At 32.4% G+C, this 69,283-nt stretch overlaps 5 protein-coding genes across 8 annotated transcripts; 4 read left to right on the top strand and 1 right to left on the bottom strand.

Moving 5' to 3' along the window:
• Positions 1–4,770: 4,770 nt before the first annotated feature.
• LOC7491870 (alpha,alpha-trehalose-phosphate synthase [UDP-forming] 5) lies at positions 4,771–10,731 on the top strand. 3 transcript variants are annotated; one of them, XM_024597067.2, is made up of 5 exons: positions 4,780–4,993; positions 5,522–5,646; positions 5,754–7,792; positions 8,785–9,058; positions 10,072–10,731. In XM_024597067.2, exons 3-5 carry the CDS (start codon positions 5,808–5,810, stop codon positions 10,396–10,398), a joined length of 2,586 nt encoding a protein of 861 aa, XP_024452835.1. In that variant the 5' UTR covers positions 4,780–4,993; positions 5,522–5,646; positions 5,754–5,807; the 3' UTR covers positions 10,399–10,731. The 3 variants fall into 3 exon arrangements, with proteins under 3 accessions (XP_024452836.1, XP_024452835.1, XP_024452834.1); XM_024597066.2 differs by lacking the exon at positions 5,522–5,646; XM_024597068.2 differs by lacking the exons at positions 5,522–5,646; positions 8,785–9,058; positions 10,072–10,731 and adding an exon at positions 7,895–8,197 and having other exon boundaries at positions 4,771–4,993.
• Positions 10,732–23,157: 12,426 nt separating this feature from the next.
• Positions 23,158–31,985, top strand: LOC7491869 (ABC transporter B family member 2). The gene is made up of 12 exons (XM_002304310.3): positions 23,158–23,608; positions 23,911–23,965; positions 24,174–24,349; positions 25,923–26,123; positions 26,248–26,507; positions 26,843–27,383; positions 27,571–27,950; positions 28,516–28,931; positions 29,309–29,550; positions 29,634–29,881; positions 30,494–30,906; positions 31,196–31,985. The coding sequence occupies exons 1-12, from the start codon at positions 23,345–23,347 to the stop codon at positions 31,750–31,752; spliced, it is 3,753 nt and encodes a 1,250-aa protein (XP_002304346.1). The 5' UTR covers positions 23,158–23,344; the 3' UTR covers positions 31,753–31,985.
• Positions 31,986–33,301: 1,316 nt separating this feature from the next.
• LOC7491868 (protein FATTY ACID EXPORT 1, chloroplastic) lies at positions 33,302–35,475 on the top strand. Its single transcript, XM_002304309.4, has 6 exons — positions 33,302–33,549; positions 33,619–33,802; positions 33,918–34,085; positions 34,817–34,863; positions 34,960–35,000; positions 35,101–35,475. Exons 1-6 carry the CDS (start codon positions 33,430–33,432, stop codon positions 35,192–35,194), a joined length of 654 nt encoding a protein of 217 aa, XP_002304345.1. The 5' UTR covers positions 33,302–33,429; the 3' UTR covers positions 35,195–35,475.
• Positions 35,476–44,746: 9,271 nt separating this feature from the next.
• LOC7456085 (transcription factor MYB39) lies at positions 44,747–46,498 on the top strand. 2 transcript variants are annotated; one of them, XM_024596567.2, is made up of 3 exons: positions 44,747–45,116; positions 45,205–45,942; positions 46,102–46,498. In XM_024596567.2, the coding sequence occupies exons 1-3, from the start codon at positions 44,851–44,853 to the stop codon at positions 46,115–46,117; spliced, it is 1,020 nt and encodes a 339-aa protein (XP_024452335.1). In that variant the 5' UTR covers positions 44,747–44,850; the 3' UTR covers positions 46,118–46,498. The 2 variants fall into 2 exon arrangements, with proteins under 2 accessions (XP_024452335.1, XP_002304344.1); XM_002304308.3 differs by having other exon boundaries at positions 45,205–45,946.
• Positions 46,499–56,498: 10,000 nt separating this feature from the next.
• LOC7491867 (inositol-tetrakisphosphate 1-kinase 1) lies at positions 56,499–58,128 on the bottom strand. Its single transcript, XM_002303392.4, has one exon. It carries the CDS (start codon positions 57,964–57,966, stop codon positions 56,911–56,913), a length of 1,056 nt encoding a protein of 351 aa, XP_002303428.2. The 5' UTR covers positions 57,967–58,128; the 3' UTR covers positions 56,499–56,910.
• Between the last annotated feature and the right edge of the window lie 11,155 nt (positions 58,129–69,283).

Genomic DNA, 69,283 nt, shown 5'->3' with positions numbered 1-69,283 from the left:
AACGACCATGTAAATATTTAATAATCTTGATATTTATGAAACTCGAACTGATAATCTCTATGGAGCAAACTAACCCACAATCATGATTAGTTATTAGGGAAAGTAGAACAGAAGGCAAGGACTCTTGTCATTATTATTCAAAATTAAAATTAATTATGATGAGATTATGAACTAGAACTGTTTTCTGATAACGTGGAAAATTTATTTAAATAAAATTAATAATTTTTTTTATTTGAAAAATCCTTGTAAAAAATAAAAAAGAATTTAATCAAGTTTAAGAATGCATTTATAAGAGGGTTAATTCCAAGTTGAGTTATTTATAAAATACATTTTACAACAATAGCTAGTATGAGACGTGTGTGTTTGGGAGTGCGGTTGCGGTTGTGGTTACTTTTCAAAATGCTTTTTGTGCTGAAATGTATCAAAATGATATTTTTTTATTTTTTAAAAATTATTTTTGAGATCAGCACATCAAAACGATCCAAAACATACAAAAAAAAATTAAATTTTAACAAAAAATATTTTTGAATTTTTTGAAAATACAGTTTCTGTTGGCCACTCCTGTATATTTTTCTCATTATCTTTTATTCTTGATATAGATATTTTGGCGGAGGCAGTAATGTATCTCTCTAGTCTACGAAAATTATTTTCCTTTTATTTTCATGAAAAAACGGAACATCTAATGTCATTAATTCTTAAATAAGTAATGCGTCAACCCAGTTATATTCTTATTTTATCAAGGGCGTCGATCTTGTTTAATTTTTTTTATTTTTGAAAATTATTTTAATATGCTAGTATAAAAATAAATTTTAAAAATAAAAAAATATTTTTAAAAATAACAGGGAATTCCCTCGTAAAAACACCCCGGTTGCCACTTCTTTCTGTTAGAAACTTGGGCACAACTTTCCAGCGATGATCGTTCTTTTCTTTTAGGCAGTGACGTCACGTCAAGTCATGATTTGATTAAAAGTCCACTAATATTGTGCATCCAGGCATTTTCCCTCCCACAAAGAACGGCAACGGTGAGTCAATGAGAGAAACGTTGCCGCAAAGACAACAGAAATGAATGTACGGTGGACTACGAACGAAGTGGCCCGCCTATTGATTTGACAGTATCAGTCCATTTCGTGACGTGGGTTTGGAGTTGAATGGTGTATAATTTATAATGTTTTTTTATTTAGAAATATATTAAAATAATATTTTTTATTTTTAAAAATTATTTTTAATATCAATACATTAAAATAATTTAAAAAAATAAAAAAAATTAAAATATATATTATTGGTTCCATCGAGATAGATGATCAAGCAATGGGTCCAGCACTTCTACGATGCTAGCGGAGCCAAGTAGAGAGAAGAACAGCGATGGAACTTCATTTTCCAATTTGTAGACGGTGCGCACTAATCTCTCAGTGTGAATATTAGCCACCTAAATATGATTGTAATTAATAAAATATCCCCAATCAATTAACCTTTTTATATTTAAAGACGTCTCCACATGGATCTTATATTCCACAATTAATATTAATTACATATCTAAAATTAATTTAATGTTTTTTGTTCTTTTTGTAAAAGATTGGTTGACAGCAGTTGTCGATTAATTGGTATAATCAACCAGAAACTCCCCCCGGACTAATTTCATTTTCTTTTTAATTTCGATAGAATAGTATTACGACCGGTGGTTCTGGAAGAAGGCGACCGAGCACGGAGAATCAGGAATGACAATTAAATAAAGTTCACGGTCTATATTAAACAGGATTAATCTATATAATATTTTTTTTTAAAAAAAACACAAGTTCTAGATGCGCACCAACAGCATGATTATAGCTACTACAATGGACTATATAAAACAATATTTTACTTTAGTAAAAAACAAAATGGTCCAGACATCTTATAAGCTATAGCTTCTATTTCTCTTTTTTTTTTTTGAAGTCGCTTTTTTCCAGGCAAAATTCACTATAAGTCCGAGCAGGAAACAATATTTTTTAAAGGGTCAACTGTGAAGTGGATTTGGATCAACATAAATTGTTTATAGAAACTTGAGCTATGAGCTCTCGCTCTCGACCAGGAGGCTATGATAATACCAATATTATAGGTACGATAGTTTGAGGGCCTGTGAGCTATATAAACTGAAAGTACCACCTATCTTCTCAAGATGACAAAACACACCACGAGGCACGAGTCATTAGCCTTAAATATGAAACAGTGTCTCTTGAGAAGCTAACCACGTAGTGGATTTGGACCAACATATCAGTGGTGCTATATGTAATATTTAATAACGTGTGCTATATGTGATAATGCGTGCTATGTGCTCCTGGCTTCATCATACTGTTCCCCCCCTACCAGCCTGGAGCTAGGGGGGGGGGGGGTGGTTCTAGGTAGCTTATAAGGTACAAGTATCTCATCTCTCTTAAGGGGGGGAAAAAAAAAAACCCCACCATGAAGCTATATGCTCGAACCAATAGATAGCTGGTTCAACCAAGCAGGTTCCCCCGAGACCTCAGCTACTCGGGGTTTTGGGTGGGTTTTTATTAGTCAAAACCCAAGTTTTTTATTAGCCCAACGTAATTTGAATGACATCTGATCTTTTTTTTTTAATAGACTTAAAAAACATAAAATTAATTTATAAATACTTCACATTCCCTATAAAATATTTCTTAATTTTTTCATGTGAAATAAGTATATTTATATATTATATTCACATGTAATATTTTTTATTTTTTTTCACCAACTTTTTTCACATGGAATTAATGTGAATGGAGATATATATCACATTAATTAATTTTTTTTGAAAGATAATATACACACACATACACTTACACATGAAATATTTATTGATTTTTCTACATGGAATAGTTATATATAATCTATATTTATATAAAATATTTCTTAATTTTTTTTATAAGATATATTATAACTTTTTTATATATATATATAGTTTTCTCGGATTGACCTGCGCAACCAGTTTAATTCAAGACCGGCTTTCTTGACTTAAATTAACTTTCAAGCTGGGTATGAGTCATTCAATGAATTTGAGCCAATATCATAAACAAAATAAAAATCATGCCATGCTCGCTAATTAAACACATTATAAAAGAAGGAGACAACAATGTGATTCTAGAGACAGCAGGGGTTCTGGATGTCATCATTACAAACACCCCATTTTCGCGCTGCTTTCTTCAGCTAGCTATCAGCCATGCGAACCAAGTAGCTTTACTTCTTAAATGAACGATGTAGTTTCCACAGATGAGAAGAATTTGTATAATCTTGGTGATTGCTAATCATCATTTGGCGTGGGTGGGGTATTATGTTAGACACAATTATTATTATTATTATTGTTCTTATTTATTTTATTATTATTAGTTGCCAACTTGCCATTGCTTCGAAACCAGTTGATGAGGTGGTTCACAAGGCACAAGTAGTAAATGTAATTATTCATGTTAGCTGAAAGGGATCAAGGTTAATTTCATGACAATGATAGTCGAACTGGTCTTCGCATGGTGGAACTCCATGCACTTAATTACATTAATTGACAAAACAATTAAATTAATTAATTAATTTAATTGCTGTTTTCTTTGTTTTTCTTCTTGGTTGGTAGGTTTTTTAGGCCTCTCTGGTGGACTGGCTTCTTAAACAGGGAAAGCTTGAAAATCAAAGCTTACAACTTATTGCCTCAAGTATAGCTAGGATACCGATTAAAAAAAAAAAAAATCTAACAAATTCACCGGTAGCGTATGGATTGACAAGAACTAATAAATTGTAATTTACTTGGTTTATTTTTTTTATTAAATTATAAAAAAGATTAGTATTGTGATGGTGGTTATTTTTCAAAGTAATTTTTGTTTAGAAATATATTAAAATAATATATATTTTTTAATTTTTCACATCAATATATTAAAACAATCTAAAAATATAAAAAATAATTTTAAATTAAAAAAATCAAATTTTTATAAAACACGTTTAAGCCTCCGCGTTACTAATAGGAGCATCAATAATTCCAAACGGAAGGGACCGGCCATTCATTCATTGCGCGGGGCCAAGGCAATGAGCAGCCATTAGAGGCCGTTCTCTCCATCTCCAATGAGGTCTTCGAACTGAAAAAACAAAAAAAAGATATTTAGTTGGTTCAATTCAATAATTGAGGGGTCCAAGCAAAGAGGTGGTCGAGGGTCCATACACGGAACCCATGATGGTGTCCAAACATGCACAAAGTAGGTCTAATAATGCAATGCCTAATGCCTACTTCCTATGGTAAAATTTAATAAATTCTCTGGAACAGACCAAGATGTGGTTCTATGCAGCCAAGATCCACTCCCCTCTCCTTTCCCTGTCACAGCAACAACGTGCAGATATGTCGATTGACCTTATTACTATGAACGGAAAAATTATGCTAGTTTATATGGGAATTTGTTAAATAATAAAAATAAAGTTCAGAATATAATTACAGAGTTGAATTAGCGCACTGCCTACTTTCATTACGTACTGCGTTTTTAGCACTCTTCATGAATATGTTCCCAAATGGCGCACATGCACTTGCTATTTATTCCCTGTAATATCATTATTTGTTTGAAAGGTGTTCCTTTTTTTTCCCACACCAGTGCTACCCTCAAGTTAATAATTTTTATATATTAATTAACTAAAAACTAATTAATTAACTAAAAACTAACCATGGTAAAAATAAAATAAAAATAATAATCAAGGAGGTGGAGTCCACTGTTCTCTGGTCCTCACGTGATCACTCTTCTCTACTATGTCTCTCACACAGAGGAAGTCGGTTCGAGAGAATCAAATGCTTTTTATAAAGACATCCCATTTGTTGTCTCCTACCTGAAAAGAGGAAAACCAAAAATATCAAAACAAAATCTTTATGTTCAAACTGCAAAAGCAAAGCCAAAAAGGGTGTGTTAATGCCGCACTTTCTCTCTCAATATAGTGGGGGGGAGGGACAATAGAAGAAGAATCTCTTTGGTTGCCTATGTTTATCTGAGCTTGAAAGGTAAGTTCTTTTTATCTTCTTCTTCTTCCCTGTCACTAGAGTTACTGTCTTTTCTAGTGTCTTTTTGCTTTTACATGTTGTATGCCAGCTACTTCTTTATGGGCTCAAGGAGGTTTTCTCCATCTCCCTTAGAAGTTGTGTTCTTCAATTGATGAAGTGGTTTATGCATTTGGAGTGTTCAGTTACTTTGATCAGTCTTGTTGTCTTGATTTTGTTGTGTTTTTTTTTTTTTTGGAGATAAGAGGTAATCGTGTCAATATTGGGTGTTAATTTTATCAGATTTTAGCATCCGGGTACTTAAATTTATAGTGAAATTATTTTTCTTTTATATATTTTCTGAGTTGGCTCAATCAGTGTTGAGTTTTTCTTTTTCTCTTCTTAAATTTGATATATTTATCTGTGCATATCAGTATGTCTGTCTTCATTTTGTTGGAATTGTTTTAAGTTTTTGCAAGGCATGGAATCTGTCTTTAAGAGGACAACGAAAACAATGCTAAGTGTGATTCTTAATTTCTTATTCTGGTGGAGAATATTTGGGATTGTAATGGGTGTATGATCGCTTAATCTATTAAATTCCTGAACTTTATGTGGAAGAACATGCTTCAGTAAGAAGTTGTAAAGAAGGCAAAAAATTGCATTTTCTGAAATAACTGGTAATTGCAAAAAGTAGAAAATTTCCTAGCATTACATTTCAAAGATTTTTTTTCCCGTGCATTTTTAGTGCTGATTCTATTTGTTAATAGAGGTTTCTTTTTTGTAGAGTTTGATTCTGCATAACTTTGAGTAGAACAATACTTCTTTATCTGTCCTCGCTATGGTTTCAAGATCATATTCCAACCTCTTAGATCTTGCTTCTGGTGATGCTCCAAATTTTGGTCGTGAGAGGAAGAGGCTTCCTCGAGTGGCAACTGTTGCTGGGATACTGACTGATCTAGATGATGAAAACAGTGTTAGCTCTGATGCCCCCTCTTCTGTCTCTCAAGAACGGATGATTATTGTGGGAAACCAGCTTCCCCTTCGGGCACATCGAAGTCCAGATGGCAGTGGAGGGTGGTGCTTTAGCTGGGATGAGGACTCACTTCTCTTACAACTCAAAGATGGCCTTGGAGAAGATGTTGAAGTTATCTATGTTGGTTCTCTTAAAGAAGAGATTGCACCTAGTGAGCAAGATGATGTAGCCCAAACATTGCTCGAAACTTTTAAATGTGTCCCGGCATTTATCCCTCCTGACCTTTTTTCTAAATTCTATCATGGATTCTGTAAACAACATCTGTGGCCTTTATTTCACTACATGCTCCCTTTATCACCAGATCTTGGTGGCCGGTTTGACAGGTCCCTTTGGCAAGCCTATGTTTCTGTTAACAAAATATTTGCAGACAAAGTTATGGAAGTGATTAGTCCTGACGATGATTATGTGTGGGTTCATGACTACCATTTGATGGTTTTGCCAACATTTTTGAGGAAGAGATTTAATAGGGTGAAGCTTGGTTTCTTCCTCCACAGTCCATTCCCATCTTCTGAAATATATAGGACACTTCCTGTAAGGGATGAACTTTTGAGAGCACTTCTCAACTCTGACCTCATTGGTTTTCATACCTTTGATTATGCAAGGCACTTCCTCTCTTGTTGCAGTAGAATGCTCGGTCTTTCTTATCAATCTAAGCGAGGTTACATAGGGCTTGAGTATTATGGTCGGACAGTCAGCATCAAGATTCTCCCTGTTGGGATTCACATTGGTCAGCTTCAATCTGTGCTTAATCTTCCCGAGACAGAATCTAAGGTTACAGAGCTACATGATCGGTTTAGGGGTCAAACTGTTATGCTAGGGGTTGATGACATGGACATCTTCAAAGGAATCAGCCTGAAACTTTTGGCCATGGAACAGTTGCTCACCCAACATCCTAATAAGAGGGGTGAAGTTGTTTTGGTTCAAATTGCAAACCCAGCAAGGGGCCGAGGAAGGGATGTACAGGAGGTCCAATCTGAAACCAAGGCTGCAGTGAGGAGGATTAATGAGACATTTGGAAGTCCAGGATACACTCCAGTGGTTTTGATTGACAGCCCGCTACAGTTTTATGAGCGCATTGCTTATTACACAATTGCAGAGTGTTGTCTTGTTACAGCGGTGAGGGATGGGATGAATCTGATACCCTATGAATATATTATATGTCGACAAGGAAATGAGAAGCTGGATGAGACATTAGGATTAAACCCATCAGCCCCAAGAAAGAGCATGCTGGTTGTTTCAGAGTTTATTGGATGCTCCCCATCACTAAGTGGGGCAATTCGAGTAAATCCATGGAATATTGATGCTGTAACTGAAGCCATGAATTCTGCCCTGATAGTCCCGGAGCCTGAAAAACAGATGCGACACGAGAAGCACCATAGGTATGTGAGTACGCATGATGTTGCATATTGGGCTCATAGTTTTTTGCAGGATCTTGAAAGGGCATGTAGGGATCATGTGAGGAGGAGGTGCTGGGGAATTGGTTTTGGTTTAGGTTTTCGAGTCATTGCCTTGGATCCAAATTTCAGAAAACTTTCAGTTGAACATATTGTTTCTGCCTATAAGAGGACCAAAAACCGGGCTATTCTATTGGATTACGATGGTACTATGATACTGCCAAGTTCAATTAGTAGGACTCCAAACATGGAGGCTGTTGGAGTCTTGAACAGCTTGTGTACAGACCCCAAGAATGTTGTTTTCCTTGTTAGTGGGAAAGACAGGGAAACTCTTACTGAATGGTTTTCTTCTTGTGAAAAGCTTGGAATTGCTGCAGAGCATGGTTATTTTATGAGGTACGAATTGCCTTTGCTAACTTCATTTCAATTTGATCTTGATCTTCCCACTTAAAAATATGATATTTGACTTAGACCCTTGTTTTTCTTATTGATGTTTAGTTATGTAGAGAAGAAAATAATGGATAATGTGGCTTAGATTTTCCACATGTTCAACCAGTGCTGGTCCTTGTTTTGGTGAAAAGGGTGACATCTCAATATTGTGCTGTTAATGTTTGGATTCAAATAATACATCTGGCATTACAGGACATCTTGATGGTTCCTTTGACATTACTGAATGTCACTTTAGAGTTGTTGTGCTGTGACTTTCAGCATGGCATAAATGCAATGCATATTTGTAACTTATCTAACTTCTAGAAACCCTCATATAGGAGGTTTCGATCCAAGGGTAATGAATGAGATATAGATGATGGAATGCGTGATATTTATTTGGCTTAGGCATCCAAACCACTCTGGCTGTCCTTGCCATCATAAGTGAGCTTCCATTAGCAACCACCATTCTGGGATTGTGATAGACTCATGGTATGGTGTTAGAAACATCTAAGGGACGGGTATATAGTGTTTCCCTCAGCCTAAGAATTAGGTATCTCTGACCGCATGAGAGGAAGACAAAGTATATTACCCAAAGTATTCAAATGGCAGGAGATGATGCGTACGCGTAATTTTTTTGAGGGGTGACTAGGACACATTCCCTTTGTTACAGACTGAATTTATTATGAACCTAAAAGAAAACTAATTTTATTTATGTAGGAATTTAGACATGGACTGGTTATCTGAATTGGGTAACATACAAAGCAAGGGCAACTAATGTTAGCATATAAAAAAATCTTGCCACAATTTGAAAGCACCCTCCTCTGTTTGATTATTTCCCCTTGAGGTCAACAATGTAATTTTGAGGTATCTACTATGATTATTCTAATTTAGACCAATCCATAAAAAACAAGCCTAGTTCATTCTGCACCTTTCAATTTGAGTTCAGTGTTTGTTTACAGGACCAATCATGATGTGGAATGGGAAACATGTGTGTCTGTACCAGATTTTGATTGGAAATGTATCGCTGATCCAGTAATGAAACTATACACTGAAACAACTGATGGTTCTTCCATTGAAACAAAAGAGAGTGCACTTGTTTGGAATTACCAGTATGCAGATCCAGATTTTGGTTCGTGCCAGGCTAAGGAGCTTCTAGATCATCTGGAAAGTGTTCTTGCCAATGAACCAGTTACTGTCAAGAGCGGTCAACACATTGTAGAGGTTAAACCTCAGGTTGGTGCCATTTCATTCCTGTATCTATCCTTATGATGGTTAGATTCTGTTAGTATTCGGTTTTTAATGAGAAGTTGTGTTCCTTTGTGCCTGGAAAACCTACTGCAGATTTAGGTGCTTTGCCCTCGTTACTCATAAATATACCATGTTAAGGTATTACATACACAAGTGGGTTAATGAGGCACATCTTCTTTTGCGCATGCTTACAAGTACTGTTATCTGTTACAACATCATCTGACAAATGGGGTGAAATCACATGCATTTTGATGAAAGCCAAAAGCAAGTCTTAACCACTTGTGCTAAACTGAAAAGATGACTTGCCCTCAAACCATTCTTGCCTAATTACAAGAAATCCAAAGTTTTTTCACATTTCTATTCTTTCCCTTCATGCAGACAGTTGATCTATTGAACTCATTAGCAAGTTTATGCTAAATGATAAGATTTTGACTGTAAAACATATCTTACCTTATTACAACAATCACTTGAGCTTTGAATGATGATTTTCTAAATGCACTGGAGAAAGAATAATATGTTGATGAGAGTCATCCATTTCAGTCTGTCAAATGACCATATTAATGTTTTGTTTCTTTTTTCTTTTCTTTGTTCCAGATTGTTAGACCTTTGAATAAAAGAGTTTCTAGCATTTAGGCAACCTGTTCAACCATGCCTCCATAAAACCGCATGCTCATATCCTGAGAATGGTTACCTCTTGTAATGGAAAGACTGTATTGTCTCCATTTCTTTTGGATCATGGACAATTAATTGACTCAAATAGGCTTGTTATGAAAACTAGTGCTGCAAAATAGTGTCATCCGCAGTTCCTCAATTAATTTTCTTTATTGGATCTTGAAATATTTTTACCAGTTATTCTTTTTGAATGCTTATTAGCTATGGAGATTTTGTATATTCATTCTTCTATTTTCTTTTCGAGGAAGAATCTTCTAAAATGCTGTGCCAATATATATATGTTTCAGCTTTGCACTTGTATCTCATGTTTGTTATCCACTTGGCAGGGGGTCAACAAAGGTCTGGTGGCCGAACGCCTCCTAGAAATAATGAAACAGAAGGGAATGCTTCCCGATTTTGTTCTCTGCATTGGGGATGACCGGTCTGATGAGGACATGTTTGAGGTGATAATGAGTGCAAGATCTGGCCCCTCTCTTTCCCCAGTTGCTGAAGTGTTTGCATGCACTGTTGGCCGAAAACCCAGCAAGGCCAAGTACTATTTGGAAGACACATCCGAGATTTTGAGAATGCTGCAAGGTCTTGCCAGTGCTTCGGAGCAGGTTGCTAGAAGTGCCCCCCAATCCTCTCAGCAAGTGATTATTGACAGAGAGTAATCACCCCTTTATCTCTTTGTATTGGGTCGTGTCCAAGTGTATATTGAAAATGTTCCATGCTTCACGATTTCCTCAATCCCTTCAGAGAGCTTTTATGTGGTGTTCAGAATGGAGTTTTAGGTCAGAATGGAGTTTTAGGTCTTGCGTGCCTGTCCATTACATGGATAGCTTCAACTGTTGCTGCACAGTGATTGTAGTTTCTATGGTGAGCGGATAGATTATGCTATATGTTAAGCTCTTTTCTTATACTTTCTTAGTCTTAGATGTTGGGTTATGTAATCGTCTCATCTGATGGTTGATTATCAATCCTAGACCATCATTGGTCATGCATAAGCTAGTGCCGGTCGCAATTGCAGCAAAGCTCTTCCTACGACTATAAAATTGACCAGTCCTGTAAGGTGGATAGTTTGCGGTTGAACTCCTGGCAAAATTCAGTCTCCATTAATGGGAATATTCCCTTCTTTGGGATGAAGATGAACTGAGAAAAAATTCTGTAGGTTAATGTGTTGTTGCACTTGAAATCTTTATTGCATTTCAATTTGGGTTTGCATCCAATCCTATGGCAGTTCGGTCATTCATGTCATATCACGTGACAGCTAGGTTGGCTGCCATATCCATCCAGTCCTCATGTATGTATGTATGTATGCCTTCAAAACTTAGAAGATTTCACTTTAAAAAAAAAAACTTGAAAAACCTCAAAAGCTGTTCTCACCTTATTTTCTTTCTTGTTTTTCAAAATAGATTTAATCTCTATTATTTTGATTATTATTTATTTTATTTAAAATAATTTATAAAATTATATTTTTTTTCAATTTCACTCTCATTCAACTTTTTAATTTATAAAATTTATTTTTCATTATTTTAATAAACTTGTGAAAAATAAAACATTAATAAGTTATTTTCTAACTCATTTTCATGACATAACCAAACACTGGAAAGTGTTTTCTAATTTATTTTTCATTACACTATCAAACATCAGAAAATAATTTATTTTTCTGGAATTTATTTTTTTTAAAAAAATTACTTTGCGACAAATAAATAGGACTAAGAAAATTCAACTTTCGGAGTGAGCCCTATTAAACTTTCCTTCCCCGGCTGGGCCAGCAGTATGACTATGTGGTGGGGACGATGACTCCTGTCGATTGAGAGTCCTGAAATTGCTCTCAATGGGAAAAAAGGCCCGCGATGATCCATGTGGGTAGCAAGGTCTACGAGCTGAAACTTCCAAGCCCATAGGCTCTAGAACATTCTCGTCCCGACTGTTCACATGCTTGGTAGGGCCCGGCACACGTGGTTTTCCCAACTCCCTCTGTTCTGTTAATAGTATCTTGATTGGAATATATAGCAGTATCATTTGCATGTGTTTTGTTCTGTAGTATCGTTGGCATGCTAGTGATAAAAGTTTTGGATCAATCCAGGAGAACCTTGGTCGAAATCTGCAGAGAGTTTTGGAAGATCATGGATCATGTTTCCCAAGGTTGTCTGGTTGGCAAATATATAAATACGTACTGTCAGCTATCTTATGGTCTGGTTTATATATATTTTGAGAACTGGTTGATGTTCTTAGACTAACATTAGAAATCTTCGATGAACTTCTCCGAAGGGATTGACAGATCCCAAATCCCAAACACGAAAAACAAAATGTACAGCACTAATTAATTGCATGCATGTTCTTTCCGAACCGAAAGATATCTGGGAAGATCCTATCTATCCACTGGAGCTACCATTCGTTTAATCCTATATATATAAGCATTCGAGATACATCAACTTTCTAATTATACAGTTTATGTCATTACCATTATATGCAAGGGGGAAAAGACCTAGAGCTACTAGCTAAGAGCTACCCTCCTCAGCAATTAATATTATCATCGTACGTTGTCCACCATCCCATGAAGTAACTGATACCAAACATTTTAATTGATTGGAAGGAATCTTGTGTTCAAAATGGATTGGAAAGTGAATGATCTTTCTTTACAGTGACTTCAATTAACAGCATACTTCGCTGAAAAATCCTAAGAGAAGTCCTTGCATCATACAGATTGATCAATTTAATTTCCATCCATGGAGATTGGCTTGCCAATTTTCCATATTATGTACCCTTCTTTTCTTTTTTTCCTACCCAAGAAAAAGCTGCATGCATTGCGTTTCTTAGCTAGCAAGATAGGTTTACTTATAAGCCGCTAACTTTCCATCCTCTCAACCACTGGGGAACTTTCTTGCCTGTGCACTCATCGACGAGTTTTTCATGGAAAAACCTTTATGTGAAAATCTTCATGTGGAATTCTTCCTTGCCTGGCTAGCTTAATAAGCTGTCTCCGATATTCCTTGAATATATATAGTGAATTTTTTTATAATTTAATAATTGTGTTAAGAACATAACCCTCACATCACTAAATTAAAGAGTAAATTATATAAAATAGTCCTTATACTAACAAAAACTAATTAGTTAGTATCCATAGCTATAGAAAATAATAGTCAATCCTTATTTTTGTTTTACAAAATTTTGAGAGTAATTTTAGTCGTTTATTGAATTTCATGTTCCTTTTCAATTTACTTCGCTTTTTTTTTTTCTTTCCTCAAAGGTAGAATGAGAAAGAAATAGGTAAAATGTGAGAGTTTGAGTATGAGGGTAGGTATTTTAAAATAAACTTATTAAATTGAGGATAGTCAACATCTGTTAGGATACTATTTAATTATTTATAGTAATAAAAAACTAACTAACTAGTGTTGATAAACTATAAGGATTAAATTATAATTAACTTCTAAATTAAATAGATGTTTGGAAACCTTGATCATTTATACTTGTTAAATAATTAAAATTTACTAAACTAATATTTTAAAACTATACAGTGCATCCTACTCAGAGAATATAATAATAATAATAATAAGATATTAATAAGATACCAATTCACAAGCAATTATATTAATCAAGTCGAATATAATATGTTAAAAACATGATCATAATATTGGGATTCTCGAGATTTGGTGTGTGCTTGGTGTTATGGTATATAGTGATTTTTAAAAATATTTTTCAATTAAAAATATATCAGAATGATATTTTTTATTTTTAATATCAACATATTAAAATCATAAAAAAATATCTAAATTAATAATTTGATTTTTTTAAGTAAGAAAAAAATTTTAAAAATAAAAACTACTACAATACCAAACAAACACCTAATTTGAATGTAAATTCTACATATAGTCCATTGAATCCAAATTTCACCTGCATATATTTATCTTTTAACCTTAATTTGCAATATGTTATCTTTTTCTTCTTAATTTAAGGAGATTTGCATATCAATTTTTCTTCTTTTACAAGGGTTATCCAGTTTTATTCGATATGAAAAGGATGAGATTTCATTCGAAGACCTTACTCTTTTTATTCATACAAAAATATAAATTTATTGATCATTCGGGCGGTCGTTTAAATTTATCAGAACCCAACTCGCAAAGTAGAACCATCATATATATGATATTAGTTACAATTTTTCAACTTATCACCTTATAGAGAAGGTGCGCCTATTTATCAATAATTTTTATTTATTTTAATGACATGGATGCACACGTGTAGATATCATTTAATTACTAATCTGGAATAAATTATTGGATATATATCAAATTTGAAATAATTATTGACTGAATCATCCACTTATAAATTAAATCCGACGTATTAACGTTTTATTCGATATGGAACAAATGCTTTCGAATAAAAGCAGATGAAGAAAATACACACGTGTGGGGTAATATCTCGGTTGTTACTGTAATAATAGTTTTTTATTTAAATTATTTTTTATTTAAAAATATATTGAAATAATATTTTTTATTTTAAAAAAATTATTTTATTATTAATATATTAAAACAATATGAAAATATTTAAAAAAATTAATTTAGAACAAAAAAAATAAAAAAAAATCTCAATTTTTTCAAAAACTTTTTTTTTTTAAAAAAAAACAAACCGTCTCTAAATTTAACGATACATATTCAACAATGATTTGGAGTGCAGAACTTTTTCAAAAAAAATTCTGAAGTCTTGTGAAGCGTACTAAATCTAATCTGACAACTTGGTTTAATGAACATCATGATGAATTTATTATTGCTAATTTTTTTTAATCGTTCTGACTTTGAAGCCCTCTTTTCCCATTTCTAGGTGAGTGAGAGGGATGGTTTTGGTTGATACCCATGTACAGCTTAGCTTAGCCCTATAGGCACCAATCTTAACCTCTAAGCAAGGCTAGTTATGTTTGAAATTAGCACCACCTCCCCTGAAAAGTGTGAATTCTCTTAATTAATTGCTTGGAATGGCGTCAAGTAGGAGTGTTACAGTGATATCACTCAGATCGTTTGCTTGTCCATTTGTGTGAATGCGACATCATTGAAGCAGTTGACATCATGCCCATCAGCAGGCCTTTTAAGTTTTTTCACAGACTGGATCTCAAGTTCAGTATTGTGATTACTAGTATAATCATCAAATATTTATATGATTGTTAATTTTAAAATTTATAAGATTAATCAAGGTGTGTGTAAATTAACCTAGATATGTATGTTAATAATTTTTTTTTATTGACCATCAAAACTCTCTTTGCCATGTCGTGTAAGAAATTATTTTTATGATGAAGAAGTTTATTTTCCTTTTGTTTCAGACTCCTCGAACGCTTAGATTTTTGAATCCTTTCAAATATCTTACCTTAAACAATGTACCTAGAATTGATATTTATATGGTACGAGTTTGATTTATTTATAGATCTAACACTTTAGGTCCAACTATATATTGAATCCAAGTACATGTGAATCCAATAAAATGCTAGACTCAACACTTTTAAATTCAGTTATGTATTGAGTCCAATTACATATAAAATAAACATTTTTATTTTTAAAATTTAAAGCTCATTCTCTTATTTATTATAATTTTTTATTAAAAATCACTAACTTTATCATTGGAGGATATCTAAATCCCATTAAAATATATTGTGTTGCAGGTGTCAGGTCTTCTGTCACCAATTACCAACCTTGTGAATTTTGAAGAAGAGAATATTGACATGAACATGTGATTATTTTTTATCCAAACATTTAAAAAATCTTTTTTTTTCTGAGCATATTGGATTTTAGAACATCATTAATTGACAAGGTCTGTGGGATACTAATAAAAAAATCATCAATTGTTTTTTCCTGAATTGATTTTTGACATCCTTGATCGCTATTAATAATAGAAAATCAAGATACTTCTAGGATGAGACCTGTCACGGATCTCCATATGGTTGCTGGTATAATGTCTTAATTGTTCAATAATATTGATTTTATGTTTTTTATACTAATATTGATTTTATGTTTTTTTTTTACTATTATTTTCACTGTTTTTTTTAATTTAAATATAAATGCAAAATAGTTTAACGATAACAAGGAAGTGATTAAGATTCTAAATGAGTTTTTGGAAAAGTTTGGATTTTATTTCATGAATTGGATTAATTAAATTTTGTATGAGTTTTACACAACTATAGACAAAGCAATGATTTTAATAAAGAAGAACCGTATATTTATATAACCTGATTTTTTAAAAAAGTTTTAAAGTTAAAAATATAGTTTTTAATGAAAATATTTAAAAACTTATAGTCCAAACTGTAACTAGTTATTGCACTCTACAAGCACTCTACATTATCATCTCAAGTGGAAACATAGAAGAGGATTTGAGAAAAAGATTATCATGATTAGAGAAGGATTTAACTTGGATGCATGATAAACGGCTTAAAGATACTTTTATTGTTAAAAGAAGAATATTTTAAAATTAAATTGAATTATTGGAGTGGAAAAATAAATAAAAACTCTCACTTATTTATGAAAAAACCACATTAACAACATAGATAATTAAGATTCCGAATGGGTTTTGAAATGTGATTTCTTTTTATTTATTTATTTAACATAAAAGTAAATAAAAGTGATTTCAATGACAACCTAGATTAAATTTAACTTGAGGTTAAAAAAAAATCCTGAGAAATTTTATGGTGTTAAGAAAGTAATTAGTAATATTCTATTAGTTATTTTTCGGATCTATTTTTTTTAAAAAATATGTTCAAGTATGAAAGATAAATCCTAGATTAAAATATTTTTATCATTTTCGGTGAATCATGAATTTTAATTTTTTATCTTCTTTGTATTTGGTTTTTTCTTCGTAATAGGTTAAAGAACTAACTAATAAGATACTGTTAATTACTCCAAGCACAATAAAAATCCCCTACATGACTAAATGGTTTATTATTATTATTATTATTATTTATTTATTTGATCAAGTAGATTTAGGATTTAAACACAATTTCTTTTCTTATTAATTAGGTCCTGTAAATATAGGGTTGAAGATTATATCTTATTGTTCAGAAAAGATTTACATCTATGGTTTAGATCTTCAATCAATGAGACATGATAGAGCGACCAGATCTCCAATTGATATATGATAGCAGGAGATTTGTTTCCATGCTTGATTTCAAAAATTATGGTTCACCCATGCTGTAAAGCATTTTGTCATATTAATTTTTTTTGTCTCAACTTTTATTTTTCATGTTTTTTTATTTTATTTAAATGATGTAAACATATATAGTTAGTACCTTGATAGGGAGGAGCACGTGGCTGGTATAATGATCAAATCAATTAGCAACTCAAGTGCGCCGTCCGCCAAAAATATTAGCTGTTCAAATAATTGTTTTGCCTCCCGGCGGTGGTTGAACTTTGCTGGTCCCCGTTTCTGTGTAGAACCAATCACCGACCGTTTTTAGTTCGGTCCTGGATGAACCCTAACCCTAAAAAAAAAAGTAAAAAGAAAAGAGAGACAAGTCAGCCCGAGGGCCGAGCAATTAATGACATGAGCCTGTCATCCTTGAAGCCAAGCCATGCCAGCTACCCATGGCCAACTCTCCACCTCTCAACTGCTTTGCACCCGAATTCATTAGCATTCATGCCTTCGAGGTAGTTTCCACTTTCCATATCCCCTCCTTTTAATTGCAATGTCATTAATCTTACTAACCTGAAGCTCTGAGTTTCCTTATTCGCGCAAACATGATACTTAATTCATAATTCTACATGATTTTTCCTGCAAAATTCCTTGATGAATTGCCACAATAATTCATAATTCTACTGTAGACTACTCTCACTCCTCTCCCTTTCATTTTTGGGTTTAAGTTCACCACTTAATTCGTCATAGCTCGAATCTAACAAGGAAATCATTAACTTATGTAGCATTTTTAGTGACTCTCTTCTACTCGTATTAATCTATTACATGTTTTATGTATTATAATAACTGAACTTGTTCTGTACTGTTAAGAAGACACAAAATATAAAAAAAAAAGTTAAACAAGATATTTTTAGCACAATCTCAAGCCAAGGAAAAGAAAAAATGCATTTGGAAGAGTTATTGAAGTTGAAAAGTGCAAATTAATTCTAATTGCATTAGAAATCCAGCTTGAAAAATAAAATATCCTAGTAGGATTAGAATTGGATCAAAGTAAATTTATTAAACTAGACCCTGTATACTCTTTAGACCATAACTAGAATTATAGATGAATTTTTTTTACTATTCAAGTAGCTAAAAACTAAACATTTCAAGTTTTTTTTATCGATATATGGTAGGCCCAATAAATTTTCCAGATGAAAGAGAACAACATGTTTAATGTTAGGTCTAAAATCTACCAGCAGACTAGCTCGTCCTACCCAATATTTCCATGTTGGGATGATGATTTAACAACTTATTAATGATGTGGATAGGGCCCCCACATGATCATAAAATCTTTCTAGAAGGTCAAAGTGAATACACGAGTTATTAGAATCAAATTACTATAAAGAAACCTCAAAATAATCAGATTAAGAATTAGTTATTAACTAGAAAACTTCTCCACTTCCTCAACTCCATATATAACCAATCTTAATCTTTGAAAAAAGAGGGGATCATGTTTAGAACATAGAAGAATAAAAGGAGGGGTTTTATTATTTTTTCACTATTTTTTTTAATCTTAATCCCTTTTCTAAATTTGTGACAAGATCAGTTATCAATTTTAAGAGATTAATACTCTTTGATTTTAAATTATCATGAGGATTTGTGCTTAAAATTATTCTATATTTGATTGTAATACATGAATATCTTATGTTTTTTTATGATTAAATTTGATGATTGATGACTGAAATTCTATATGACGTGCAACATATATTTTTTATTTTAAATCCATTACTAGTTGCTAGTTTACGATGGACTCATAAATAATTAACTTGAGTAGCAGGAGTATCTAATTTTTAAATCCATGTTTGATTATTTGATACCTGAAAAACAAAAACCTTAATTAAATTAAGTCTTCATGCATGTTTAATTATCATGAATCAATCACACTCATCTTGATCTCAATGTTGTCACATAATTAAATCTTGCATGCTTAATGAAGGTTGCTATGCAATTAAAGTTAAGTAATGCACAAATTCTAAATTAACTAGAAAACAAGGATATGTAGAAAAATTTGTTGTTTTTCATGGTTGATTTTTTTATTATCTTAAACCATATTAGAAAACATATTTAGTAAAATGATTTATATTTAATTATCATTGATGAACACTTTTTTAGAATTGATGCTAAAACTTTCTTTTTTTTCTCTACATTTTATATTATGTTAATTTGCCTCTTATTTGTCATAATTTGTTTTTTTTTCTTAACTTTCAAAGTTGTTTTAGTTAATTTAGATCATAAACAAAACCTTAATTTTAGTTACTTTCAAAATTGATTTGTTTTTTTATTTAAACTTACATCTTTACTTGGTTTGCTTTAATTTAAACTTAAATAACATGTTTTAATTAAGTAATTAAATTATAATACTTGTATTTTGTATTTTTATGGAACGATAACTTTATTTTCTATGCTGCAAATAATTAATTTTAAAAATTTAAATTGGCTTTGAGGATTGATAGACTCCATGAAAGAATTCACTTGTGCTTAGTCATCAATTAATTTTAAAGCCACACCTACCAATTTATGGTGAGAAAATGGTATGCATAAAATAATTACTTCCATAAATAATTTCATTTTCTTTTTGTCTATAATATAGCTTGACAGCACATTGAAAGTTATAACTTGTTTATATGCGATGGAGTGTTCAATCTGCATCTGTTCTATAATACCAAAAAAGAAGAAGAAGCGTTATATTAGGATATAGTCTTTGAAATCTAGAGCTTGATCCATGAAATCTTATTATTTGAAAGTGATGCCTCACCGGTGGATCATCTAGGTTAGATTCTGAATGCAGTAAAATTATGAATGATGCAGTGACTTGAAACGTTCCTGGGATTTGTTCGATATCTCAAACCTTTTCACTGAGAAGAAGAACTTTCGATTTCAACGATTGTATATTGTGCTAGATGAAGGAATTCCCAGCTAGCCTATTAGTGATTATTTATTTATTTGCACTTGTTTGCTAGAAAGAGAGAATTAGGTTAAGTCTAAATCATAATTAAGTCCCTAACCCTAAAATTGCCCATGCGGACTAAATATTTTCTAGTCATAACTCCTAACATAGAAATTACTTCAAGTATAATTTAGACTTATTTGTTAGAGAACACGTGTGTGTATAATTAAAATTATCTTATGGGACATGATCAGCTGTCTCAACATTATCTTGAATATATATGTATATATATATATATAAAAGGTTTGATTGGTTATTAGATAATCCATTCGGAGTAAAAATAGAATGCTTAGCTGTAGAGTGGGCCCAAAATAAAAATGCCTCAGATTTGATGAAAACCTATTACTTTGGTTCAAGTTAACCTAAAGTGCACAAAAAAAAGTCGCATTTCATAATTCTATGTTTTGATTTGCAAGTTAATTAGACCGTAATTCGAATTGTGAACCTCAAAGTATGAAAAGAAAATACTTAAATTTTTTAATTTTGATGTTAAGAGATTGTATGATATTATGATAGTAATTGTTTTTTAAAATATTTTTCAATTAAAAATATATTAAATAATATATATTTTTTATATTAATATATTAAAACGACTTGAAAAAAAATTAATTTAAAATATTTTTTTAAAACATAAAAAAAGGTGCTCTGTGTAAAATAACAATGTGATGTTAATTACTTAATTACTTTTTTTTTTGTTTAATAAGGGTATCCGGGTTAGCTTGCGTGCACCTCGATTAATCCTACGAACCCTGAAGTTAACGACCATGTAAGTATCCAGTAGCCCTGATGTTTGTGGAACTCGAACTGGTGACCTCTAGGGAGCAAACTCAGGGCCTGACCAGTTGAGCTACATCCCTCAGGGTTTTTAATTACTTTCTCTTGGAATAAGTAATCACACGAATATGGGGTGTGTTAACGAACCAACTCAACCTAATAGCTTGAGCTGTTAGATGAGGTTCAAAGATATGATTTATATTATTATCTAACACACACCCTCAAGTGAAAGTCATTTGAGCTTGAAACTTACATAGACCCACATTATCTTGTGTTTAATTTTTATCAAAAAAATAAGAATGGTGAGATTCGAACTCGTAATCGCTTGATCATCAAGGCTCTAATATCATGTTAAAGAATCAACTCAACCTAATAATTTAAACTGTTAAGTGAGATTTTAAAATATAATTTATGTTATTTTCTATTTATCAGGATGAACTCCAGCAGATTGATAGAATAAATCCCGGACCGTGTTGCCGAAATTTGTCATGACTACTACAGTAATATCACAGCCAAGGGAGGAATGCTTACAAAATAGGTTTTTTTATACTACCAAAGAATTTGATCAAAATTTTCACATTAGATGTAGCTTCATCATGAAATATTACTTGGTGTGGCGGACAATCGATCATTCGCAGGAAATTGAAGCATCTACATGCTATCGCGTGAAAAAAGACGACAGCCTTCAATTATTAGTTAAAGGAGGACGTGGTTTTCTGACTTTTTTCCGAGTCACCTGGGTTTTTTTCTCTTTGCATTTCAAGTTCCTTGGCACATCTGTGCGCAAACTGCAAGCCAAAGAATTATTGTATGTTTTTGATATGTAGGGACCAAACCTAACTGATCGATCACTATGAATTGTTGAGCTAGCGCCAAACTTCTGCAGAGCTTTTACAATCCTAGTAATTTTTTTTTAATTTTTTTTGGTAATTCTTCCTATGAGATTTGATTACATGGTAGAGATTGAATTGAAGGAATTCAGTTTGGTTTATAGAAGCTAGCTATATAATATAGACACACAAAAAAATTATATCATTACATAATATATAGCAGTATTTATTTAAGTGATAATTACAAAAATAAAAACTCTGTGAATTTTGTGAATTTTGTTTTGTTTTTCATTTTCAATATAAATTTCAATAAGAAATTATAGTATGTTTCCTGAAATTTATACACGTACTAATACTTGATATTTTAAAAATTTAATAAAAAAATATCTGATTATTTACAAGTTTACTATTATATTTATTTTAATAACTAAAATGTCCATGGATTTTTTTTTATTTTTTTTATTTTCTTGAGTGATTTTAAGATGTTTTGAGGTTAATAGATGATTTCTAAGGATTATCGTGATGTTTTTAAAGTGTTTTTAGATAAAATATATAGAAAAAAGAATTTTTAGTCCAACCCTTCAGCATTGTATTGGCAAGATTCTAGACAACACCCTAAGCGACAAGTCGCTTGTCACTTCTGTGCCCTATCACTTAGTTATAAAAAAACAAAAAAAAAAAAATTGGATAACACATTTTTGGCTCCTAAAAAATAAAAATCAAGCGTGGGCCTCGGTGTTTTCTTAAGGTTAGGTGTGTGGGGATGACCCATTAACACATGACTTTTTTCTCTTTTATTATTTCTAACAAAATTTTAACTAAATTCTTAATTAATGCCCTCCCTATTTTTATGTATTTTTTATTTTGTATTACTTTTTTTTTATATTTAAATCTCAATTAATACCCTCTTTCTTATATTTTAAACTTTTTTGTTCATCTTTTTGAAATAGTACGTAGTTATTTTCTTTATAATTATTTTGTATTTTTATAATATTTCAAAAAGATTATTTTAATTTATCTTTTAAATTTGATATAAAAAAATATATATTTGCATGATGTATGTATCTATAAAAATAAAAATAATTTATTCTTGGTAAGAAAAAACAACCTCTAAGATAAAAAGTAAAAACATATAAATTAAAAAGAAGAAAAAACTGGAGTTAAATATTTTTATATTCATTTATCATTTGTTTTTACAAGAAAAATTAGTTTTTCATTTAAGTATTTAATTAGAATTAACAAATTTTTCATAGTTTATCTATTTATATATATTTTTAAAATTATTTTATTAAATATAAATAATATCTTTGTGTTTATTAATTAAAAAAATATAATACAATAAAAAACATTCGAACATGAACATATTACATTAAAAATTTATTGAAATTCTACTAGTAGCGTAGAAAACGTACTTGATAAAAAATAATCATGATATTTTATATATATAAATATATACACACTACTATCAATTATTTTTATTGTATTGAAAATTCTATTATTAGCGAAGCGCAGGTGATAAAAGTAGTTTGAAATAAATAACATGTTGAGCTAATTCCTAGAAATAATTAATCTCCAGAATCTTAAAAGACAGACTGTCTTCTCTGCGGTGCACATCATATCTACAACAGTCGTTCAGAGGAGAGTCGTCGTCCTCATTCCCCAGTATATATATAGTCAACCTTCCTTGTTAAACTTGCGCTAATAAATGAGCCATCTAACTTCTCACACTATCACCTCCCTTCATTATTAGTCTCCTTCACATCCACAAATTTAATTAATTCTACACCTTTAAGCCAAAATTTCACTTAATGTAACACCTAATTTATCAGGAACAGACTCTCCTTATATATATATATATATAGACACACACACAAACTATCATTACTATCATCTTTTCTTTCATTTCAGCCCAAAATGAGTTCACTTGCAGGCAACATTGAAGACACTGATGATGTGGAAAAGAAGAAGGAAGAGAAAAAGAAGCAACGCAAAGTTCCATTCTGGAAACTATTTGCTTTTGCTGATTTCTACGACTATGTGTTAATGGGGTTGGGATCTCTTGGTGCTTGTGTTCATGGAGCTTCAGTCCCTGTCTTCTTCATTTTCTTTGGAAAGTTGATAAATATCATTGGATTGGCTTATCTCTTTCCCAAAGAAGCTTCTCATAGAGTAGGCAAGGTTAGCTAAAAATTGTCCATTTTAATGCATGTAAACACGCACCGATTTCCTGGCGCCTCCCATCCTCTTCCTCTCCTTCTCTTGGTTCCTGATTTCTTCCTGAAACACACTTTACTCATTGCATGTATGGTCTTCTTGTTCATGTTTCAAACGAAGGCTGTCTTTGGGTTTTCCTCAAATTAATTATATGATGGTGTGTTCAGATATTCTAAAATATGATTTCTGACATCGATTAATTAATTACTACTATTTTAACTTCTGGTTTATACGTACTTATTTTTTATCTATTTATTTTCCTGCAGTACTCGTTGGATTTTGTATATCTCAGTGTGGTTATATTATTCGCATCGTGGATAGGTAATCACAAGTTTTTTAGTTTCTTCAATTAATCATTTGTTGCATGTGATGGTATAAAACAATGTGTGATTAATTCGTCTGTCAATTCCTCTAATCCTTTTCATCTCAGTGACTGTAATTTGTGAAGGTGGTTAGTTAAAATCTTAAAGTTCTTAATATTCTATCAAGGTAATTATAACTTTGATTATGTATATTTCAATATGAATAGAGGTGGCATGTTGGATGCATACTGGAGAAAGACAGGCAGCGAAGATGAGAATGGCCTATCTAAAATCAATGTTAAGTCAAGATATAAGTTTATTCGATACTGAAGCATCAACCGGAGAGGTCATAGCTGCCATTACAAGTGATATAATTGTCGTGCAAGATGCTATTTCTGAAAAGGTATTTTTTTTCTTTCTAATTTGGCTTTAAATGGCTAAGAATTCTCAGTCTTCTCACCTAACTTTCTTTTTTTTTCTTCGATCTGTTTGTAAAGGGTGTGTTATGGTGATTTAATTTGACCATGCATGATCACGACTTCACTAGTATTTGTTAAAAATAGTTTTTTTATTACAATTCTATTTGCAGTTGTCAATAAGTTCTGCCACCACGGTCGTTGAAACCCGTGACTTTTTTGGTTTCCTATCCTCGTATATATATCTTCCTAAGTTTTCTTTTTGCGGGGATCATGTGAATTGTGACATGGTCTATATCTTGCATGCAAGGACAATCTTATCTCGTTGTCCTGAATTTCCTCGGCGACGTGGAAGTTTAAAATTTAAGAGATTTTGTTTTGCCTTCCTTTTAATCACCCCCACAAGTTCATTTGGATGGGTTTCCGTGGTTCAGATCAAAAGGGATTTTGCAAATGATGTCTCTATACAGCAAACTAATTTTGAAAAAGAAAAGAGAAGAAAAGTATTCATGTAAACGATAAGGTTTTTATAAGACAGCTAGCAATATCCATTCTTGAGAAAAAAGAAGAAGAAAATCCACTGTCGACACAAAAAATAATAGTAGAATTTAATATGGATGAGTTTAATAACTGGGATTCAACTGTTAAAGTGTCAAAGCGGCGGGGCAAGAGAATCGGCCCGTATTCTCATGTGATCTGATTTCCAAGTTTGCTCCCGGCATGGTTTTTAATATTTGTCTCAGAACCAGAGTTTTAAATATATTGCCCCAGTAGTTGCATTTATTAATTTCTTGTGATGTGAAGAAGAAGAGAGAATAAATTTAGACAAATGGCATTTATAAGCCGGTTGGTTGTTGGATGTGTTTGGTCTTGGCTTTTACCTAGCTCTTTCCCATCTAGATCTGTAGTCCTGTCAAGTAAGAGATGGAATAATTAAAGCCTTCTGAAGTGCAGCAGTGTGTGTTCATATCAAGACATGGAGTAGAAACTTCGTCATAAATTCTCTTAGACGCTCAAATTTTAGAATTTGACAATCATACGTATTTAAATCAACAAGGAAATGGATTTAGATTTAAATCAACAAAATCAATTGAAGGCTTGAAACTAAATCTTCATCTTTTGTTTTTCAATAGGAGGCCTGATTGGCCATGGGTTACTCAATCAGGCACACCCCCTTCTGAGCCCCTCAATTCTCATCTCTACCCTCTCGGGGTTCGAGACCTCCTTGAGTAAATTAGAGGTTGTGCTTTTAGGGATGGAACTAGCTTGAAGAGGTGCTAAAAAACCAATAATAACTGAAGTTTGAACCATTGCAGAATGCACAAACCACATGATCCACAAGAGTAATTTTGATGAGAATTCCATATTTTGAAAGTTGACTTTCATTATTTGCTGGCTAATTTTCAAGAGAACGTATTTTTGTTGTCCCTGTCTTTTATAGTGAACTGCTTTAATGCCTCTGAATGTATTCTGCTACACTGATTATGCTGGCGTGTGAAACAAATTAGTAGGTAATTCTCCTTCATTTCTTTGAAATTTGAATTGTGGTGAATTATGCAGGTTGGGAACTTCATGCACTATATAAGCCGATTTCTCGGTGGATTTATAATCGGGTTTGTTAGGATATGGCAAATCAGTCTGGTGACGCTGTCTATAGTCCCTTTAATTGCACTTGCTGGTGGCATCTATGCTTATATAACAATCGGCCTTATTGCTAAAGTTCGTAAATCTTATGTCAAAGCAAGCCAAGTCGCTGAGGAGGTATCTCTTGTCATGCTAGGCCAAACAACGTTAACAAACTGATTTAAAATTAAGCCATCTGCATCAAACTCGACTGAAAAAATACTAAGTCATCATCTTCTCATTGTTTATGATATTGATTCAGGTAATTGGAAATGTTAGAACAGTACAAGCATTTACAGGGGAAGAGAAAGCAGTGAGGTCATATATAGAAGCTCTCAGGAAAACGTACAAGTATGGGAGGAAAGCAGGCCTGGCCAAGGGTCTTGGATTAGGAACCTTGCATTGTGTCCTTTTCCTATCATGGGCTTTGCTTGTATGGTACACTAGCATAGTTGTCCACAAGAATATTGCTAATGGTGGCGAATCTTTCACCACTATGCTCAATGTTGTTATTTCTGGCCTGTAAGAATTCTTTCTGATCTATCTTTGTGGCTTTCTATCATATTTCAGAGAAATCGAATCATTATAATATGTTTATTTTTGCTGTTGTGGATTAACATCATAATTAATATTCCATGAAGACCTCGAACTTCTTCACTGATGCAGATTCTTGAAGAAAACAAATTTCTTTCTAGTGTGCTTGACATGACATTTAGCCATCACATAGTTTTTGTATGACCTTTGCCATTTTTAATGGGATTAAATAGGGTTTTTCTCCAGGCGAATGCCCTTACTTATCCGTGTCCAGCCAAAATCGTGATTGAGGACACTAATTACTCAGGCTCATTTCTTTTCAGGTCACTGGGAATGGCTGCACCAGATATTTCATCATTTCTCCACGCCACAGCAGCAGCCTACCCTATTTTCGAGATGATAGAGAAGAACACGATGAGCAAAATCAGCTCAGAATCTGGTCGGAAGGTAGATAGAGTTGATGGCCACATTGAATTCAAAGATGTGTGTTTTCGGTACCCTTCTCGTCCTGATGTAACAATCTTCGATAAATTCTGCTTAGATATCCCTTCTGGGAAGATTGTAGCCCTTGTCGGAGGAAGTGGGTCTGGAAAGAGCACGGTAATATCTTTGATCGAAAGATTCTATGATCCTTTGTTTGGAAAGATACTGTTAGATGGGAATGATATTCGGGACCTTGACCTCAAGTGGCTTAGGCAGCAAATTGGGCTAGTTAATCAGGAGCCTGCTCTTTTTGCAACAAGCATCAGAGAGAACATTCTCTATGGGAAAGATGATGCCACCCTTGAGGAAATTACACGTGCTGCTAAACTTTCAGGAGCCATGTCTTTTATCAATAACCTCCCAGATAAATTTGAAACACAGGTACTAATTCAACAATTTACTCTCTTAACAATTCACGTCAATTGTGGTACACAAGAAACAAATTGCTTGTTGAAGTCCAGGACATACTAGGGAACTTTTTGAAAATCGCTTCAATCACAAACTATATATAAGAAACAGGATTTGAGGAATGATTTTCATGTGGAGAAATATTATTATGTACCTCCAGGTTGGGGAAAGAGGAATTCAATTATCAGGCGGGCAAAAGCAAAGGATTGCATTATCACGTGCTATCGTGAAAAATCCATCCATTCTTTTGCTAGATGAAGCTACAAGTGCACTGGATGCTGAATCTGAGAAAAGCGTGCAAGAGGCTATTGATCGTGCCATTGTTGGACGAACCACTGTAGTTGTGGCTCATCGGCTTTCTACAATCAGGAATGCAGATGTCATTGCTGTGGTTCAGGAAGGGAAGATAGTAGAAATCGGGAGCCATGAGGAGCTCATTTCAAACCCTCAAAGTACCTATGCTTCCCTCGTCCATCTCCAGGAGGCAGCTTCCTTGCAGCGTCATCCCTCACATGGTCCTACCTTAGGACGACCACTCAGGTATTCGTTTATGTTCTGAAAATATTTCATTAAAGATGAAATGCTAAAACTGTTCAATTTAAGTCTATTTATTTTGGTGATGAATATTTATGCATCATCAAGCAACAACTTAGAAAGTGGTTCCAATAATAAAGTTGCACAAACATTATTTTTAAAGTGCTATTTTTTTTTGGGGTGGATTGAATGGAAAATTTATGCTGACTAAAAAGGTACTGAGGTTACAAGTAATTAAACCATGCCCCTTCGAAATTTTAAGTTGTTGCTGAGAAATGACAACCATTTCTCACTATGGGTAAGTGAAAAGTCTTTACCAGTTGAATACTTCATACAGACTGCTAAAGTTTTCGATAATATCTGACCCAAAATTACTTGTTTCTGCCAAAAGACACTTGGTGGTGGAAACCATGAGTTGCTGAAGTGGTATATTGTATTGAGAATGATAGTGCCGTTTCGGTGATACAACAGAGGGAGCTTAAAATAGAATATGTGCAAGAAGTATCCTGATTTTATCTGTTATTTGTTAAGAAGCTGTATTTAGTAACTTCTCTCTTGATTACTTGAATAGCATGAAGTATTCTCGAGAATTATCCCACACAAGATCAAGCTTTGGAACAAGTTTTCATTCTGACAAGGATTCAGTTAGCCGGGTTGGTGGTGATGCTTTGGAGTCCACGAGGACAAAGAATGTTTCACTGAAAAGATTGTATTCAATGGTCGGCCCTGATTGGATTTATGGTGTACTTGGAACCATGGGTGCATTTATTGCCGGATCCGCAATGCCACTTTTTGCTCTTGGAGTCTCTCAAGCTCTTGTAGCCTACTACATGGACTGGGACACAACTCGCCATGAAGTCAAGAAGATTGCAATCCTGTTTTGTTGTGGTGCAGCAATTAGTGTTATTGTCTATGCCATTGAACATCTCTCTTTTGGAATCATGGGAGAGCGACTCACTCTTCGTGTCAGAGAAATGATGTTCTCTGGTAAATACTTGGTCTTATTTTCACCAGTTTTTCCTCACTGATAGCTTTCATTACATCATGCGAAGAAAACCTTATTTTTACATGTATCATTTCCCATAATTTATTTTCTTAGCAAATATTTGGAGAGCAGCTGTTCTAATAAATGCATAAAAAACTCAGAAAGTGTTCGAGAGAGGGCAGTTAGAATGAACTTTGTTTGAGAGAGTTTGATTTTTCTTGCATTAATCAATGTTTTCATCACAAACTCGATGCATCAGTGACTCACTGTGGTGTTCCATGCACTGGTAAAATATAGCACATGAAATGCTGAAGCGCTAACTAGTTTAGAATTTGAACTCTTGTACTCATTTTGACTGTTTTGCTGGCTCTGATTACAGCCATTTTGAAGAACGAGATTGGATGGTTTGATGATTTGAACAATACAAGTTCCATGCTCACATCACGTCTAGAGAGCGATGCAACTTTGTTACGAACTATAGTTGTTGATCGCTCAACCATTCTCTTGCAAAATGTTGGTTTGGTTGTCACCTCATTTATCATCGCCTTTACATTGAACTGGAGGATCACACTTGTTGTCATAGCCACATATCCGCTGATCATTAGTGGTCACATAAGCGAGGTTTCCCTGCTTTTCTGTACTTGTCTAGAGACGCCAACTTTCTGTTCAAAATCTAAGAATATTTTTTTTCCCTATATGTTCAGAAACTCTTTATGAAGGGCTATGGTGGCAACTTGAGTAAAGCATATCTAAAGGCTAACATGCTAGCTGGCGAGGCTGTGAGTAACATCCGCACTGTTGCTGCATTCTGTGCTGAAGAAAAGATACTTGACCTTTATGCCCGTGAGCTTGTCGAACCTTCCAAGAACTCATTCACTCGTGGTCAGATCGCCGGCATATTCTATGGCATATGCCAGTTCTTCATTTTCTCATCTTATGGGCTTGCTTTATGGTATGTTGTTTTATCTTCATCATTTGAACCTTTATTCTTTTAAAATGCAGATCATCAGATAGTGAATAACCAAATGGAATCAGAAATGTTTGATGTTCTTCTTTAAGAAAAAAAATAAATCAAAATCCCATTTATAAACACACCCGCTCTTTCCAGGGAGCAGGACAAAATTTGTTTTTCTAATTATATTGAAATTTATATCCAAGTCAGTTCTATTCAATTTGTTCTACATCACATACAAATCATGAATTACGGACCAATTTGGTGAACAAAGCAGGGACGTTCTTTTATCATGTTCATATAAAATGTACTTCTATGCATTGCAACGACAACATGCATATCTATACATATCTCAACTATAACGAGCAGCTAGGTACTAGCAACTCTACGCAAGAGTCAAACTTTAGAAAGTCCATTTAAGGAAAGTGTTAATGTCAGAGGCATGTGGTGAAGACAGATTAACTTAAAGGACTTCATTTTGGTACTTGCCACCAAAATGCCTGACACCAGAAAATTCATGCATTGCTCCTTTCAATGATGTTACTCTAAAGCGGCTATTGCCTCGATGTTTGAAGCAAATTGCAATGCTTGTTGTTGTTTGATGTTTTGCAGGTATGGTTCTGTTCTGATGGAGAAGGAGCTTGCTGGTTTTAAATCTATCATGAAGTCATTTATGGTTTTGATTGTAACTGCATTAGCCATGGGTGAAACTCTAGCATTGGCGCCAGATCTTCTGAAAGGGAACCATATGGCAGCATCTGTCTTTGAGATACTGGATCGCAAGACACAGGTAATGGGGGATGTAGGAGAAGAGTTGAAAAATGTGGAGGGTACAATAGAGTTAAGAGGTGTCCAATTTAGCTATCCTTCAAGACCTGATGCATTGATTTTCAAAGACTTTGATCTAAGAGTGCGTTCAGGCAAGAGTATGGCTTTAGTGGGACAAAGTGGTTCCGGTAAAAGCTCTGTCCTTTCTCTGATACTTCGTTTCTACGATCCAACAGCAGGAAAAGTGATGATTGATGGTGAGTTTCTTTGGACTCCACTTGCTATAACTGTGATAAAAAATTTCCAAACGGCCATTTTTTTTTTAATTCTTTCAATGGGTTAAAACTGCCACCAGTATTCACAATTTTGTTTTAAGTTCTTCTTGCAAGATCTTTTTCTAGCTAATAAATCATTTCTATAATTGACATCTTGTACCAAACACCAGTCCTCCACATTTTTCCATATGCTGCTGCCATCCGGTTAATTGTCTCCACACAATTTCTTAAAGCTGTCTGCCTGATTGACATCTTGTCGGAATTCCCACAGGCATAGATATCAAGGAACTCAAGGTGAAATCTCTTCGAAAGCACATAGGCCTAGTCCAACAAGAGCCAGCTCTCTTTGCCACATCAATCTATGAAAACATTTTATATGGAAAAGAAGGAGCCTCCGAAGCAGAAGTTATTGAAGCGGCTAAGCTTGCTAATGCTCACAGTTTCATTAGCTCTCTTCCTGAGGGTTACTCAACCAAAGTTGGTGAACGAGGGGTGCAATTATCAGGTGGCCAAAAGCAAAGAGTGGCCATTGCCCGAGCCGTCCTAAAAAATCCAGAAATCTTGCTACTTGATGAAGCCACTAGTGCTCTAGATGTGGAGTCCGAGCGTATTGTGCAGCAAGCTCTGGACAGATTGATGAGGAACCGAACAACAGTGGTAGTGGCACATAGGTTATCGACTATAAAGAATGCGGATCAAATATCAATTATACAAGAAGGAAAAATAATAGAGCAAGGGACTCATTCTAGTCTTGTTGAAAACAAAGACGGAGCATATTTCAAGCTGGTTCGTCTTCAGCAACAAGGAGGAGTTGAACAGAATCATTAACAATTGACAACAAGAACACAGATTACTACGACCATTTCTACAGGAGCTTTCTCCTCTGCTATATCATGTGCGGTTTTTCTTTTTCTCCTTCCGGGCCATCAGGATATGTATTAATTTTTGGGTTTGATGTATTGATCATTTTTTTTCCTATGTGAAAATAACAGTATATAATAATCACACATGTAAGAGAATGCTGTATACTAGAAAATGGTATTCCCCATTTATTTTTTTAAGTTTCTAATCATCTTTCCTCTGTTCTTTTTTCTGAGAAAGCGGGTGAGAAGAAACAAGAAAGCATACTTGAGCTTTTCAAATCATTAATTTTAATAATTGGAAAACGTAAAGATGATGAGTCCCAGTTGTATTCAAGAATTCAGGTTCTTGCTCCCAGATAACCAGGTGGTCGAAAATATTTTGGCATATTTCAGTCGAAGTGAACAACGATAGTATCGTTATAGATTTGTCTAGGACCTCTTGGCAAAGACGAGGCGTATTGGACATTTGAGCCGGCCTAGATCAGGATTACGAAATCAGTTTATAAGCCCTGTACATTCAAAATTACAAAATTCAACAGGCTCTAACTCTTTCGGACTTGGGTCTTTTCATTTTGATAGCAGCAACGTGTGATTTGTGTAGATAATGGGACTTGTGTAGAAGGATCACTAACATAAAGCTTGCATTATTATTATTATTATTATTATTATTATTATCTGTTCCTTTTTGCAGTAGTGGAGTGAGTGGTGCAATTATGCGACCATTTTCAACACTACATTCGGGCCTTAATGAAGAGGTTCATTTAGGAGAATTAAAAAGCAATGAGTAAATTTATTTCAACTTAATTTGTAACTCAATACTTTTACCCTTTTTTTTTAATATGTACTTATATTATGTGATTATTCATTTTGTTTCTCGCATTACTTGCTTTAAACTCTACAAAAATTAATCCTATGAATCACATAAAAAAAACATCCTAAGCATATCTCTATCATCGACTAGCAATGTTTTCTTCTTTCCATTAATAACTAGTGAAAAAATTTTAGAACTTCAAATATCCAAAGCTTACAGGTTGGATAGTTAATTAATATTTCTAACAATTTTATTTATTTTTATTAATAAAAGTGATTGTTAATTTGTATTTGATATTTAGGTGACCAAGATAATTTGTGATTAATACTTATAAAAATTTTTTTTAGTGAAAATAGGGACTTTTCGATACCTAAATAAATATTTTTTTAGAAAGAAAAGATATAATAATACACCTAAGACGCTTGAATATGACATAATTACCAGATTCAAAACACTTAAAATAAGGAAAGGAAAAATCTGGTATGACCCGAGCGACCCAGTTAAAAACTCGGTTGCAAGTTGCAACCCGTTGACTTTTATTTTTTTAATTTTACTAAAATAATGTTGTTTTGATTTTTAAAAAAAAAATTAACCTGAATAACCCGATTAAAACTCAAAACCCGAGTTTTAAACCGGGCTGGCCACCGGACCAAGTCTAAAAACTATGCTAGTAGGAATCAAAGGTCCAAACGGTCTAAAACCCAACCGAAAGTCTTAACACTTTGGTCACAGAAAACAAAGGTGGGGGTGGTGACTGGTGACCACCTTCCATTTACAGCTTCAAACATCTCAATTTCCTCTTCATCTCATCAGTCTCACGTCAATCCCACCATGGCAACAACATCAACAACAGCAACCTGTCAGCTTTCATGTTTCTCTTCTCTCAACCGCAGATTAAATCATCTACACCGTCGATCCATTCTCTCTCTTCCGCAGTCTCCTCGCTACAAGGTACCAAAAAAACCCAATCTTTTTTACTTTCTTTTGATACAATAAACTGATAGATTTTCATAATTACAGTCATGGGTGGTTGTGAGTAACGAAGGACATAATAATGGAGCACACTCTTTGACTTCAAATATCAAAACAAGTAGTACCGATCATAACTATACAGCTCCTGAGGAAGATAAGGGAATCAGTGATCCAGTAAAGGGAGTATATGGGTCAGCGAAAATTCATGACTTTTGTTTTGGGATTCCTTTTGGTGAGTTTTTGTTTTTTCCATTTGGGATTTGAAAATTTTGAATTTTAAGTGTTTGGTTTGTTTTTGGGAAGATACTGATGCAGCTTTTGGCAAATGTGTTTTTTTTTTTTTCCAGGTGGGATTGTTTTAAGTGGGGGGCTCATTGGTTTTGTGTTCTCAAAAAATGCTGTATCTTTAGGTACTGGTGTGTTGTATGGAGGTGCTTTGCTAGCACTCAGTACCTTCAGTTTGAAGATTTGGAGGCAAGGGAAATCAAGCTTTCCATTTGTACTTGGACAAGCTGGTAATTGAAGCATACACTTTACAATATTATCATGCTGTTTCTTTAAATTTCTGCAGTGGGTTGTTTTTAGTTTCAGCTAGCTGGCCTTTTTATTGAAGCAAAAATTTTAGTAGGAGAAAACATATATAGAAGCTTAAAGCTAGAAAATGGTTGCTCCGGCCCTTGCTAGAGGGCATTAACATGCATTTGTGGGAGACTGTGTTCAGTTAATGAAGATGGTATTTGGTTTATAGCCACTATAGGATTGGTGGAGATTTTGAACTCATATCTTGCGTGATGAATAAATTAGCAGTACAACTTAGAATACGGGTTTGCTTTTTAGGCTAATCCATTTGATGATCAACCAAATTAGGTGATGAATTTTATGCCTAGGCTTGGCGAGGAAGCAAGCTTGCATCACAAATGAATGATACTTTGATAGGATTGAATTCAACTATTCCTCAATATGTTTACCCCCCCCCCCCCCCCCCCCCCCATGTTCTTCAACTCTTACCCTGCCATCAATGTTTAGTAAAAGACAAATGGTGATGATCTAAAAAATTTCAGTTTGCAGCTCATTAGCACCTTGGGAAGGTCATTAAGCTCATCCTGCAAACAAATGTGAATTGTGAAACCTTAGTGGTGTTAACCACCTGAAGGTCCTAAAAGTTGATAAATTTATTGCCTTATTGGATTTTACAGAAGATTAAGAGGTTTATCGTATTTTGTTTCTTTCTAATCTTAATTTGCAGTACTCGCAGCAGCCCTTTGCTGGAACAACTTTCGGGCTTACTCATTGGTTAGTAGCCAAATCAGTATTAAATTCTCGTGATTGATTAGTTTTTTTTTTCTTCCCTTTTTTTCTTTTCTAACTTCATTATTTTGTGAGATGCAGACAAAGAAGCTAATTCCAACAGGATTTTTTGCCGTCATTAGGTACTTCATAATTGGTTACTAAACCGTTTTATTTATTAAATTATCCGGTCTCCTTTTTGACACTTCAAACTTATGCATTTTCCCCCTTTATTTATTACAGTGCTGCAATGCTGTGCTTTTATTCATATGTAATGATATCTGGAGGAAACCCACCACCAAAGAAGTTGCAGTCATCTGCTAGTGTCAGTTCATAACAAAAAACTGAAAAGATCAGGAAAGGGTGAGGGATAGTTTTTTATAAAAGGGCCATTTATTTAATGTGTACTACAAGTTGATCTAGCATGCATTTTCTCGTATAAGGCAGTGTTGCTTAGGTCACAAGTCTGCGAGTAACAATTTCTTAATAGCAATAATGTTTCATTGGACAGAATAAGTTAGTCAGTTTATGAATATTGGAATGGGACTCCAAATTATGTTGTAAAAAGATGAGATTTTATCACCTTGCTATGCATTTCCATATTTCAAGATGCCCAAATTCTGGAGTATCTGGGTTTGCCTATTATTTTTTCCATCTATGATCAAGCTAACAACTTAGATGAGGATGTAATATGAACACAAAGAACTATTTCTGCAGTGCTTTTTCTGTTGCAGTTGTCCTGCGCATATGATTTCTTATAATTCATATCTATGCACCTGAGTCTTGTTGTTCTCCATTTTCCATGATTTTTCTCCGCTTGATACATTCTTTTGCACCTAATTGGAAACGAATGCATAAGCACTATTCAATTCTCTGTAGGAGAGCTAAGGATTTCTGAATTGATGTGAAGTAAGTGTTTTGGTCATGTTACAAGTGCGCAAATGCATGACTTTATGGTACTTGAACCTGGTGCATAGATTGTATCATTGTAGTGCTGATTTTACTTCTTGAATTTTTTTTCTTCCTGGTTATTCTGTCACTTTTTAGTTCAATCATTTTCTGAAATTTTGGTGTGCAGTGAAAGTTGACACTCTAGTCACTTGCATGATCAATACTATCTCTTTTGTTTGTGCCATTTCATGGGTCTATTGATATTGGCAATTCTTTTGGTGCTAGAATGGTTTCGATGGGTTACATGAGATTGTTGATGATACTTGGGATGGAAATGTAGGTGGAGAGAGTATATTATAGGGCGGTGAGCTTGAAATTCCTTTTCCTTTTATATTCATCACCCAGACCCACCCTGCTTATTCTTCAATTTTTTTGATAAACTGGAGCAGACTGCTTGATGCCATTGTTCTACTGTTTCTCTTATATTGATTTGATTCTCATGGTACAGAGAAAAGGGAATACCAACGGATTTTTATTGCTAGTAACTTGTATAATTGTTGGGTGTGGATAGCATGATTGTTACTGACAGTGCTGATGATCCATCGGGGTATGGATTGCCTAATATTTACGTTCATGCTTCAAAAAGCGGTTTGGAAAGACAAAATAGTGGAAGACATTGAAAAAAAAATAGAGGCCCTAGTGTGATACCCCATTTTATGTTCTGTAGACCTGTAGTTGAGAGGATTTTTTTTTTTGTTACAGTGGAAACAAAGAAAAAAAAGACTAAACTACTCTAGGGAAGCTAATTCCCATGATATCTGCTAGAAGAAGCTGTTGCAAGCCTTGAGGAGGCTCATCCCAGATCATCAAACCATTGTCGCAGGAAGTTGCAAGCTTTGCCATAAAATCAGCACAAAAATTAGCCTCTCTTAATGTAGTTGAGAGGAACTGGACGCTCATATAAGCTGCTGGATGAATTTGTATATTAGGGTTCTCTTCCATTTCTCTAAGTCGGTTGTCTGCCATTGATGTGCCTTTTAAACTTGTGTTTTCCTTGGTAAGTGGCGATGATGGGCTTGACACAGTTTAAGTTTAATAAGAGGGCCATGGTTATTGTGCAAGACATGGTAGGTAACACTTGTACACAAAAACTAGCATACTAGTATTGGCATGCATATAATTGGGAGCTTAAACAATGGACTCGTATATCTGTAACCAAATAAATTCAAGCTTGATGGTAATTGAAACAAAAAATTTAGAGTTCATCTGTGCATGTAATTGGGGTGCTTTGAAAGGTTGCAAGGTCTCAAAAGAAAAACTCCAAGAGCTGTGAAGTGGTAGTGTAGAAAATGTTGCATGAAGAGTGCCTCTACGTTTTCGCAGAACTCTACAATCCGGTAGGCTGTCAATGGATCAGTGGAGGCCTTTCCTATTTGCTTTTACGCATCCTTGACCCCGTAGAATCTTGCTTATTATCACTGTCATCCCTCTTTTGTGCCAAGTGAATGATGAGATGTTAGTCTTGAATTTGAAATTCTAAAAGCAAAAGATATTGGGTTCTCTATTCCTAAAAGTGGAACCACAAGCTTTAGGAAATGCACATTATAGAGCTGCCAGTGTTTTCCCCCCCTCTGATAGAAAAGTTGCTGAAGCCCTGGCCAAGAATCACTATTGATCTGTTGATGGTTTCTCTGAAAAATCAGGAATCGTAGACGTTTAACCTCCTTGGAGCCTGTGGACCTCGATTCAAGCCTCTCCATGCATCGACATACAGCATGAATTATGGCTAATAGGCTTAGTACCTGTTTAATTCTGCCTTCTATTCATCACATCACCTTTCAAAGTGAATGAGCATTGGGTTGTGCCTTAAAATATCAGGAAAACATTTAGGTGCCGATTGGAAACACAATCCAAATTTGTATTTTATAAAAATTTAAATTTTTTATTTAAAATTAATATTTTATGTTTTTGGATTTTTTTGATATGCTAATATTAAAAATAATTATATTAATTTAAAGTATTTCCGAGTGAAAATCATTTAAAAAAAAACTATTATTTTGTTGAGTATTTTAGGGAGAATAAATAACTTATTCTAATGAAGTGCAGGTAAAGAAATAGAATCACTAGCAATTTCATAGCTACAAAACAAAGCCAGTCAATAGTTTCTTGTCCCAAAGAATTTTCATATGATTGAAAATTAGTACTATTAAAGCTTAATTGGTCCAGTCCTCACGGCTGACACCGATGGATTTTGGCTTGCATAATACAATCACCTGTGCTGTTGTTTTCTTATATTATATGCATGTTAAATCTCAATTCATTCAAACTTGATGGTTGTAGGAACGAGGCAAGTTCGTATTCAAAAAGTTAAAAGGAGTTGTTTTATTTGGTGTGTGGGTGGTCAACCATGCAATGAACACATTGCTAGAGTTTGTTGGAGAGCTGAATATATAATAGCTGCCGTTGAATAATTCTTCAAGTACGGAACTAAGAACTTCAGAGGATGAGAATATTGAACTTCAGAGGATGAGAAAACATTATTAATGAGGATTTGCGAAATTGCGATCATATGATGAGAGCACGACGACTGCACGAGGATACAGTAGAGTTTTTGAAAATCATAGGAAAGCAGCCCAAACAATTCTTGGGAAATAATATTGCATCATGTAACATTCTGGTATTCAGGTTCAAATTAAAAAAAAAAATCATTCTATCATCCATAGAAAGAGATTCTAGTTACCTTACAAAATGCCCAGATAGCTTCTTCTTTTTTCTTAGCGCTTTCTATTTTGCTGAATAATGCCCAGATAGCTACGAGATTTCATCATCACTGCTTTGTTTTTGAAAACTTAAGTTACCTTACAAAATAAATAACTAGTGTTTCTTGGGTGATTAGCGAGAAAAGGGTATTTCTTTGGAACTTTGGTAGTTGATTATACAAACAGATGCGGCCTAGCAAATTGGAACTCTTGCAAAAACTTGCAGGTTTGAATATATATAGATGTGTAAAATGTTGATGATAAAGAAGAATTAGAGCTGCCTTCGAAGTTCAAGAGATTAGTTGAGGGTAAGAATAAGAGTTATTCAGTTTAAGTCTCGTATTCGAGTATCCAGACTATTGCTTTTTGAAAAGGTGGCATATTATTTACATCAGATGATATATATTATGTCAAGGGAACCAAACTAGCAGTCGTGGCTGCGCGGTTTCCACCAGTTCTAGCACTAAGCCGAGACCTACAGTAACAAGGAAACCTGCACCATAAGCTCTTTTCTTCAGCCAAGAGATTGGCTCTATGTTATGGCTCAATCACTTTCACCCATTCTCTTCGTGAGACTAATCACATGGCAGATCACCTGGCTAAACAAGGAGTGCGCAGAACAAGTACAGGTTAATTAGTTGCCAACCTTAGCTTTCCTGTTGTATATATACTTCTTCTGAATGTGTTCTACTCTTTTAGTTGTGTAACTCATACATGTACCACAGCTTTTTGCGTGAGTGTGTAAAGGAAGCAAATACAGAACCCTATAATTTGAACAGTTTCTTTGTCTTCTCTGCATTTTTTCAGCTTCTTTGTCTCTGGTTTTGCTTCTTCTTCTTTTTATTCAAGAACTTAGGTTATAATATTTTGTAAAGAGATATTAAGTCTAATTATTCTTTTAATTCGTGGACTTAAAAAAAATGCATCTTTTAAAGTTGTTGAAATTTTAGAAGACTATTCATAAGAAAATCATTTATACTAAATGACAAGCAATTTAATCTTAAAGGACAAAGGGCCAATCCTTAACAACATTTTTCTTTCTTCAACAAGTACATTATATCTGCTCTAGTCTTAGTTTAATATTTGAAGTATAATATGTTTTTTGTATTTGTTGTTATACATGCTAGAATCTTGTTTGATTTAATTATAACTTTGAATATTTTATCATATGCTTAATATGCATATGGAAATTATTTTAATTCAATTTCAAGATTATGTAATCTTACATACAGTTTAATTTTAGTTTTAATTGGTATTATATTTTTTTAGTTTAACAAAACAAACTTAAACTAAACAAATGTTATCTACAAGGTTGTTCTCTCTGTGTGTGTGTGTGTGTAAACACAGAATTAGCTAATTAAACAAGGAATGTCACGACTTTTCCTTCTTGTAGGCACTCCTGCTTCATTCAAATTACCTTGAGGATTTTTGGTCCCCCACTATGAAAGTCAGACTTATTTCTTTCTTTTTTGTAAGAAGAGTCCAATTATTTGTTACAACATTATATATATTTTATTAGGTTAGTTATTTACTCCTGTTACAAGCCATTGACTGTGCAGACAAAAGGATTACCAACCGTTAACTACCAAAGACAAGGAGTTACTCTACCTAATTAAGCCATGTATGCCCGATAGCTAGCTAGCTTTTGTAGCATTTTAAGATCATACACTCATGGGATGAATATAGAAAAATTAATTAATACTTAACATAAAAATAAACAACCGTACGTCCCATAATTAATTAAATTAACTTTTCACTACAATTTATATGATAACATTCTAAAAATTACAAATAATATTGACAACGTACGAATATATTTTATGAATTCTCTTTCATTCAGGAAATTTAATTAAAAAAATAAAAATTACTGATGATAAAAAAAAATCACAATATCAATTATTAATAATATATTGCTTCAATTTTGTCTTTGAAATGTGTCTTCCTCATAAGCAAGCAACGTTTTAGCAAAAATCCCAACCACGTTCCCAAATGTATATGTACTCACTAGCTCACTTGGGCCTTCAAGATGTGAGAAATCTCTGGAAGAAGAACGGTGGTGGCACTTCATTGTCAAATTAAGTGGTGGTATAATCAGTTTTACATGCTATCAATTAAGTTGATGAACTGAATATTTGTGAATGAATTACATAATAAATATTAATGTAATTATAAGTTAATAATTAAACAAAAAACAATCCCATCTCCTTGCTTATTCGGTGATTACTTTAAGGATTTGTTTTTTTTTATATATATATAAAAGAATCATCTTCATTTAGAAATGTAAATTATAAAATAAGATTAAAGAATAATTTTATATTATTTTTTAACAATTTTATATAATACAAGAAGAATTGTATACCTGGTGAGAGATTTTCAAATGGGAAAGATCTCTGCTGATCGTTGTTCAATCTCAATATTTTAAATTTTACCGTTAATAACAATGATGATAGCTGCTGTATATAATTTATAAATATTCGAATTGACCATTTACTAAACAAATACATCCTCGTTTTCAACAACTATGTTATGTAAGATGTTTCGTAGAAGTTTGTTTTTCCCTTTCTCTTTTCCTACGTTGTCCTCCTTGTGTGGATCTATGAGCCAGGTTTTGTTTTTTTTTTTCAAGTGTTTACTTGTATATTTCCTTATCAATTATTTTCTTCTAGCAGTCATTAATTGTTTTTCCTAGACTTTGCTTGTCTTTGAGGACAATGATGCAATAGAGATTGACAAATTGTTAGCACATGTCAGTTTCTCATCATTGTTATTGTCATCTTTGCGATGATGATCAGTATAAAGAAATATTTTTTCGTGTAAATAGAATGAAGGTGAGAAAAAAAAAAACTAAGATTGCAAAGTTGAGGTGTAATATACAATAAAAAAAAATTAAACTAAAGATTAAGCTAAATTGGATTAGACTAGAAGATTGTAGATTTGAGTTTTAGAAAACAATACAATTTACATGAACAGATAAGTTTCAAAAATTAACATGAGTAAAATAACAGGAGTTTATTTGATTTTCCGATCATAATTGTTTTTAAAAATATATTTTTATTTGAAAATATATTAAAATAATATTTTTTTATTTTTTAAAATTTATTTTAATATCAATTAATCAAAATAATCTAAAAAAACATTAAAAAAAAAATTCAACAGCCAAAAGAGACTACGAATGAAGCATTGCAGCAGCCAATAGTACCATGGAACCGTGCATATTGCAAATGGGAGGGACTATAAATATATAATTACAGGATATATGCACTTTAAGAAAAGATTTCATACTCTTATTAATTGCAGGATTAAACATGCCGGCATATATATATGCACCTTTTTTCAAAAAAAAAAAAAAACTTACATAGCAAAAAAATAAGCTTTTAGATAAATAAGTTTAAAACTAATCCTATTATGGGGTAAAATCTTGAAAAAGAAGTAGCCAGTATATATATATATATATATATATATATATATATATATATATATATATATATATATATATATGTGAGAGCCTTGAGTGTTGATATAATTAGACATGTCAGCGGAGTACTAAATTATTATATGATGCTACTACTGTGTTTATAACCTTCCAGAAAATTAAAGCTCACTCTTGTGTTTACGTATTGGAATTAAGAAATATGTAGCAAATCGAATATATGTATTAATTTCCTTCAACATGATTTGAATTAATCCCTGATGGGATTTCTCAATGCGCTATATGTTGACCAAAATACCTAATGTCGGCCGAGTGCTCCGAGTGAAGGCAACGTACGTGTCTACGTGAGGTCATTTTGGTGCTCATTGGGTTAGCAACGAAGCTTTACAGAAACTGAGAAAATTAACTTGTGGCTGTACATTAATATCAATTAATTCTTTTTCTTTTTACTGAATTATTAATTAATCCTTTTGAAATTAATGCAAAACAATAGTAAATATTGCCAAAGTAAATTGTTTAATTAGTTATATAGGGCTATTTTAAACATAAGTAGTGGATATCTTGAATTTGAATCGAAACTGAAACTTTCAGGTAAAAGTGAAGGGGGGAGGTTGGCGTCGAGTGAGTCAATACGGACACCTTCGGCTGGGCAAATGAATGTCGGCTGATCAACACCATGCAATTTTATTCTTCTTCTTCTTCTTTTTATTTGGGTGAAATTATCAACCTTGCGTTGGCAGCATTACAAGGGCAGTTGGAGACTAATTATATTTTGTATTTCCAGACAGGGGACCTAAAGCTTCAAAGGATGAAAGAACTGCCAAATATGCTGACCAATAAGATGATGCATCAAGAATATTATAAGCAAATAATTAATTAAATACCTCAATAATCCTAGTTAGTAGCTTTAGTGGAATATTAATTAGCTATTAATTAATTTGATGCCCGCAGCCACCCAATAAACATTTACTATATGAGTAAAATAATAATTTGGATATTAGAATGATAAAGCATATATATTACATAATATATATCAATTTCTAGAAGATTGTGTCAAACAAAGAAATAATGATATTTCAAAAACTGTGTAAAGAATAGCAAATAAAAAATAATTGCTTAATAACTCTTTAATATTGATCAAATTTTATTCAAATTATTAAAATCAGTTTTATATATTATTATTCATAATCCAATTATTTATATTACTACAGAAAAAAAAACTCTAATCTTATTTTAATCATTTGATTTTACAAGAAACTTTTAATTTAGAATATTTAAAGATAAATGAATGAATGATTGAAAGAAAAAAAAAACTAATTGAATCAGTAGCTAGGAAGTTTTGTTTGAATGAGAATTTCTAGATTAATCAACTCAATAAGATCGTTTTTTTTTTTCTTTTGGCTTGAAGATTTTCTGAGTTTATTATTAGCTGTTAACTTCAACAAAGAGTCTACATGTTAGGTCAAGGTTTTGCTAAAATAAAGGTAAAATGCAAGTTAAGAAAACTGATCAAGCATTTTCCACAAAATTAAATTTTCCTTGTGCGTAGACATTTTATTCCAAGAAGAAATCAATGCTGGAGTATACCCAAAAGTAAATCAACATTTCCAGGAAAAATCTTGTGCTCGAGGACTACTTGCTTTGCCATTTTATGGACAGTCCAAATTTTATATATATATATATATATATATATATATAACACCCCGCCCGGCCCCCAACATGTTTATTTCTCGATTATGATCATGTCCTTCCAAATTTGCGCCTTGCCTTCAATTACATAAAAGAGATGTTCTTTTTAATTAATGGAAGTTAAAAGCTGCTAATGAACATCCGCTTGAAATCTAATCGCGTTAGGTTTGAATATCAAAAATTTAGAACTATCGGATAATGGGTCATATATAATTAATAATGATTTGAGATCTATTTAAGATCATATATAAATAATAACATCATACTCATTATTATTTCTATTTAATTTTATATAGTTCAACAAGCATCCCGTTGTAAGAAAAAAAAATTCAAGAGGCCAGCGGGCTCCTATTGAAAAAATTTGAAAACTTCTTTTTTTTGCTTTAAATTAATATATTTTTTGGTGTTTTTAGATCATTTTGATGCGCTAATGTCAAAAGTAATTTTAAAAAAATAAAAAAAATATTATTTTGATACATCTCCAAGTAAAAAACACTTTAAAAAACAACCACAACCACATTTCCAAACATATCTAAATCTAATTTTTTCTATGCTTTTATCTCCAAACACTCAAAAGTCATCCCACAAGCATTATAACCCATTTTTAACTTCAAAGCACACCTTAATTATCTTTAAAAAAATCAAATTCAAATTCAAATACTCTATTATGTTTTTCAAATTTCAATTTCTTCGTCAACCCAAATGCAAAGGCATAAGAACAACGATTTTTATAGCTAAAAAAAAGTTAAACGAAAGCTTTCTCTCTCTTCAATGGTCTTGTCTCTATCTAGCATTAGGGACTTAACTGATCACCTAATTATCATAAAAGGATCAGCATAAATTGAGGAGAAATTTTATGGGTCCACTTTCCGAAAATTCATATTAATATTTTCACATGACATTTGCAGTACCTAATCTTTGATGATTTTATTACCTTTATAGTTGCTTATCGGTTTCTCCTTGTTGAATAATACCTAGATGTTCATTATGAGATCGACCTCCCCCTATTTTCCTTGATTTTATACCATACTAATAAAAGAATGAAAACGACCTTTATCGTTTCAAGTACGTCTCTCATGCATCTATATAAGCACCGATATGTCTCATAAAAACAGAAGTCATAGCACCTTAAAGCTTGTCTGGTATATATTTCAGACATCTCAATCCACAACTTCTCCAATTAATCTTGTTTTGGTTTATTTCTATTAAACTTGTCTTGACAGAATGGTTAGATCTCCATGCAGCCCCGGCGCCAGTGCCTTGAAGAAAGGGCCATGGACGCCGGACGAGGATGAGAAGCTAATTGATTATATTAAGAGAAATGGTCATGAAAATTGGAAAGCACTCCCTATGCTTGCAGGGTTGAATAGATGTGGGAAGAGCTGCCGATTGAGGTGGACAAATTATCTGAGGCCTGATATCAAGAGAGGGAAATTTTCTGAGGAAGAAGAACGAGTCATCGTCAACCTTCATTCTGCTCTTGGAAACAAGTATGCAGTTCTTCCTTTTCCTTTTCAGCTAGCATACGTATTTGTGCTATCAGTATTTGTCCTTATTTCCATTTACTTGAACATGCAGGTGGTCAAGGATTGCTAACCATCTTCCCGGACGGACTGACAATGAAATAAAAAACTTTTGGAATACTCACATAAGAAAGAAGCTTCTTCAAATGGGGATTGACCCCAATACTCACAAGCCAAGGACTGATCTAAGTCATTTTTTGAATCTCTCTCAATTGCTTGGTGCAGCACAATTTGGCAACATTGCAAGTCCATGGAACAATTTTCTAAAGTTACAGGCAGAAGCCACTCAATTAGCCAATATCCAGTTGTTGCGGAATCTGTTACAGATGATGAATACAAACACACTAACAAATATTGAGAGCAACAGTCTGTTAGGATCCCAAAATCCTCACCAGTTTAGAGGACTAGTCAATGGGACAACCATCTCCAATACCAATGAACCTACCACAATATCTCAGGATCTTGTTAACCCACCTGTAACTCCTCAAGTTCACAATGACTTCCAAGCTATCTCAAAGTTGTGGGCAAGCTGTGAAGGTGGATTCGGCCCTGAAGGCCTTAACATCAACGGTGACACCTTGAGTAGTTCCTATGGTATTCAAACAGAACAAAATCCACTTCCTGCATTGGTTTCAGCCTCAACTTCCCCTGTTACTTCCATCGATTACCAAACAGAACGCAAGGGTGACCCATCAAACTACTCCACTGGCACGCCTACCTCCACTATCTTTGAGGCCTGGGAGAAGCTGATCGATGATGACAACTATAGCTCCTACTGGAATGATATTCTGGAGTAGGTACTTAGTTTTTCGTTGCATTTATTCATTTCGATATCATTCCTTCTTCTTAATTTTGCATTTAAATTTTTCAAAAAGTTACATCCTTCATTCGCTTTTTATGTTCATCATCTCTATTTGCAAGAAACTTAACATCTTTTTTCTGTTGTTTGCAGTTTGGCACCATCATGATCACATAACTCCTGGTGAAACACTCTTTCAACAAGCATCGATACATGCTAGCTCTTGGTGCAGCAAACACAATTCGTTCATTTAAAATCTTATGGAACACGATCATTTTTCTTGTTTTACGTGTAGAGTCCGTTCGGGAAAGATTGAACTATACTTTTCTACAAATTGGATACAACCATATTTTTCCAAATATTTGAAACTGCCTATTTTTACCTGTAGCTGCAAGTTCCTTTTAGAGCAATATTTTTCCTTGAAAGAATCTAAAGCATGAATATAATATTTTCATCATAATTCTGCTGTAGCTAGCGAACTCTTGTACTAACAGGTTTCTGAACATTAAATGACTGATGTCCCTCAGAAAGATTGAGTGGATGAAACTAACTGATATTTTTCTTTACATCTGTGGGACAAACATCAACGTTATTCTTAAAACCCTAAAAATGGGTCCAAGTGAGATAAGTTTTTGACCTACGCATATATAATTTGCATGCCATGTCAAAGTCGATAATGTCACTCCCATTTCAAAATTATTTGAGGACATTAGTGTTGTTTCTTGTGGTCTTCCTGTGTAAAATCAAAAGATTAATTAAATAAGAAAAATCATCATCCTTGCTAATATAAAAGATCAACTGGATGGTAGTGTATGTATCGTCTCTAAAAGTCAGGTTTTCGTTGCCTTGTTACTTTTTAGGTGAGATTATTTACGTCCAATACAAGTAATTGACTGTAGCAAAATACCATTACCAACCTAACCGCCCAAAGCTGAGTTCCATTTTGCTTGAGCAGAAGATGAAGCCTGGAGATAATGAATTAGGTAAACATAAAAATTCGCATTACATAATTGTCACGAAAAAGTTCTAGAATTATTACAATTTGATTTATCGATTGCATTAACATCTTTGTCACATAGAACCACAATTTATGAAAAGATTACCAAGAAGGAAAAGTCCAAAATTAAAAGATGGTAAATTTTTTATTTCTTATAAGAAAATCTTATTTGTGGAAAATGGTGTCTCTACTGGAAATATTCCTTCCCATTAAGAGAGAAAAGAGTAGAATCTTAATAAATGGTAAAGAAAAATGTAACAAAAAAAATAAAGTATAAAACTGTAATTAAATTTACAAAAATAAATTGTAAAAAAAGATAAATTGCAGAGAATTGAAGAAAGCTTATAATGAAGTTATGATATAGGATAGACCAAGGAATTATAATAAAGAAAACTCTCCTTAAATACTAGCACTCATGAGACCTACCTTACTTGCTCTAAATGAAAGAAAAATCCACCAACTTAAAAATCAGTCCTTAACTAGAAAATTAGAATCTATTTTAAAAGTGAAAGAAATAATCTGGAATTAAGAGGACTTAATTTGAATCCTTTTACATAAATTAAACAAGAAAATTATGCATTAGACACGTCGTCCACTCAGTTTATCAATAATTTGATAATTATTTTTTCAATCAAATAATTATTCATGCCAATAAAAAATAAAAAAAATTATTAACAAAAATAAATTGAATAAAACTATAAAGCTCGACTATTAAACAACCCAATGGAGAAACTAAAAATAATAAAAATAAAAAGATATGGACCAACCTTTATTAACCCGCTAACCCCGCAACCATGGGCACAAGATTAGGATAGATCTATAGAGAGAAAACAAAATTAAAAAAGATCAATTCTAAAAAAAAAATGTTAAATGATATGAATTTAAAAAAAAATCAATTTAAAAAAAAACATAAAAAGAATGTGGTTGTGGTCATGAGGCCAAGACCGACCAATAAAAGGTAAACCCAAAAAACAACAAAGCAAAATTTTCAATAAAAAAAATACTTAACAATGAAACCAAAAAAACCAATTAAAAAAATTAATGAAAACAAAACTCAAATCAACCCAATATTGGGATAACCCTTTATAAAGAAAAGTGGAAAAAAAGAAGCATGAAGATTAAAAAAAAAAATTCAAATGCGGAAAGATAAAATTAAAAGTAAATTAATTTTATATAAATACCTAAAAACAGGCCACAGTCTACCCATGACATGTGTTAGCTACTTTTTATTTTTAATAATATCTAAGAGACCTAAATGCTCTTTAGTCCTCTTGATAATAATAAAAAAAAAACGATCATTAAAAGATGAAAAGGCCCTTATAAAGAAGCTTTAATTTTTTTTTGATACTGATGGCAATTAGGTGATTTTATTGTTTCTTAAGAAATGAAATTTCATTAACAGTCCCTCTGCTAACCTGATTATTATAAATAAATAAATAAAAACAAGTATTTCAAAAATACCAAAACACTTATGACCATTAAGGAATGAGACTTAAATTTTAGGAGTAATTTAGTTAATTTATAGTGTATAAGAGATTTAAAGGATGAAAACACCCCTTATTAGCTTTGAAAATTTTAATTCTAAACATAATAAAGTCATTTTACTATGCATAACAAACGTGAGAAGATTAAAATACCCTCATTCATGTGGTAATGACTAATGGACCCTTTAAAAAAATCAAAATACTCTTAATAACAAGTTATTTGGTTTGTTTTTAAGGGGCAAAATGGAAAATATTGTGGATATGCATAGTGTTTTTCTCACACCTTTTAGATTTATTGGCTAGATCATTTACCAGCGCTATGTTGCATGTCGAATCAATTTTAAAAAAATTACAAAAAATATCTAGGCATGACGTGTTTTCAAGAAGAAAAAATTTAAACCATATAGAGATTGATTCAATGTGACACAGTTAACTTGACAAGTACAATGGCAACTTGGATAACAAAAAAAAAACATAGTTTGACAAAAAAAAGTTTCAATACGAAATGTTTTAAAAAAAATTAAGATAACAACATACTAGATCGACCCGAGTTAACCTAGATTAACATGAAAACTTTGTGACCCGGTTCACGAGATCATGATAACCTCATGAAAATCAAATAAAAAAACATATTGAAGTCTAATTCTCAATCAATTCAATGTTGAATATATATATATATTAAAAGACAAAAAAAAAACCAAGTCAACCTGGGATAACCTACCAAACCTAAATCATTAGACTGAGTTAAGCCGATAGAAAATAAATTAAAATAAATTATGAAGTTCAAATCTCAACCAATCTAAAATTAAACGATGAAATTGAAAAAAAATCAATTAAAAAAAAGGCAAACCAAGACAAATTATGAAGTTTAATTTTCAATCAATCCAAATGGTGAAGACTAAAATTAGAAAAAAAATCAATTAAAAAAAGAACAAAAAAAAACTTGAGTCAATTGGGATAACCAATAAAACTCATGAATTGGGTTATGAGACTAGGATAACCTCATAGAAAGTAAATAAAAATAAATTATGAAGCTCAATCTTCAATGAATTGAATATTAAAAAATAAAATTTAAAAAAACAACAAATATTGTTCCAATGAATAGTACTTTTAAGGAGAGGAATGGTAATTTCCCCTCCCCGATTAATTCTTGTTAATATTTGACTCTTTTAGCTCCTAGGTAGTGTTTGGTTATTGTTTTAAAACAGAAGAGACTTAGACAACAGAGATAGAGGAAATAAGATAGAAAAAGAGACGGGAACAAAATTGTGTTTGGTGATAATGTATAAGTTAAATTGATTGTCTTTATATCTTGTTTAATTATGGTGGACAAAACAGAAAAAACAATATGAAAAAATTTATTTTATCCTTAATAAATATTATTGTCAAACTTATATTTTTGTTCTAAATAATTAGGTATTATTATTTTTTTACTTTAGTTTATACTAAGTATTGAAATTAATAATATTATAATAACTCTAGTTATAAAACCAAGACTGGTCTAGCGAGTTGACCACGTACCAAGCTGATTCAAGGCCTAAATTGGTCTAAGTTTAATAAAAAATAAAGCAAGAATTGACTCGACCTGACCCAGTCAAAAAATCAGCTTGACCCGATATAAAACATTTGGTCAACCGAGTTGGCCCCTTGACCTGTGACTTGAACCTTAACTCGGGTCAACTTCTTAATCAGGTTTTAAAATTATAATAATAATAATTTTTATCCATACATTGACTCGAGTCAATGCAAGTTGACCCTCTCGGCCCGTGACCTGGGTCTTGCCCTTGTTGAACCTCGAGTCGGGTTTTAAAACTATGATGATAACAACTCTATCCTTATATTAACTTAGGTTGACCCTCCCGATTTATATCCCCAGACTTTCACCTGAATGGCCATTTAATCAAGACTTAAAATTATGATAATAATCATTTTTATTTTTATATTGACTTGAGTCAACCTGAATTAACCCTCCAGACACGTGAGTTGGCCTTGTCCCGGGTCAACTCCCGATTTGGGTTTTAAAAATATGATAATAATCATTTTTATTCTTACACTGACTCAAGTCAACCCAACTTGTGACCTAGGATTTGCCCAAAATTGACCCCCAAGTTGGGTTTTAAAACTATGATAATAATTATTTTTATCCTTACATATTTTAGTTTGACAATTTTAAAATTGATAGTTTTTTATAAGGATATTTTAAAAATAAAAAATAATAAATATTGTTTCTGGAATATTGTCCTATTTGTACCTGCTGTTATGAAAATACAAAAATTTACTCCAAAATTATTTCAGAGATGATTTATTTTTATGTCTTTGTTTTTTCAACTAAATACATTTATATCTCAATTGGCTTTGTTCTTTTTTTTTCAAGACAGTAACCAAACGCTATCATACTGTTTCTAACAAGTGTTTTAAATTTCATCAATCTAAACCCACCTTAGATAGTTCATAAAAAATTATGTTGCACATTTATAACATATATTTAAGCCCAATTAACCAATTTGCAATGCCAAATACTATTCGGCCTAAGAAAAAAGCTAAAATGAAAGGGAAAAACACTATGGTTATAATGAAAGGGAAAAACACTATGGTTATATACTCAATTTACTATTCACTGCTACAAAATAATTATATTTTTACCCTTCCTAAAAAATCAATGAATTTTTCTTTAAAGGTAATTTGATCTTCTTTTTTTTTTTGCACAGTTAAATTATTAAATTACTCTTAGAAAGAAAAAATAAGTTGTCAAACAATGTCATTTTTGCCCTTTTCCTTTTACTTGAATAGTGAAAAGGCGATTATGCCCTTTAAAAGCAGAAATGGATAAATTATTGCTAATGGGCTATTTTGTCTTTTCACTCTGGTTTTTTTGTTTTATTTATGTTGACTTAGGGGCAGTTTAATCTTTTACTAAATATAAAATGTTAAAAAAAAAAGTTGTTAGTGTGTGCATATTAGACACTCTGCCACCTTCGTACAACGTGTGCGGATGATTCCAAATGTTTCTTTCTCTTTTCTCTCTCCACCTCAGTTTTCGTATGTGACACCTTCGAATTTCAAACTCGCCCTTCAATTTATTTTTCATTCAGATTTGATCCGTTTTCTTTTCATTACTATTTTTTTATTTGAAATTGTTTATAGATTTGGAATTTTTTTTTAATTTCATCCTTCTTTATTTTTTTATGACATATTCAGTCCTTATCTTTTGATATTTATTTATTTATTTTAGATAATGTTTTGAATTAATTTTTTTTTCACAATTTCAACCTCCAATTTTTTTTCCTATATGATTTGATCTTCATTCTTTTCTCTCTCTTTTTTGCAATTTGTTTTGCTTAGGCAAGTTATTTTAATTTAATTTTTTAATGATTTTAGCCCCCGGCATTAAATTTATTTGGAACTGAGATTCTTGATTAAAATCGGGTCTAGGATTTCATGAGTTGTGAGTTTAGAGGATTGACCCAAGTTTAGAAGATTTACATGAGTTTGTTTGGTTTTTTGTATTTTTTTAAGCTAACGTTTTTTCTGTTTCATCTTTTAAATATTTATTTATTTTTCAATTTCATTCTCCTTTAATTTTTTTCTGTCATATTTGCTCCTTATTTTTTTAATTGTTATTTGTTTTATTTTGTATAATTTTTAGAATTTAACATTTCTTATAATTTCATTCTCCTTTAATTTTTTTTAAATTATGAAAAAAAAATGTAACCCATGTCCCTTCACAGCTTTAAAAGGTATAATTAACAGAAAATTGATGTAGATTTTAAACGAAGGGACCTGTACTGCCTAACGAACCAAATTATAGATATTCAATCTGCCAAATTGAAATCATAAGAATATCTTTGTCAAATTAAAATGGATACCATAAAAACTTCTGGTATCATTAAATCAGAACTATATATTAGAGTTTAGACTTCCATCTTTTATCAGAAGGAAATTAAAAACAAAATTGAAAAACTACGTCTTGATGAAAAAAATAATAAAGATGATTGTAGTGGAAGGGATGATAATAGTAATAATAGTTTATAAAATAATAATATATTTTTAAAATATTAATGCCACTATCATATGATGAGGTGGCAATTAAAAAAAGAGTAGTGGTTAAATAATAATAAGTATAAATTTTTTTCAAGGACGCCCACCTCATCGCTCCTTCTATCGTGGAATCGAACTATTTTTAATTTCAATAATCATTGTCATTATCATTCCTTGTTATCAAACAGATTTCTCTGTCGAGAGATGGAGCAAAGCTAAACTTCCAGTAAGGATGTGAACAAGCAAAGGATCTAGCGAGACCATAACCAACACACTTGGCTGTACATATTACAAAATAATGATAATAAAAAAAGATTTTCACCTTTCTTTCACTGTATATCCACGTCTCACATTTGTATTGTAGATGGCTAATCCATAGTATCATTTTTAATTTTTCACTAAATGTGGAAAAGTTCGATTTAGTCCAAAAAACACTTTATTTTTTTTACGTTTCAGTTCTTAAATGCGAGAAGAAAAACTTATTGAAAATAAAAAAAAAAACAAACTCTTGATATCAATAAATTCACATTAAATAAAGAAGTTTGATAAGGATAATAATTTTATCATTTAATCATTTCAAGTAAAATAGATTTGAGCCCGTAAAGCTTGTTTAGATTTAATTAAGATTGCATTTTTTGGAGAGGATATCTTGGGGTTGGAAATAAAATTAATGAGGTTACTGTAAAGTTTTTTTGTGTGTGTTTTTATGTGAAAAATATATTGGAATTTGAGTTTTGGAGTTCGAATTACTAGGACAGCAACTTCCAGTGGCTGTAATTTATTGTATTAGATGGCATGCAGATTGTTTAGACAGGCAGCGTGTCTTGTCTAGGCTAGCTCTATTTTTTTAATATTATAAGATAAAAAAATTAAAATAAAATAATTAAAATCAATATTATATTTTTTAAATAATTAAATATTTTTAACAGTAGTTTAGAATTTATACAATAGTAAATATATTAAAAATAATATTTTAATTTTTAAAAATTATTTTTAACATCAATATTTTAAAACGTTGAAAATATTCTAAAAAATTAATTTAAAATAAAAAAAATTCCAAATAAAAATCTCAATTTTCTCAAAATCATATTTGAATGCGAAAACTTAAACAAATACCAAGGAGGAAAATCATTTGATTAAAAACCCTGTAGGCAACCATAATCCAGCAACCCTTAAATAAAAAGCATTAATGTTCCAACTAATTCAAAGTCGCTAAAGAACCTGACACCAGTGCAGATAAATTGAAGATCAAGATCCAGCTGCAACCTCCAATTGTCTCCAAGATGCTACATTCATTCCACATCCAAAATAACTTTTAAGGAGACAAATATGCTGTTTGTCTGCAAGCTTGTTCAACAATAATCAAAATATACAGGCTCAGCAGCATAAATCTGTTCTAACTTTATCGGTTATCCCAGAACAGTATTTTTATAGAGATGCTACCCATAGAACAATTAAATGTGGGAGATCTAGCTAGCCAAAATAGGCAAAACACAAGCACTTTGGAGATCTACCTCATATGAACTGATAAAATCATCAAGGAAATAGAAATGCTAAATGCGGTGGACCTGCTAGAATTGATTCAAGAACGTATGGCAACCATCTATCTTGCACTGCTCCAGCTCCTACAGTGAAGAGCTGGTTTTGTGCCCTGACTAAAAGCAGCTGTATTAAATTGCTTCTTGGTAATACTAGAGCCCGCCAGCTGCAATTAGTGCAATATACATGCTAATCACAATAATTAAGGTGGTACTGGTAGACAGCAGAGTCGGTAGCTGAAAACATATTATGACAGAACCACAATAAGCACCATCATACTAGCTGAGATTTACCCATCTAAATTTTGACTCCTCATTTCTGATCATTAAGCTAGCTTGAAATCAAGTACACATGGACGAGCTAAATACACAAGTTCAAGAACAATACCAATTGAAAGCTGTTGAGATGAACCCCATTTGGACCATGAACCATAATCAGCAATTTCTTGACATCACTTAGATATCACTGGCCACGACAGCAATTCTAATAGAATTGCAAAAACAGCTTACTGTTTTTCTTGATGTCAACATCTCCTTTCAACAGCTTCAAACAATTAGTGCTGGCTATAATAAGCACACAACCGTGACCATGACAATTTATGTAGTAGTATCTTTAAAATCTCATCTAATTTCAGGACCAATCTTCATTTTCACATCTTTACTGCCAACATCTCCCTACCGTATACATCCAATGGAGGGAGGAAGACATGGGGAATTAACAGCATACATTATCAAGAACCAAGTGCAAGCTACCTTTCCTAACAGCAACTTAAACTGCTACGAAACAACTGCATTCATGTTTCTATGTAGAGGGTATAACTCCACTTCCAAACAGTGGACAAGCATCACCAAATCCTTAGGACAGTGGGAAATTTAAACTATATTTCCAAAGTTAAGACAGCTAATCATAACACAGCCACTGTGTGCATCAATAGTAAGTTGATGTTATGACACTACCATTTGCACTCCCAAATTAGACTGGTTCCAAATTTTGGGATCAGACACTACCACAACATATTGCACTCCCAACATAGTACGAGATTTTAGACTGGTGATTTGTTATAAGTTGGAAACCTTATCTTAAAACAGATGTTATGACATAAAAGAACTACCCTTAATACACCCCCTAAAATGAGAAGTTAAAGATCAGTAGACAACAAACCCTTCTTAAATATAGATAGATTTTAGAACAAGAGATGCTAAGTCCATGCATCGTAGTAAAATAAACAGAACTCTTGGTCATATACCAGTCCAAACATTTATCTATTTTGTTTTAGCATTACCCATTAAAACATGGGTCCAGAAAAATCTGATTCTTTAGCAAACATTGCCAGAAAGAGGAAAAATTAGCTCCTATTAATTAAACAAAGTCCGAAGTGTTTGGAAAGCAGCGTGCATTTAACATTCTTTGGACGGAATATTCAAACCACAAGCAAAGAACATAACGTGTTTCATTCGCATAGGCAGATACTGCTCGAATCTAATATGAAACCAATTAGACTGATTCATAGTGACAGAATCAGACCAAAGCACAATGGCTTGGAATCCGACACAAACACATTATTGGGTGATAACCCCAGTAAAGTTCAGCTTGATCTTAAGTGTTAAATAAAACTAGTATAAACAGGTAAATTGCTTGAACGTAGCATCTGAGAAAGTAAAAGGATAATCCTGTGCTAAATACTTAACATACCCTTAACATAACAAGCCAACCTTCTCTTCTATGTCAATACAGATTTTGTAATCAAACTCCCTTCAACATGTATAACAGAAACAAAAGCAATACTCATAACACCTATGCATCATACAAAACTGAAATAAAAGACTGTAGTCCAATTTGATCACTAATACCGGGTCACAGATGGTCCAACGATAAAACTTTTAGTCATGTGCACCACTTGAAACTTCCTCCATTCTCGTTTAGCATCATCCATTAACAAAAAAAGCTAAAAACATGCAGTTCCTTTTCCAGACATTCATAGAAAAAGATAATGAGTGCTTTATTTGAATTCATAGCCTTAGTTTGCATTTCAATTCAGTGTGCTTATAATAGAATTTCTAAAGTCCATCATAAAAACACCTGCCCAAACGCTCATGCAACTAAATAAAAATTCATGTGAGAGGGTTTCATGGCAATCAAATCCGAGAGTCAAGGATGTGCATTAGCACTTTACCAACTGTGTCTTTTCTCATAGAACCAGTGATTTGGAAACCGGTTTTTCTCAAACGTTGGGCATTATTTCATATTCATTCCTCTGCTACAAACATGCAATGGAAAAATTCTAAATAAATGCTAAAAGCATTTCATTTCTCTAATCTGTTGAGGCATATTCTGTCAAATCTACCAAGTTAGTGACCTTGTAGATCTCCAGCAACGGTTTTTATTGTGCTGGAAAACTTCCATAGATTAAATAGTTCAAGCATGGAATAAAACATCCCTTCAATCAACCGAGACGAAAGGCATGGAAAGTAAGATTAAAAATTTCATTTAACTGACAAAAAAAAAAAAAGGAAATTTCATTCACCAAAAGTGCCAAATTGCGCTAAACAAAAACAACTTCTACAAAGGAAACACTTGGAACGCCTCAAAGTACAGTTTAAACTTTCCTAAAAACTTGAAGAAGAGTATTTGGAAATTACCTAACACCAGAGCAGTTGTTGACAGAATATACATGTTCAACTCCAAAACACCATGTAAATGTTGTCAAGAGGCTAAAACTACCAACAAAGACGCAACAAACCTATTTATTCCACCACTGTACCTCCTATGCTCCTCCCTCCTACCTAACCCGATTCCCCACCCACCACTCAATGAACCCATTGAGCCACACCCACCGTTATCCCCTACTTTAGTTTTTTGCTTCCCGCATTTCAAACTTGAAGAACGGGTGATTTCTCTTTCTCTTCAGTCTTCCCCATCACTACAACAAGTCTTACTCACAATCTTGGTCACGTCCACGTCACAATTACGCACCACCTGCAGCTTCTCAACCCCACCTATCTCTTTCTCCTCACTCGAACTCTTCTTCCCCACCACATCACAAAAGAAATCAGTCAAAACAGTCTCGTAACCGGGCATTTTGGCATACCCAGGAAAGTAATTAATGTCAATCACAAGATATCTATTCCCAATTCTAGCATCCCTAATGACATCAAAATTAAACAAATTCAACTTCAATCCCCTCCTCAACCCTCTAGCAATATCCGTAATAAAACTCTGCGGTGGCAACTCAGTTTCCTCCAAATCCATCAACTTATAGTACTTATCATCATTTCTCTCGTCACTAGTCAAATTGGAGACCTGAGAAAACGGCAATGACCCTTCCAAACCCTTCAGTTTCTCTTCAGAAACATCTGGCAAAGACTTCCTTTTCACACACTTAACAAATTCCCCTACCACGTAAACTTTAAAGATAACGCCGCCGTGATTAACAAACTCTTGTAAGACAATTGGGGGTTTCAGTTTATTTAAACCCTCATGGTTAAAAACCAGAGCCATTTTATGAGATTTTGCGCTACCATCAGCAATCAATGGTTTCGCAATGACCGGATATTTTAGAAACTCCCAAGATTGGCGGTCGAAAAGCGATTCCTTATCGTAAATCACAATCTGTTTCGGAATGCCGAAAGTATCCGTTCCCGACTCGATCTTTAACTCCGAAACCGCTTGCAGCATCGAGATTCGGTTGTGGAGTCGTTGGATTGAGACGGGAGAGTCAATTATTGTGGAGTTAGGGTTCTGAATTTGGAACTCCTCGAGTTGTTTCCTCCAATCATCACCGTACATCTTGTGGAGAACGCAATCGAACGGTCCTTGATCGATTAATCGACGGTCTTGATCGATTCTCACCAGATCGATGCCTCTTGATTTGCAGAGAGAGAGTAGCGAGTCTTGGATGAAGCTTTGTTGTTTCTTGGGTAACAGCGCGTAGCCAACAACGCCTCTCATATCGTCCGCCATTGGAATTGATTGGCTTTCGGGAGGATGAAACTGAAAGATCTTGATTGCATTCAATTTGGAAACGTGATTTGTTAAAGTTTGGGGGTTTAATTTTAAATTTTAGAGACTTTGTAACAAGAATGGAAGGGCGAGAGAGCGTGGAAGTGATGAGCGGGGTGGTATATACTATATTTATAGATATTGTACTAGGGTTAGTGTGGTTTGATAAAGTAATCAGAGGTAGTGAAAATCAGTGCACGTGGCATATTCTTTGACCCGCGCCGCAGGATAAAAGGGAACGCGTGTAGAAGAGGATTTAGGAAAGAAATGGACGGTTTCGATTGCGGTTTAAGGAAAGTAGTGAGTACTGAGTAGGTGAAGGTTGAATTTGATTTAATTTTGGATGACCCTCGTCTGACCATGTCTATAAGCTAGGACCAGTAGTCACGATGATTGTGGTAGTTTATTGGGGTTTGGAATTGCCTTCTCTTCTTGTACTTGCATTTCCTTTCCTGCTGGTCTAGAGTTTTTAATTTTTTTATTTAAAAATATATTAAAATATTTTTTAAGTTTTAAAAAATTATTTTTAATATCAATATTCCAATCTATATTCTAAAAAAACAAATTAATTCTTAAAATCTTATAATTTTACTAGTGAACATGTATCCAATATGTCAAATTAAATTAAAACTCAAAAACTAGTAAAATCGATCAAATTTGGTAAAATCAGACCGATTTTACGATTTTGAAAAAAACATAAAATTGTGCATTCTGATAATTTGTACCTTAATATTTTCATTGTTTTAAATTTATATTTTGCAAAACTTGTGCAATTTGATAATCAAGGACTTGATTTTGACTATAATTATTATAATTTTTTTAACGATACAAGTTATTTATGAATTTCATTTCCGTAAAATTAAAATACTTATTCATTCTTCATAATTTCTTATGTAAACTATTAACATATCAATTGATATATTACTTTGTTTTAGCTGGCAAATATATAGAATAAAAATTGTAAATTGACATGCTTTATCATTTGAGTAATTAATGTTAAATGGTCTATCAAAATTTAAAGGAACTAATTTCTTGTAAATAATGAAGTAAGTGAGTCGATTTGTCCAAGAAGTAGAAGAATCAATGTGAATAAAATAAAGGTATTGGGATTTTTCTATTATTTATTTTATTTTTATTTTTATTGTGATATATTGTTAATTACTACTTAATTGAAATTGTTAATATACAATTAGTTAAAATATTTTACTTACGAGTTTACAATTTAAGTTTATAATTCAAGTTTATATTATATATTTTGTATCGTATAAAAAAATATTTTTAACAATCTTGATTCCGACACAATCTCAAAACATAACAAATAATAATAATTTTATAAAAATCAGACTTTTTAAAATTCTCAGTATATGCTATGATGCTCTTCACCCCACTCCACTTGGTGTCTTTGCCAATCTTCGATGACGTTACTTATTTTAATTAAATTTGTTTGCCACGTGGGTTTATGCGGGCCGCTGGCACACACTTTTAGGAATGATGCGGATGGTTTTTGTTCTAAATTAGCTCATTTTCTTAATATATTATTGTCACATTCACAACAATAAATAATGTACTCAAATATTCATATTTATGAAATACTTATTTCTTGAATTTAAATGTCCAATGTAGATTGCACTACAAGAACGTAAAGAAGAAGAAAAAATTGCTTGAGGATTACTAGCTCAAGAGGCTTGTGTTCATCGAAGGAGGTTTGGCCCGAAATGTTGTTTATTAGTCGTGAACGTGTTTAAAAATGTGATAATAGTTATTTTTTAAAGTGTTTTTTATTTTAAAATACATTAAAATAATATATTTTTTTATTTTTAAAAATTATTTTTGATATCAGCATATCAAAATGATCTGAAAACATCAAAAACATATTAATTTAAAAAAAAAATTAAAAACACTTTTAAAACACAATGTCAAACAAGCCCTAGAGACTTGTTTCAATTCTTACTTTCACAAATTCAACAATTAATAACGGCATCTATAAATCTTCCCAATATCAAAATGTCCAATGCTTAAAATAAAATCTATATAAATTTAGTTCAAATCTCAATGAATCTGAGAGGCATTTTAGAGAATATGTTGGAGATGGTATTTATAAGCAAATAATTAATTAAATAGATATTCAAAATCCGTTAAAGATCATGATCAAAGGATATATATCAAATTAAAAAAGAAATACATGAATAATATAATAAAGTTTTGATTAAGAAACATGATTTTTTTCCTTCTTAATTTTAATCATGAAAATTTTTACGAGTAATTTTTTATCTATCTTAAGTTTTTACTTAAAAAAAAATCATGTTAATGATAAAAATAACATGCTTTTTTTTGTCAAAACAAGGATAAGAAATAAGAATTTTTACTAAAATATTTTGTTTAGAATCTAAATGGTTAGTATTCCTATAAATAACTATTTTAATTAGCATATAATTAAATAAAAATAGATTTCATGAGCATGTCGTTACAAGCCTAGGCTCATCTAGATTGTAATTTCAAGCCCATGCACTCGTGGCCTTGACTTGACCCTTCACTTGTTTTTTTATTTTTTATATTTAAAATTAAAAAAAAATCAAATTAATAATTAATAGTATATTTAAAAAATCATTAGATTATACTATAATTCTTAAATAAGACTAGAGTATTTTTTATGATAATATTTGCAATCACTTTATAAATAGTTATATATAAGCCGAACATGCAAAATGTTTTTAAAGAGATTATACATGAATATTTAATGAAAATAAAATATTTAATTTTAGTTAGTTTTATGAATTAATTATTCTGGAAGCCCAAATCCGTGCCCTGCCATGCATGCAGTCTCTAGGAAAATGAAGGATGCCTGATAAATAGTTTGTTTTCAAGTGGATTGTTTATTATGAGCCCTGTGAGAATTTAGCATATATTTTATGATCAGGAAGTCAAAATTAACAGCATGTAGAAAATGACATGGAAAAAATTGATCTGTTGTTATCAATCTCTCCGGAATGATGGAAGTATGGTTATCATTGTTTTTTAAAATATTTTTTATTTTAAAATAATATTTTTTTATTTTTTAAAAATTATTTTTGATATTAACATATAAAATGATTTGAAAATATTAAAAATATATTAATTTAAAATAAAAAAAATTAAAAAAATTAAATTTTCTTGAAAACGTTTTTGAAAAAAAAAAAAAGAGACGGTGGTGCGCATTTTCCACAACCACCGAACTCCATAATCGTCCAAATTTAGTGGAGAAGGAGACTCGTGGGTCCACCAAATTCCTGACACTAGACTAGACCGACAGGGTGAACTTTATGTTGTCTGTGCCTTTGTGGTGGGGTTGGATTTTACTTGCTGGGCTACTTGTTACGTGCATTTTCCTTGACCATCAGGATCACATGCTATCCTCTGATGCAGCAGCTACCAGATTAGAACGCCGAACACTAATTTTCATGGAAAGAAAATCATAAATCGTTTAAATGTCTTATTTTTATTATTAATTTACAAGAACTACTTATGAGAAATTATTTTATTTCCTTTCTTGGGAGAAAAATTATTAAACCTTTGATTATCGGCTATTTTCTTTTATGCTTCAAGTGTTTATATAACTAACATGGTTTTTTTTAGAAAATAAAATACTTGATATTTTATTTATAGAAAATTATGAAAATTTTTATAAGTAGTAAAATATCAATTTATTTATAAATGTCTACAAATATGACATCTTTATGCACTGTCAATCCCTGATTACAGTGTCTCGGAATAATCACCACAAAATAAAGCAGCCGTGTTTCATTATCAAGGATATAGAGTGATAGGGTTTTTAAAAAGATTCCACATAATGGGTTGCTGTATGGATAAGCATATCTATCTTTAATAAAAAAAAAAAAACAATATTAAAGAAATGCCAACTTTTTTCTTCCTTTTTTTTATTCTTTTCTTTTCTTTTATTATTTTTTTATGCCAAATTTATTTGCTGAAAAATAATTTTTTTTAGAAAATAATTTCCATAGAAAGTGAATTGTTTTCCGATATTTAGTAATATCATGAATAATAAGATGAAATATATTTTTCAGTACTTGGCTATGTCATGGTAAATGAGCTAAAAAATAACTTTTAAATTTTTAATTTTTTTATCGAGATTATTAAAAGAATAAGGACCAAATATGACAAATAAAAAAGCTAAAAGGGATAAAATTAAAAAAAAATCTAATTTTATAAATTATTTCAAATAAAACAAATGGTAATTAAAAAAATAGCTATCAAATCTGACAGATAAAAAATTAAAAAATTATGAAATTGAAAAAAAATCAATTTCATAAATTATTTCAAATAAAATAAATAACAACAAAAAGAATGAAAATTAAATATAATATATTAAAAAATTCAATCAAGAAAATGATAATAGAGAAACAAATATCAAATAAAAGAATAATAATCAAAGTTGATATAAAAATCAAATTAAATCAAATCTTAAACGATGAAATTAAAAGAAAATATTCAAAACAAAATATATATCAATTAAGAGACAGAAGATCAAATTTGATATAATTAATAAATAACATGATCTTTTTAAATTTTTCGCAACTTCTAGAAAATATTTTCTATCCAAAATAAAATAAAAACATATTTTTATAAACCAAGTTAATTTTTTTTAACTGAAACATATTTTTTATTGATCAAATGCTAATAATAAATAAACATACATCAAAGTTTAAGAAGTAATTTTTAGAAAATAATTTTAAAACGAGGTCCATGCTTTTGCTTTCTATTATTATCTAGTTGAACAACCGATAAAGCCATGGAATCATAAATGATAGTGATATATCGACATTTGACCTTGTCTAGCTAGCTAGTTGTAAAGCTGAGAATGATTCGTTTTGCTTTCGCGTAAAATATGGGCAGCATCTTGACTATATAATATATACTTCCTCGTATATATTATATAGTCAAGAAAAAACTATATATATATATATATATATATATATATACACACTTCCTCGCCCATGTATATATTTTTTTCTTAGGGGAAATTCGCTCTCTTCCTTCAATTCATGGTAGTTAATAATTAGTAGAAGTCCTCGTCTTGTAATTCGACACTAAAGATGGCTGGATTGGAAAACGAGATAAACAAGTAAACTCAAATTGCCTCCAAATTAATTTTATTCAATTAATAAGAACTTATCCGAATTGGTTCTGAGAATAAAAGAATTAATATAAATGAGTTTTATACGAATTATCATTGTGTTTATAGGCACAAAATCTATTAACTTTTATGATTCTGAAATAGCAATATCCTATCTCAAGAGAATATCTATCAACATGCTGGATGAATCTCATTGTGAAACTACCTCCATAAAATTTATTTGTTTTTTATTTAAAAATATATTAAAATAATATTTTTATTTTTAAAAAATTATTTTTAATATTGAAAATTTTAAAAAATAATTTAAAACAAAAAAATAATTTTTTTAAAAAACATTTTTTAAATAGAAAAAAAATATGTCATTTTAACCAAGTGCAATGATGAGGCCTATAATGGGATCCTCCGATGCCCAGACCGTTGCAGCCTATAGGGGAGAATCTATTCTACAGAGCACATTACTTTTCAATCGTAGGGTAGGCATAGTACTAATTCCCCCCTTTCCGTGGATGCCATAGACACGTGCATTGTTAAAATACTTTGTTCCATTGGATAGCATTTACTTGAGAGATACAACACTAAAGCCGGGAATACGGTTTCGGGAGGTTAATTGTTTTTTAAAAGTTTTTCTTTTTATTTTGAAATATATTTTTTTATTAAAAAAATATTCTTAATATAACTGTATTAAAAAAATTTAAAAATATATAAAAAATAAATTTTTTTAAAAAATAAATTACTTTTTAAAAAACTTTTGTTGAAACGCGAGGCTAGATACTCCATGAATCCATAAGATCTGAAATCTATGTCATCTAATATGCAATATTTTAATATTAAAAAAATTGTTCTGAATATTTTTAAGTTAGATCATGATTTTTGTCCATTATTCAAATTATTTTTAGATTCATCAAGTCAATTGAATTACGTCAAATAAACTTATATGTGGATTAATTTTAAACTCAAACCGGACAAGTAGTTGACCCCCAGAGGTTCTTTGGAATTTGATTGGTGTTAAATTTTGTAAGCTTTTATTTTTGTTATTATATCATTAAATATAGTTTTTAAAAAAATTAAAGTTGTTAAACCAAGTGGAGTCCATGATCTGGATTACAGGTCTGATATGTTAAGTTGCAAAGCTCAAGTCAATCCAAGATTTTATCGTCTTAATGTTAAAAAAAAGTTATCTTGAAAAGAAATTAAAGTCAAATCACATTTTTTATCTATCATTCGGTTTATTTTTAGACTCATCAAGTTGAATTTGTTATGTCAAGGTGACTTCCACACAGATTAATTCTAAACATAGGCTAGGTAAAGAGTTATGTTAAGAGGTTTTAAGGTTAACTTACTAGATCAGATTTAATAACAATGTCAAATAGTTCTTTATGGCTTGAACTTATTTTTCAAGTTTATTTTTTTTATCCGACTCACGACATAGCACATGTTAGTAAACTAGTACTTATTATACTAAAGGCTTGTTTGGGAACGCGTAAATGGCGTTCCCTTAAATTTTGATTTTTTTTTCTAATTTTTTTTTGTTTTTTCATATCATTTTGATGTGTTAATATCAAAAATAATTTTTAAAAAATAAAAAATATATTATTTTGATGTATTTCCAAATAAAAAATACTTTTAATCATAATTACTGTCACAATTCTAAACACATCATAAAAACTAAAACAGTGAGAGGTGTGATTTAGTTACTTCATTGTTCATGGGAACAATGAATCAGGTTTTTTTTTTTTTTTCTATCTTTTTTTTTTCTTTTCAGTGAAGCCCTTTTAAAATATATATAAAAAACTTTTTTTTCTTTTAATAAAGCCCTTTTTTTTAGGATATTTTGATTGACATTTTTTTAACTGTATCTTATCCAATTCAATCATTAAATATAGTATTTCTTTCATTTTAAAATACAAAAAAATCATAAAATTATCAAGGGTTGCTTTCTTGATGATAACTTTATCATATTAAAAATGATATTTTTATCATAATATTGGCGGAAGTTGATTGTTTTTTTGTTTCGAAGAATTTTTAATGATATCTTGATGTTTTAAAGAAAACATATAAAACTCATATGTTATTTAACAAAAACAAAAAGAGGATGGAAAGTAAGGAAAGAAGTATGAATTAAAACACCCTTTAATAAAAGAGGGTTGAGACGAAAGAGAGTGAGTGTGAATGTATAATTGAAAGAGCCAAGTGTTAAATATTATAGAAATGAATTTTCTCTCGTCTTAATAAGGTATTATTATTCACCAGCTAGCAAATTGATTACGCTCTCAAGAGGAAGAGTAAATAAATAAATAAATGCCAGCCTCTCCTGCGACGGATTCCTCCCCCATGGGTCATTGGATCGCAATTCACAAGTGGGTCCTTGTAGGTTGCTTTCTCGGCCCTTGCCTGAGGGCACAAGAAATGGGTCTTAGCCATGCTCAGCTATTATTCATAGAGGTCCAATTTGAGGACACCGATCAATTTCCTATGACTCGGACCACAAAGCCCACGGGTCTAGTTTTGCTGGACTTAAAGTATATCCGGACATCTTACTTTCTACTATTTCCTAGATGTCCTTTTGATTTCTAGGGTTTTTAATTATTAGATACCAGATGTGTCAGTTCTGGCAAATTCACAATTTACTATTTTTGTTTTTATGTTTTAAAAATATTTTAAAAAAATTTATATTTATATTTTTTTTACTTTAAATTAATAAAATATTTATAATGTTTAAAATCCAAAATTGTCTAATGTCAATTGAAAAATAATATCCCATGCGCCTATAAATTAGAGATTGATTAAGATAAACAAGAAAACAACATCGAACAGCGAGTAACAAGGATTGTAGGTGGTCGGTGTTCATGGAGATTAATCAAAATAATTTTTATTTTTTAAAAAATATTTTTAATATCAACATATTAAAAATAATAATAAAAATTTAATTTTTAAAAAACCATAAAACATGCTAAACAAGAAAAAAAAATCCTCGTTAAATTTGTTAAGTATATTTTGGTGTTTGCTGAGAAATGATATAAGAGAAAGGAAGAAATGTTTTGTGTATTTATTAACGTAACTGAAGACCATATATATAGCCTTTACAAAGATTGAAAACAGAAGCTAATAATAGAAATAATAACAGAATAACAGAATCCTAAACAATAGGATTTATTCAAGACTAGAAATCAGCTAAGTCCTAAAGACTTGTTCAACTGGAAACAAACTCTAACATCCTCTCTTAAACTATGTGCTAGTAAAAGCACTTAGTTTACGCCTGGAAATGTGCAGACCCCCATCAGACTTCTTAATTTTATGAACACATCCAGTTTCAAAGGCTTGGTCATTATGTCTGCTATTTGCTCTTGTGTATTACAGTGAACCATCTTAACAACACCATCTTTAGTGAGCTCACGGAGGAAATGAAATCTGATGTCTATATGTTTGCTTCGGCCATGTAGAACAGGATTCTTTGACAGCTCAATAGTTGAACTATTGTCACAGTAGACAGTTGTGCCATCACTTTGAATTAGACTGAGGCTTCCCATAATTCTTCTCATCCAAACCACTTGACAAGCACATGCAGCAGCAGCAACAAATTCAGCTTCAGTGGTGGACAATGTAACTATTGGTTGCTTCTTGGATGACCAAGATACTGCACCTGAATTGAACATGAATACGTAGCCTGAAGTACTTTTTCTGTCATTTAAATCCCCGGCATAATCACTGTCGGTGTAAGCAATTAATTTGTCTTCTCCTCTCTTGCTATAAAATATTCCAAACTCACAAGTTCCCTTCAAATATCTCAACACTCTCTTGGCTGCCTCAAAATGAAGTGCTGTAGGGTGATCCATATATCTACTTAGTAGACTGACCACAAACATAATATCAGGTCGAGTGGTAGTTAAATACATTAAACTACCCACAATTTGCTTGTAGTGGCTGCTATCTAACTTTACTCCAGCTGTATCTTGCATCAGTTTAGAACCGGGTACAATTGGATTAAGCACAGGATTGCACTTATCCATACCGAACCTTTGCAACACCTCATTCACATACTTTCTTTGATGAATGAAAATGCCCTCCTGTTCTTGCAAAACTTCTATACCCAAAAAATACCTCATTCTTCCTAGATCAGTCATATCAAACTCATGCATCATGGATTTCTTAAAATCAGTAAACATGTGTTCATCATTGCCGGTGAAGATTAAATCATCTACGTAGAGACAAACAATTAAAAGTTTACCTCCTTCATGCGTTTTGATGAACAAACTATGCTCATATGGACACTTCTCAAAACCTTCCTTCGTAAAATAAGACTCGATGCGACTGTACCACGCTCGGGGAGCCTGTTTCAAACCATACAGTGCCTTTTTCAATTTGTATACTTTGTGCTCATTACCTTTCTTCTCATAGCCTGGAGGTTGCTCAACAAAAACATCTTCAGAAAGATCTCCATGCAAGAAAGCCGACTTAACATCAAGTTGAAAAATCATCCACTGCTTTTGAGCTGCTAAAGAGATTACTAAACGAATTGTATCCATACGTGCTACCGGGGCAAACACTTCGGTATAATCAATTCCATGCTCCTGAGTGTAGCCCTTTGCAACTAACCGGGCTTTGTGTTTATCTATCCCACCATTCTCGTTGAACTTTGTCTTATACACCCATTTTACCCCAACCTTTTTGGCATCAGTAGGCAAACATGTTAACTCCCAAGTGTCATTGCGTTCAATTGCATCTATTTCTGCATCCATGGCCATTCTCCACTTAGCATCTTTCACTGCTTCATAAAAGAACACAGGATCATCTGCAGCAGCAAACATGACCATATAAGAATCTTCCTCAGATAAATCTTCCCCACTGACATAGTCCCTCATCCACAAAGGTCTTCTATGTTCCCTTTCAGGTCTGCTACGTGTATTCCCACTGCTGCTTGCTTGGACTGTTGGACTTAAAATCTGTTGACTCGCAGAAAATGTATTGCTACGTGTATTTGAGAGATTTCTGCGATCAATGCTCTCTTCTGGATCAGCATGTGGTTCAAGGTGTTCACTGTCTGCCCTGTGATCTGCTGCAAAGTCATTGTTTGCTTCATCTGCTGCTGCAAAGTCTGTTGCTGCAACTGAAACCACTGCTGCAACGTCATTATGTGCATCATTTGCCCTATCACCAGTTGCAAAAAATTCTTCATGTTGATCAGTGTTTTCCCATTCCAGAGCAATAGTATCAGCAGCAACTGAACTCTCACTCCAATCCCAACTACTGTTTTCATCAAATATCACATCCCTGCTCACGATAATTTTCTGTGAAATGGGATCATATAGGCGATATGCCTTTGATTCTCTGCTGATGCCAAGTAAAACACATTTGACACTTTTATCATCCAGCTTGCTTCTCTTGCAGTCAGGGACATGAGCATAAGCTATGCAACCGAAGACTCTAAAGTGATGGACTGACGGTTTGATGCCACTCCAGGCTTCTTCTGGGGTCTTGTTGTTAACTACAAATGTTGGACTTCTGTTCAAAACATGAACAGTCCAATTTACAGCTTCTGGCCAAAATTTCTTCGGTATCTTCTTTGCTGACAGCATGCTGCGGACCATGTTCATGATGGTGCGATTTTTCCTTTCTGAGACGCCGTTTTGCTGAGGAGAGTAGGCAGCTGTAAGTTGACGACGTATGCCATGCTCATCACAAAAGACTGCAAATTCTTGTGATAAGAATTCACCTCCACGATCAGTACGAAGACTGTGAATACATAAGCCAGTCTCCTTTTCAACGTGATTCTTAAACATTTTGAAAACTGTAAAGGCTTCAGATTTTGTCACAAGAAAATAGGCCCAAACTTTACGACTATAATCGTCAATAAATGTGATTATATATCTCTTGTTGCTATTTGAAACAGGAGTAATAGGACCACAAATGTCAGAATGTATAAGTTGAAGAACCTGAGTAGCTCGCCATGTAGATTCTTTTGGAAAAGAATTTCTCTGTTGTTTTCCTGTCAAACAGTCTCCACACACTGTTGATGGTGCAATTAAATTTGGCAAGCCGATCACCATCTCTTTTTGTTGAAGAAGATTTAATCCCGTGAAACTAAGATGTCCATATCTGTTATGCCACAGCATAGCATTCTCCTCTGATGAAGATTTAAGACACACCTGC

The sequence above is a fragment of the Populus trichocarpa genome, chromosome 3 (assembly GCF_000002775.5).
Source record: "Populus trichocarpa isolate Nisqually-1 chromosome 3, P.trichocarpa_v4.1, whole genome shotgun sequence".
Classification (NCBI taxonomy): Eukaryota; Viridiplantae; Streptophyta; class Magnoliopsida; order Malpighiales; family Salicaceae; genus Populus; species Populus trichocarpa.
Note: the sequence above shows the minus strand (reverse complement) of the source record. Positions and strands in the feature narration are given on the sequence as shown.

What these genes read in the sequence shown, in the direction of transcription:
- LOC7491869 (XM_002304310.3), top strand. Translation starts at nt 23,345, where the DNA reads ATGAGTTCACTTGCAGGCAACATTGAAGACACTGATGATGTGGAAAAG. An exon ending in CTTCTCATAGAGTAGGCAAG is followed by an intron (nt 23,609 to 23,910) that starts GTTAGCTAAAAA and finishes ATTTTCCTGCAG; the next exon opens with TACTCGTTGGATTTTGTATA. An exon ending in CAGAGAAATGATGTTCTCTG is followed by an intron (nt 28,932 to 29,308) that starts GTAAATACTTGG and finishes CTCTGATTACAG; the next exon opens with CCATTTTGAAGAACGAGATT.
- LOC7456085 (XM_024596567.2), top strand. Translation starts at nt 44,851, where the DNA reads ATGGTTAGATCTCCATGCAGCCCCGGCGCCAGTGCCTTGAAGAAAGGG. An exon ending in CATTCTGCTCTTGGAAACAA is followed by an intron (nt 45,117 to 45,204) that starts GTATGCAGTTCT and finishes TTGAACATGCAG; the next exon opens with GTGGTCAAGGATTGCTAACC.
- LOC7491868 (XM_002304309.4), top strand. Translation starts at nt 33,430, where the DNA reads ATGGCAACAACATCAACAACAGCAACCTGTCAGCTTTCATGTTTCTCT. An exon ending in ATTTGTACTTGGACAAGCTG is followed by an intron (nt 34,086 to 34,816) that starts GTAATTGAAGCA and finishes CTTAATTTGCAG; the next exon opens with TACTCGCAGCAGCCCTTTGC. An exon ending in GGATTTTTTGCCGTCATTAG is followed by an intron (nt 35,001 to 35,100) that starts GTACTTCATAAT and finishes TATTTATTACAG; the next exon opens with TGCTGCAATGCTGTGCTTTT.
- LOC7491870 (XM_024597066.2), top strand. Translation starts at nt 5,808, where the DNA reads ATGGTTTCAAGATCATATTCCAACCTCTTAGATCTTGCTTCTGGTGAT. An exon ending in GAGCATGGTTATTTTATGAG is followed by an intron (nt 7,793 to 8,784) that starts GTACGAATTGCC and finishes GTTTGTTTACAG; the next exon opens with GACCAATCATGATGTGGAAT. An exon ending in TTGTAGAGGTTAAACCTCAG is followed by an intron (nt 9,059 to 10,071) that starts GTTGGTGCCATT and finishes TCCACTTGGCAG; the next exon opens with GGGGTCAACAAAGGTCTGGT.
- LOC7491867 (XM_002303392.4), bottom strand. Translation starts at nt 57,966, where the DNA reads ATGGCGGACGATATGAGAGGCGTTGTTGGCTACGCGCTGTTACCCAAG.